The 72089-nt window shown below is 43.3% G+C and overlaps 1 protein-coding gene across 1 annotated transcript; it reads right to left on the minus strand.

Moving 5' to 3' along the window:
- Positions 1-24959: 24959 nt before the first annotated feature.
- Clca1 (chloride channel accessory 1) lies at positions 24960-50652 on the minus strand. The gene is made up of 14 exons (NM_001107449.1): positions 50477-50652; positions 45506-45646; positions 44724-44871; positions 42196-42301; positions 39757-39937; positions 37782-38000; positions 36852-37079; positions 35182-35356; positions 32946-33052; positions 30749-30964; positions 29993-30254; positions 28815-28988; positions 26994-27227; positions 24960-26200 (listed from the first exon to the last, which is right to left on the minus strand). The coding sequence occupies exons 1-14, from the start codon at positions 50636-50638 to the stop codon at positions 25821-25823; spliced, it is 2733 nt and encodes a 910-aa protein (NP_001100919.1). The 5' UTR covers positions 50639-50652; the 3' UTR covers positions 24960-25820.
- Between the last annotated feature and the right edge of the window lie 21437 nt (positions 50653-72089).

Raw genomic sequence — 72089 nt, forward strand, 5'->3', positions numbered from 1 at the left:
GATCCAGGCTCTCTCATATGGAGAAGGGAATTTACTCAAGTTAGTCCACTCCAGCCATCCTGTCCTCAAAGGAGGGAGAAGGATTCTGAGGTCATGTGCACCATTTACAGGCCAGAGACACTGGCTCACTAACACAGACTGAATTCACAGGACTGTAGCCTGCTTTCTTCCTGTGCCCATACTGCCATTCCTTTTACTCATTTCAGTGTGTCTGGAAGAAAATAATCACAAAGCGTACCGGAAGTCAAGAATCAATGTGACGAGATGGAGAAGTGTCAGGATCAGATATGCGGCCTCCTTATCGGACAAAAAGTTTCTTTACCTTTTTAAAATTTTTTTCATATATATTTTGATCATGCTCTCCCTCCCTCCACCTCCCAACTTTATGTACTCCCTTTTGTTCAAAACAAAACAAGGTGGTCCAACCCCCCACCAAAAATGCAAAAGACCAATAAGACAAAAAAAAAAAAAAAAAAAAAAAGCCGAAACAAAGTGTCCACAGAGATACCACAGTGTTTGCCCTGGGCATGAGGACTACCCTGCAGTGTGGTTGATATACCCAGTGAAGTTTCACTGGGGAAACTGGTTTTTCCCTTTGTAGATGGGTGTCAATTCACATAGCTTCCTGTTTAGGGGTGGGACCTCATGACCACTTCCCCTCTTCTTGCCTTGACTCTGTCTGGCTTGAACGTGTGCAGTTGGAACCATCTTCCTGAGACCGTGTGCATTTCCCCCTCTCCCTGCTTTGATGCTGTCTGGCTTGAACGTGTGCAGAACATGTTCATGCTTCAGTCTCTAGGAGCTCATAGTGCATCCATTTTGCTGAGTCTGGAAGAAAGACATCTTTCTGGAAAGACCTGTCCTTGGGATTATCTGTAGATTGTTATCTTTATGCCGGTGAAGACAGGCTGGAGATAAGGCAAGGCCTGTGATTGGGCAGTGAAAAAGTAAGGAGGGGATAGAGTTTTTTGTAAGGCAGGAGAGAGGAGAGAGAAAGGAGAACCAAGATAGAGGCAGAGAAGGACAGCCCAGATATCTGTGGCTTTAAAGGACCACAGGTAGTTATGAATATTTCATAAGGGATTTATTTTCATAGGACAATTTGTCTTATCCAGGTGGGCAGTTTATATCATTATCAATTGTTTGTGAGTTTATTGTGTGGACGTTTTGTGGACGTTTTATTTTAAATTATAAATTACAAGCTTATTGAGTTCTGATTTTAATGGGTAACTGCAAGTTGTGACTATAACCACAGCGGGCTGATGCTGGGAATGTCAGCAGAGTAGGAGAGCCACAAGAGATAGGGATCTTTGTATGGAACTGGTGAGGCCTCGACCTGCCTTGGGAACTAGATGGATGGGGAGATTGCTGCTGGGCTCAGAGAGTAGCCATTGGCAGCATGGGATGAAGATTGGGAGCTTAGCGGTTGAGATGCTTTGCTGATTGAGATGAACATATTCCACAGATGCCTAGTGGCCCACCGGAGTCGGCTAGTGTGGGTTGATAGAATCTTTAATTAATATTTACAGCAATAATTATCCACCACATCTGGGTCTTTCTTTTAATCCCTCTCTTTTTCCTTTTTACCTCTGCTTGTTTTGTTCTCTGCAAGACCAAAAACCTTGGTAAAACAAGTATCCTCTCATTAATAACCATCCTTCTGCCCCCCGTTTTTATTAAGCATTTTTCTTTCCATATATTTTTATACTCTTCCCTTCCCTCAAGTCCCTCCCAGATCCTTCCCACTTCTTTAATCTCCTACTTCATGTTCTCTCTCTCTCTTTGAAACAAAGCAACATAAAACACCCCAAGACAAATATCAAAACAAATAAACCAATAAGACAAAAAGAATAGAAAAGAAACAAAAAAGTTCATTTTATGGGCAACTACTCTTGGGCATGGGGCCTGCCTTGGATTGTGACTGACATGCTCAGTGGGAATCTCCTGGAGAAATCTGATCCTTTCTCTGTCCACTTGTATTAATCGCAAATAGATCCTTGGTTAGAGGTTGGATCCCTGTTCACTTCCCCCTCAGTGATGGGACCTCATCTGGCTTGAACCTGTGCAGATATTGTGTGCACTGCCACCGTGTCCGTGTGTTCACGTGTGCATCTGTCCCACTATGTCTGGGAGACACTGTCTCCTTGGCATCATCTATCACCGTACAGTCTTTCTGACTCCTCTTGTGCATGCGTAGCTTTGAGAGGAGGGATTTGATGCCAACATCCTATTTACAACTGAGTTCCACATCTCTCTTTCACTGCACATTGTTGAGTTGTGGGTCTCAGTGTTAGGTCCCCATCTACTGCAAGAAGACGTTTCTCTGATGAGAGTTGACTGAGGATCAGATCCATGCACATAGAGCTATGCCCTTAGGAGTCATTTTATTATTTATTTATTTTATTTTTTATTTTTAGCAGAATAGTAATAGTAGGCTTTCATGTAGGCCCATGACTTACCTAGTCTCTGGTTCTTGGCCATGTTAGTTCTGCAGTAATGTGTTCGATTCCCGGACTGGGCCTTAAATACAATAGGAAAGTGGTTGGTCACTGCCATGACATTTGTACCATTATTGTACCAGGATATCTTACAGGCCGGTCGCTGTTGTAGGTCACAGGGTTTGTCCAAGTGGGTAATATTGATAATTATCTTTCCTTTCTGGTAGCCTGCAGAGTACCTTCCAGCACTGGTCAGTCAGGTTGGAGCTTCTTATTAGGCACCAGCTTGACTTTTCTGTCTGATGAGGAGTTAATGATCTCCTCAGCAGCAGGGCCTTGACATTAAGTTGCAGAGAGCAGCCAATAGCCCTGACAACAACCTACGATGTTTGGGAGTCTCCACGGGGCTTCGTTGGTCAACAACTTAACAAGATGTTGAGGCACCCGAGGTCTTCTTGGCAACATCAGATGTAGTTGCATTAGCTCCCTGTAGGGGGAGGTGCTGATACTAAGGTCTGATTCCCTGATTGGTTCTTGATTTTAATAAACAAGGCCTGGAGCCAATTACTGGACAGAAGGTACAGGTTGGACTTTCGGGTCCCAGGAGGAAACGGGGGAATGCTGGGAAAGAGAGGGGATTTTTCAGCCATGTTTTGGAACAGGAAATACACAGCAGTCCTAAGATCTCGGGGCAACTAGAACCGGTGGCCTCCACTACCAGCAGATGGCCAAGGATGTCAGTGGGATACAAGCCAATAAGCTTAGGGCGGAAGGAGAGACAGAGATAATAAATTGTTAAGGGCACACATTTCCAGCAATTGTGCTAGTGGGCAAATTCTAAAGTAAGAAGGCTGTCTCAGTATTTTTTTTATCTGTGGAGCAAAGGCAGGTAGAAAAGAGAAGCACGGTTGTGGGATGGTTGCGATTGATCTAGCTGAACTGGGTGGAACAAAAACGAGCCAGGAGAGGCCAGAGCCTGGGCTAAAACTACATGCAACAGCTCTCCTATTATTTTGTAATTCTCTTTAGGTTCAGTTCATATATGTATGTTTTGGGAAGCTTCTATAGTAGTGGGTTTCCACATGGTTGTTACATAGTTTTAGCTGTCTCCTGCCCTACATTTACCGCTTTACCCTCTTCTTACAACCTCTCTATATTTAATTCTCCTACTGTGGGTTCCTCTCTGTCTCTACCTAACACTAGATTCTATTTCCCCTTTCTTGGGAGAATCTCTCATTTCCCTGCTCGTCTCTTACGACGTTCTGTATCTCTGTGGTTATTCAGATTGTAGCAGACATTTTGAAAGCTTAAGTGTTAACGTTCACACATGAGAGAGAAATGATGGGGTCCTTTGCTATATAGAAGACTTTCAGCTTCATGAGGTCGTTAATAGTGGGTCTTAATGATTATGCTATTGGTGTCTTGTCCAGGAAGACCTTTTCTGCACTAATGACTTCAAGCTTGTTTCCTGCTTTGTTTTCTATCAGATTCAGGATATCTGGTTTTATGTGAATGTCCTAGATCCATTCGTGTGTGTGTGTGTGTGTGTGTGTGTGTGTGTGTGTATACATACATATATATATATATATATATATATATATATATATATATATATATGGTGATAGCTATGAAATCTATCTTCATTGCTCTCCATGCAGCCATTTGATTTGACCAGCGCCATTTGTTGAAGATGCTCAGACCGGAAATGAAAAACAATGACAGATATGTTACCATGGCCCTGGAGCAAGTAGCATGTATTAACAGATAATTATTGTACTCAAAGAACTGAAAATTTCAAAAAAGATTGGAAAAGAGAATGCTAGAAAAAAAAAAGGTGTTGTGAATGAACTCAAACATGCCTTTATGGTAGACTGAACTATGTCAGTGCAGATCTCAAAACCGAAAATCAAAAAGAACAGGACTGAAAAACCGAAACATCCAAGACCTGTATGACAGCAACAAAAGGTATATGCACTGTGTAATCCCAATTGATGTTCTTAGAAAAGCAAAATTTTGGAGGTTGAAAAGAGGAGAGGTTTCCAGGGCTCGGGTCAGGGCAGAGGGTGAGCAGAGCTCAGGCTATGTTTAGGACAGGGACAATTTCCTGTAGAACGCTCTAATGCTTTATACCTCTGTAAGAACCATTGGGATGCACAGCACCCACCATGCGCACAGGTATGGATTGCGAGCCCTGGGTAACAGCAATGGACTTAGATGCTCAGAGTGGTACCGAGTGTACCAATCTGCTGGAAAACACCGGCAGTGAGTACGGAAGCATGGGCGCTCTCCGTACACCTTTGTCCATTTGGTTTTGAGCCTAAAGCTGCCTTCCCCAGGGTTCTATGGCTGTGGATCACTGTTCTACTGAGGATGTGAATTCATTCTCAGTGGCTTCCATTTTGAAATCTGATGAGCTCCAGGGCTGGTACAGTGACTCGATGACACAGTAAGGGGAGGCTCTGTCTGTGTTTCTTAGGTTCGTGGCTTTTCATACACAACCACAGCCCCGCTGCTGTGTCTCAGACCTCACGTCTGCACTGTTAACCCGAGGAGTGTGGAGGCCCCAGCAGCGTTAGCTCTTCTGGTAGGACTTTTACTAAAATCTTTAAAAGGTTCCCAGTTCAGCAAACATGACAGACTTTCAGATTGTGCATGTTAAGCCATTCAGGTGTAGTCAGTCTGTGGGTCAGCTGTAATGACCGACCGATCACCTGAGAGCTTGCTCAAAGGTGCAGACTCACGGGCATTATCCCAGATCGGATCAGTCAGTCTGTGTTTTAGCAAGATTCTGGGTAGAAATTAATTTTTTACAATAATTTTTAGAATTCACTTTGTATCCCTCTCGCAGGCCTCCTCCCTCTTCTCTTCCTAGTCCTGCTTTACAAATCCCTCTTCCCATTATACCCTCCTCTTTTCCTCAGAGAAGGGGAAGCCCATCTTGGGTATCACTCCACCCTGGGACATCTAGTCCCAGCAGGACTTAGCATCCTTTCCCACTGAGGTCCAACCATGAAGTCTAGGTAGGAAAAGGAGATCCAATGGCAGGCAACAGAGTCCAAGGCAGCCACTTATCCATTTGTTAGGGACCCTCATGAAGACAACGATGCTCATCTGATCCAAACGTGTAGGGAGCTTAGTCCAGCCCCTGTGAGTTCTTTGGTTGGTGGTTCAATCTCTGTGAGCCCTCATGGGCCCAGGTTAGTTGACTCTGTGGGACTTGTTGTGTCCTTGACCTTGCTTCTGGCTTTCTCAATTCTATCACCTAATCTTCCATAAGACTCCAAGCTCAACCTGAAGTTTAGCTGTGGGTCTCTGCATCTGTTTCCCTCCACTGCTGGGGCCTCTCAGGAGACCGTTATTCTAGGCTCCTGTCTGCAAGCATAGCAGAGAATCACTAATAGTGTCAGGGGTTGGCTCTCTCACATGGGATGGAATTCAAGTTGGGGTAGTCATTGGGTGGCTCTTCCCTCAGACTCTGCACCTCTTGTAGGCAGGACGACTTTTGGATTGAAAGTTTTGTGGGTAGGTTGATGTCCTCCTCCCTCCTCTGGAAATCCTGCCTGGCAACAGGAGTTGGTCACATCAGTCTCTAGATCCCCTGCTAGTAGATATCTTAGCAAGGATTACCTCTAGAGACTCTCCTTAGCCTCCCCAGTCCCAGAGATGTCCCCAACAACCAATTTCCGTTCTCACTCCCAGACCTCTAACCCCAATCTGATCAACATCCCCGTTCTCTTCCTCTCTCCTTCGCCCACCTAGTTCCCTCTCTCCATCCACCTCTGATGACTGTTCTGTTTCCTCTTCTGAGTGAGAGTTATGTATCCTCACTTGGATTCTCCTTATTACCCAGTTTCTTTGGGTCTGTGGATTGTAACATGGTTATCCTGCACTTTATGGCCAATGTTCATGTATACATGAGGACATACATACCTCATTTGTCTTTCTGCCTCTGTGTTACCTCAGTCAGGATGACATCCTCAAGTCCCATCCATTTCCCTGCAAATTTCATGATGTCTTTGTTTTTAATAGCTGAATAGTATTCCATGGTTTAGGTGTTCCACATTCTCTTTTTCCATTCTTCAGATGACGGATGTCTAGGTTGTTTCTAGTTTCTGGCTATTATGAATAAAGCTGCTATGAACATAGTTGAGCGTGTGGTATAGTGGAACATCTTTTGGGTTTATGCCCAAGAGTGGTAAAGTTATGTCCTGGGATAGAACTATTCCCAATTTTCTGAGAATCTGCCAAACTGATTTCCAAAGTGGTTGTACAAATGTGCACTCCCACCAGCAATGGAGGAATGGTTCCCTTGCTCCACATCCTCAACATGGGCAGTAGCTTGAGTTTTTTATCTTAGCCATTCTAATGGGTATAAGATGAAATTTAAGAGTCATTTTGATTTGAATTTCCCTAATGACTAAGGAGGTTGAACATTTCTTTAAGTGCTTCTTGGTCGTTCAAGATTCCTCTGTTGAGAATTCCGTGTAGCTCTCTATACACTGGTTTTCAATTGGGTTACTTGGTTTTTTTGATGTCTAGTTTCTTGAGTCCTTTATATATTTTGAATAGTAATTCCTCATCCAAGTGTGGGGTTGATGGAGAAACTATTTTATTTAACAAGATTTCATGAGCACATTAAATTTTAGGAGTTGTTGGTGTTCAGCATAGGAACAGAATTGTCATGCGTTGGCTTTGTCCATTTCACTTGCAAGTTCCTGACGACCAGTGACCTCTCTGAAGAGGCGAAACAGGCTCTGACTAGCAGGCTGAAAAATCCTGTATGCTTGGCCTGTTTCCTTTGCAAGGCGTTCACATCTTCCTGGTTTTTTAGTAGTCACAAGTTTGTTTGTACAGCCAGCTTGTGTATTTGTATTTTATTTTGCTTAGTTATTTCTCATTCTCCTGGCTGATCTTTGCCACTTGTGAAGTCATGTTAGGATATGCTGCATTAGGATATATGATATGTTCTACATTCAGTGAAATAGTAGCCCATCTATTTACTAATTATTGTTGGGTTGCTTGTTTCTAGGCACTTTTAATCCACCTCCATTTATTTTGTATGGGCTTCAAAGCAACACAATTTAAATTCATCATTGAGCTTAATTATAAACAGTTGAATAGAATCTAATGTGCCCAGGTAAAGAGAAGAGAAAGGCTACTTTAGGGTGAACAGGAAAAAAAGGTGTGGTGTCGTTTGGGAAACAAGAGATGACAAGTATTTCAGCAGCTCCCCAGCAGTGCAAGGATGGCGAGGTCACTGTGTTCTTTACCTGGGAACCTTAAAGGAATCTCAGTGCAGGATTCAAGAATGGTAAGTGTATTGTAAGAGCACCGACCTGCACCAGCAAGCTCGAACCCACAGCCTGATCAGGTCGTGACACCCTGCAGTTCTCCAGACAGACGGAGTTAAGGAGCACTCTGTGCTGTGATAGACAGATTTCCGTTTACGGTAGTTACTCCCCGGGGCTTCTTGTCACTTATGCTATGCTGGACTGAATCACATGATGTGAAACGTCTCTATTCCTGAAAGACTATAAAGGGTCAGACATTTCTTTTGTTCTGGGGGTTAGTCTGTGACCCCTTAGGAAAGCGTTTGAAGATTTGGTCTGAAAGATGAAGCTGCTCTCTAAAGAGGCTTTTCTGGCCTCTAGCTGCTATTCCTCTCATGGGTACCTCTGTCTGTCTCTGTCTTTGTATGTCTCTGTCTGTCTGTCTGTCTGTCTCACTGTCTGTTTCTCTCTCGTTATCACTATTAACAGAGCTCCTCCTCAGGCTTTAAGGGAAACCTCTCTTTCCCTCAAAAGATCCGTTATGCTTAGATATCTCCGTAAATTGTACTGTTTCTGTCTAATGCTTTTCCTTCTACCTCAAGGCCCATTCATGTCCTCAAGGCCCTTCCATTATAGTAAATCTCATTGAAGTGAATTATGTCTACTTATTTTGTGGGCTGACTGACACTTAATCATCTTTTTATTACAAATGTGATGTTTGGAAAGAAGTCAGAGATTCTAAAAAGGTAAAATAAAGACTTTCACAGTGAGCTCTGTCTTCACACTTGTTAGAACAGCTGCATATTGAGATCAAAATAAGGGGCATAATACAGTCACAGATCAGTTGGTGAAGTGCTTTCCTTGCAAGCATGAGGATCTGAGTTTAATGCCCCCAGAAGAACAATGTAAAGAGAAAGAGAGAGAGAGAGAGAGAGAGAGAGAGAGAGAGAGAGAGAGAGAGGTGTATCTGCAGTGGCACTCACTTGTAATCACAGTGTTGAAAGTGCAGAGGAGACAGACAGGTAGTTGGGGTTCAGTGACTGGGTAGGCTGGTCTACTTGGCTGGTTTCAGGCCAATGAGTGACACTGTTCCAATGTAGGTTGATGTCATTATGCAGGTGAAGGCAGACAAGATAAAACGAGGCCTGCCATTGGACGAGAAGGAAGGGGGCAGGACCAGAGGTTTTAGAAGGGAGGGAGAGGCATAGAAAAAGAGGGGGGAGGAAGGAGCTGAGAGAACGTGGCCGCAGATGATAAGATTCTTCTCTGTGCATAGATACAGACTATTATGACTATTTAAAATGATGAGTGTGTATAGGATTTCATGCTGTCTAGATGGACAAATTATATCTTATCAGTTGGATGAGAGGATATTATGTGGTATGTTCTTTCATGTGGCAACTTAATTGAGTTCAAGAGAATGTTTGGTGGCGGGCCACACCAGGCTGCCACAGAATTGGGATGTGTATGCCTGGTGTGGTAACAACCCATCCTGGGAAGTAGATGGGTAGAGAGATTGCTACAGGGCTCAGAGCGTAGCCATCAGCAATGTGAGATGGGTTGGAGCTGTGAATGAGGACAGGGTGTCGAGCTGGACTGTCTCGAGGACCCCCAGGTCAGAGAGAGCCCGGGAGAGAGGGTGTGGGGCAGTGTGCTCAGGAACTGATCGCAGCGAGCGCATGCTCTTTTTTATTTTTATTGCAACATCCCAAAACAAAACAAAACAAAAAATAAAGGTGAAAGCTTTTATTTTTTAAAAAAATTACCAACTCAGGTCTCTACATGCATGTGCATATGTACACAAACACACACACACACACACACACACACACACACACACTAGAGAGATAGATAGATGATAAATAGATGATCAATAAATGATAGATAAATAAAACCAGAACATTAAGTATGGATTCACATAAAGTAAAAGCATTGTGCATTTCTGGTAGCAATGTTGCAGACATCCTAAGAAAATACATGGTAATTCTTCACCTATATATCCTATATATATCACAATATATCCTAGCCATATTATTTGGGTTATATACCAAAGTAAATTAAATCAGGAACATGAACTGATATCTGGACACGTGATTATAGCTTTATCACTCATAACAGCAGCTCCAGTGTCCATTCGTGACTAAATGGAAGAGGACATCAATGGTGGAATATTTTTCAGCCTTCAGAGGAAGTCTTCACATGTACAACACTGTGGATAAACCTTGATGATGTCACACGAGGACAGATGTTGGCTGTCCACTTACATAGAGCACTCTGATTCAGAGACAGAAAGGAAACTAGAGGTTGTCAGGGGCTGCGATGAGGAAGAGGGAGTTACTGTTTAATGGAGACGGTGCTTCAGCTTGAGGAGGTGAATGGTGAATAAGGCTGAGGGCTGCATGACCGTGTGGATGTTCTTGATGCCAAGGAGATGTGTGCTCAAAGGCTCAAAGAGAGAACTTTGTGTTCTCTGTGTTTCACCGTTTTGAGAACACCCGGGCACTCGAGAGGATGAAGGTTTAACATTTATTGGTTATCTTGCATGTTTGTGTTAACTACCTTAGCTCTCTCATTCCTTTATTAGGTAGCTTGGTGTTAGGTAGGTTGGTTATTAGGCATGAAACTCCAGGAAATTAAAGTTGCCAATAGTTCAACATGTACTTACTGAGTCTGTGTTGATTATAAACTCAAACTGTCATCGGTATAAAGTAAAATCATCCTTAACTTCAGTGAGGTCATAGACTAATGTGCAAAAGAGACACTGAGATCAGTGGCTGCAGCATGATATCATGCAGCAGAAAACAGGAACACACATCGCATTGTGTTTCATATCTTAAAGGCTTCCTCTCTCTACAACAATGACCAAATGTTACAGGCTTGATCGTCAACTTACGGTTCTGTTGACAGGTTGTAGAACCTTTCGGAGGTGGGGCCCAGTGGGAGGAAGTTAGATTATTGGGGTCATACCCTTGAAAGATGAAAATGGCATCATGAACCCTTCTTTTCTGTCTTTGCATTGGCTGCTTCTTGGCTAGTACAATGTTCTGTCTTGCTAGAGGCCAAAGAACTATGGAGATGATCATAGATCATGGACTAAAACCTTTCTAGTCCTTTACTCCCTCACCAGTGTCTGGAAACAAGACACACTCTTCTCATATTAAAAGGATCCCCTGCCCTCAAACGAAAACCTAGAAGCTGGATTTGCTGTCTCATTTGCTGTCACTTTGGTGTGCTTGCCTTACTTGGCCTCTTTTTGATGCTTGTGGTTGGCCATTTTCTCATTTGTGAGCCTGCCTGTTTGCTGTTTTCAGAATACACTCTAATTGCAATCCCCTGACTATTCCTTTTTAGTTTCATCTACAGCATCTTTTTCTCTGTCCCTTTCTTCAATGGCAGTTCTTCTCAAGTGTTCATGCTTGCTCCCTGTTTCTGTCCAGAGGGTGAGCTCACGGCTACACATGGTTTCAGCCATCTTCTGTGTGTGAATGGTGACCAACTGTACAACCAGTTCAGGTTTCTCAAAAGTAAGCCTGGATTCAAGAAGCTGAGGCATTAGTTTTTAAAATCTGTCTCCAATGATCACTTAAATATTGTCATGACATAGAAATAATGTCAGAAATCTCATGCCTCAGGCCACCTAATGTACACCGAATGAACTCTGAGGAAATTACCTATCAGGAAATTTTAGAATCAACAAGATATGGGAAGTGAATAAATGTCCGTAAGTAATAGAACTTTCTGGTCTGAACAAGCAATGACTAACAACCTAAAAATCTGTGATACTCCTCTGTGAATAAGCAATTTAAACTCTAGAGATAGACAAGATACCACTAATGCAACTCTGGAGCTGAGTGGATAAGAGGGGTGATAGGCCTTAGAATTTGATCACTATTGAATGACTAACCAATACAAGAGCCAGGAAGTTGACAAAAACAAAGAAGAATAAACTTTATATCAAACAGATCATAGGAAAATGCTATGATGACAATTGTTAATGAGAATGACAAAATCAGCTGTCCATAAAACATTTCATTGTACCTTATTATAGATCTTGGCACAATAGCTCTCTAGCTCAAAGATTGTAGTTTGCTGCAGGGACAAACTGAGTCTCTCTCCTGATTCCTACCATTGTATTGGGCAGCACCCTTGTGACAATGCAAAGATGGCCCTGTTTCCTTGGATGTTTTACAATCAGTGTGCATTGCCGAGGATCAAAGTCCAAGATTTTGGTCCCTACTCAGAGCTTTTATGGGTTTACAGCTTGGCTACTATTCCATGGCCTCCTTACCTTTGACTCATCTGTCTTCATGCTTTTGGCATAAATCATTCATACTTTACTAGAAGGAACATTATTCTTGCTTATTTCCTGTTCCCAATCGGCTGGAATCTCCTTCTTTGAGATTTCGATGAGACAGCATTTCATCAAAATTGTTTTCTCCTCCACATTCCGGTAATTAATTACACTGTATTAACTGATGTTGACTATTTTGTTGGCCTCCCCAAGTAAACTATAAGTCATTTGGCAGAACCATATAGAAGGAGACTGTAGCATAAATAAATTCATAAACAGATATTATATCCCAAATGCTAGAATACGCAGTGCTAAAATTGTTACAGTTTAAGGCCCATGTATTGAATGAAAAGTAGCACTGTTTATGAGGCTCTGAAATCTTTAAGAGGAGGGGCTAGGTGACTTGGTGCACACCTTGAAGAGTATACCTTTTCCTTAGTTCCTTCCTGTACCTGTTGCTGTTTCCTGCCTGCTACCAGGAGATGACTCTTTTGCTGTATACTCCCTCTGTTATGATATTCCAAATGCATGGGATCAAGAAACAAGAGACCCATCACTCTGAAATCATGAACCAAACAAACCATTCCTGCCCTCAGCTGTTTTTTAGGGCATTTGGTTACAGCTATGAGAAATTATTAAGACCCAGAACAAAATTTAGAAATCAGGCTCTCTGTATGAAGTTACAATGAATGACTTACTTAGATTTTAATAATGGAAGGTAAATCATTTTCTGAATTATTAATTATATCATCTGAGTAATATTTAGATATCAGTCTTTTGGTTACATGTGACAGAGAAGCAATTGAGTTCATATGCACAGAGGGTATTAGAAACATACCACATGACATTGCGAAAGTGAGGGTCAGGTTGAGAATAACTGTGGAAGCTAGAGATATGCATGTAGTCAAGTTCCTGACCATCTCCTGGCCTCTTGGCCTCACTGTTATCATAACAAGTAAACAGAGACCAGATCAGCTCATATCACAGTTTTGCTGCTGGAGACAGGCAGATCTTCTTCCCCATGCTTAGATCACTGGTCAGCCTTCATTGAGTCACCCACCCTGAGTGAATTACTGTAACCAAGAGAAGACACTCATCTGCCTGACTCAGGGTGTCCACCCTGGTGAGATGTCAAGAAGAAGGCAGGGAATTAAAGCAGTGGAGGATGGGATCAATCCTCGATTCTCAGGATGAGGCTCTTGTATCCCTTGGGCTTCATTCAAAACCTTTGGCTTTACTGAACTAGAATGGTACTTTTCAACAGCTCCTCAAACGATTTGCATTCCTGTTGGAGTTTGAGAGGATCAGGATGCGTTTGCCAGGAACATTCCTCATTTCTCCAGAGGCTGGAACATTCAACACTGATGTCACATGACAGGAGGAATTGTTTTAAGTCATGCTTACTTGGAACAAAATATGGCAAGTTTTGGAATTTTCTTCTGGTGCAATTTAAAAAATTATTTATTTAGTATTTATTTATTGGTTTAATTGAAACAGAAATTAAAATTGGTTTAATTATTGTACTCCTGGCTGTCCAGGAACTCACTCTGAAGTGAGTGGCCTTGAACTCATAGCGATCTACCTGCCTCTGTCTCTAGGATGCTGGGATTAAAGGTGTGTAGCACTATGCCCATCCCAGGAAATTTTAAGGAGAAAAATTGGTATTTTCCTTTGGGATACTTTGTCACATATACAAGAACATAGCCATTTTACCTTCCTTTATAACTTTTACAGAAAATTCACTTTCCTCACTTCACATGTCCGAGACTTAGTATTGGCTCATAAAAATTGTTTGTACAAGTCATGGGTGTCCTCCTTCCGCTGCTTTGACTGGATCCCTCACAATCCCACTCTACCTGCTGGATGTTGACTGTGATAACTCCCAGGGTGATCCTTATGAGGTATCAATATCCCTTCAGTATCAGAGTGACCTATGGCAGATGGCCAGCCAAGTGTGAAATACTGGGTCCTCTGTCCCATGGCCACTACATGATGATATCAAACCTTTTTCTAGAAAGAATAGAGTGAAGCATTCACATGTATCTCAAGTTAATATGGAGAAGAGAAATAACTAGGTTAATTTATTTTAATTATGGAAGACTCTGTACAGAGTTTATTTCTATGTAAAGAAAAATGAAGCCTTGATTGAAAGATAGGGTGTTGTTTTGTTTTGTTTTGGAAGAATGAGATGGTCCCAGACATGAGCACCCTAGTCCTCATGCATCCAGCATCCATATAGACCAGTATGGGAGGACCATTCACACAGGCATTTGCAGAAGCCACCCCTGCTGATCTGTTACTGTTTGTATGCGTGTGTGGTAGCTCCATTATCTGGCTCGAATTAGGAGTCGTCTGATTCATGTAGTAATGTCATTGAGTGTTCCAGGTAAGTTTAGTTTAGCCCAAAGTTTTAACTTACACTATGTTCATGACTGTCTTTCTGGAAATGATGTATGGCTTTGGAATATGATTCTTTTCTTTCTGGGTGTGTTTTGTATTTTGTATTATACAGACGATTTCCTTGCTATGCATGCAAACATCTGTTTGGATAGTTAAGCCATGCATCTTTGATGTTTTAGTTTGGAACACCCAAGGTTTAAAAAAGTTTAATTGGCTATTGCTAATCCCCCCAACACATATTTTTTTTCCTTAAAACATCAAGACCCACTGACCATCAAGACCAAGACAACCCACTGAGAGACTTGCTAGGAATGAAAAGGTTGATGAAATGTTGAAACTGCTTAGTGCTTCCTCTAGGACCAGCACACAAGTTAAATACAGAAATGTATTTCCTAGTGCAGTTCCATAATTACTGAGTAGATATGCATTTTAAGTCATTTTATTGTGTCTGTAAAATATTTAATAAATCCAACTTTAAATGAAGAATCTTATCATATAAGTAAATGCTAAGATTGTGTCTATTTTATATCTTTCAAATACTGTCTCTATGAACATTATTATAATTTTAGTTACTTCTTTATGATACATATCTGGATCTAAGTTGTTATGTCCAGGGCTAAAGACTTTCATGGACCCCAATATGATCAGCCGCTTTCTAGATAGACGGCTGCTCATTTGTAGTCCATGAGATCGCAGATGAGAGCGTAGACCTTGCATTTACTAGTATGAAGCTCTAAGGAGACTTTGTTGGTGTGAAAAGTAAAGAATCATTGTTTAATTTGATAACATGAATTTTGATGCTATTGCTATTACCAGTCACTGCAATTGCTCAGAGCACACAGTCAGGATCAGAAGCCTTCCCCATTTTCAGATGTTAATGAACCAGTTCTAGTCCTGGGACTCTTCTCTCTGTTACCTTTGTTACTTACTGCTTATTATTCAGGGCTACTGACTCACTACCAGGCACCAGTATTTAGTACACTGTTTCCATGCAGCTCTGACCCAACTCTGGAGTAAAACCGAGGAGGAAACAAACTAGGAGACAACTATGTTAGCTAGCAATTATGTTAGCTTGCAGACTCCATCGGTCTGTTACCTAGCTTCAGAACAGATAGCAAAACAAACAAGTAAGCAGGACAATGAACTCTGAACATTGTTAGTAATTTGATTGACACATAATGCTGAACTCAACAGCTCTTCAGAGAACAGTTTCTTTTTGTGAGTCATTGAGGGGTTTGGCTTATTTTCCAGCACCTGGTGGTTCATAAATGTAGACCTTTTTAAAAAAAGTATACAGGATATTCCAGTAATTGTAAACTGTTTCTTCAGGTGGAACTCCATTAAATGTTTCTTGTATACGGAAACATTAAGATAAAATTGCTTCCTGTATCTACAAGGTCCTAACCTTTGGAAACTGGGCTATCTGATAAAAATGGTACCTATAACAACAATATTTAAAATTATTTCCTAGAAAGTAAACTATAACAAGTATCAGCTATAACTTATGTTTTATTGATGTCAGATACATTTTTAAAATATTAAAGTTCCCTATACTCTTATTCTAGAAATAGCTCTCAGTGACCTTGTATGGTCAGTGACAAGTCCCACCTGCCAGCAAATAGGACTTGCATTCACAGAGATGGATCCAAATAAAGACAGAGATATTTAAGGTAGTAGAATGGCCTGGTTCAACACACCGATGAAGTCAGTCAATTTGCTGAATCACTCTTGGACTCCGTCTCCTGAGTTATCAAACTTGGACAATGATATTGGGGACCTCATAGAATTTCTGTGAAGGAAAATGTGGCGTTTTAGCAGAAGCCTTGGGCAGAGTCTAGCAAAGACAACCTATTCTGATCACTATATCTAAGCAATAATAAATATGATTATTTTTCAAATAACCATCAGTACTAAAGAAAATAATTGCTGTTCCCCTCTTCATTAAGCTCAGATCTCATGAACGGCATCAGTGTAACTGGGGCTATGGTAGCTGAAAATGCTACTCGGCTAAAAGAGGAACAGGACACCTGAAAATCTGTGGCGTCTCCAATATTGGTACAAGCCTGTGTGGTTGGCCTTCTGATTTCAGAGAGATGGGAGAGTAAACTATTGTTAATGTCTGGTCTCCAGAGTCAAGCTAACTTCAAGGTGGGTGTGGCTTAATCTCTCGCCCAAAGAGACCGCAAGCAGTGAATTTAATTCTGAATCTCAGTTGCTCCTGGAAACAGTTTTGGAAGGACATTCTTTCCTATGCATGGCTCTGTGTCTGCCCTTCCCAGGCTGTTCTTTCCTAGGGCTGACTTCCTCTGCATCAGACCAATGAAGTCGAATGTATTATGTAGTCCTGTCCTCACAAGGGTCTACTGTTTTAACAGTCTGCTTAGTTGTCTTGGAATTCTTAACAATTTTACCTGTTAATTTGCATCTAGGAGGACCAGGAGAATGTGCTTAAGAAAAGGGAATATTCTCATTCCCTCTCCCTCTCCCTCTCCCTCTCTCTCTTCCTCTCCCCCTCTCTCTCTCTCTTTCTCTCTCCCCCTCTCTCTCTCTGTGCGTGAGTATATGTAGCATATAGCATGTGTGCATGTATGTGAGTATGCGTGTGCATGCACGTATGCATTAGTGTGTGTATATGTATGTTGTTCTTTGCCTTCTCATTTACATATGGGTTCATGATGCCCATTCATTCAGAATTCACATGGATCTAAAAATGTGTGGGAGTTGAGGGACACAAAGACAAGCATGTGTCTAAAACCAGGAACCATGTAAGCAGATTTCCCGACAGTCAGAAAAGCCACATGTGTCCAGTTCAAACTGGAACTTCAAACCCAGAAACAATGAAACGTCATTTTATATAAACAAAGCAAACAACTGAGAACTTGTACCTTTCTTTTTACTGCGTCGCTTCTGTGTGTCACTTCATGAAAATTAACGTACAGAAGGGCAGACAGAAGGACCTATACTTCCTTTTCCTGGCTGTAGTTCTCAGTAGGCAAATGGTGGAGAATGTCAGTACAGGGTGCTCATCATATAAAGGGGGATGGTTAATCTTGAGTGTTAGCTTCATTGGGTTTGAAGATGCCTGGGAGCTTAGTTAAGCACAGCTCTGGGTGTGCCTGTGAAACTATTCCAGAGATGACCAGACAATAAGGACACTGGCCTAATCGGTGGGTTCAAAACATGAATAGATTTTTGTATGGGGGATCAGGCCCTGTTAGAGGAAGTAGATAACTGGTGGCATCATTCAAGGGCATTGCCTTGGACCTTCCTGTCTCTGTTCTGCTTCCTGACTACCATGATGTGAACTACCTTATTCTCCAATATGCTTCCCAAAATAATGTACTGAAAACCCCATGTACTGTCATAATGGCCCAAACCCAACACTTTAGGGGAAATAAAAGTACTTAAGCCAGTGTTGTATAACATTTTCATTGTTAGGCCAAAGTACACATGCATATATGAGCTACAAAATACACATTGTATACATACAAATTAGACACTCTTACCTCTTGGAACATGGCTATGGTCCCACACCCATGTGCATATAGGCAGTATACTACTCTGACTTTGGGTTATAAATGACAAAATTATCTAGAGGACATGAAGATTGGTGGGCAATGGTATATAGGGCACTAGAAAAAGTAGGAGGGAAGTAATGATAGGTGGATATGATAAAATACAGTGTGTACATGGGTGAACATTAACAAATAGATAAATAAATATAAACTGGGTTCATTCCAGTAAGATTAAGACAGTGGGATTTTCATGGGTTCAAGGCCAGTTTAGCATATATAGCAAGATGCTGTCTCAAAACCAAAACCAACATCTCCCTTAAGCCCCCTTGAGATATGGGGACCCATATTGGAGAGGGATAGGAAGAGAATCGCAAACACTGTGGCCCATCTTGCTCTGAGCTGCCATGGGCCAGCATGACTCTGAGAGGCTTTTAAATTTGAACCTGGCCTTCCAGGTCATTCTGCAGATGTATTTGGTGAGACAGAAAATAGAGACATTTTAACAATTTGTGCTGATGTAATAATTCATAGGTTTTTATTTCCCCCCATCGACCTGGAATTGCTTTGAAACTTTGGGGAAGGTCCCATCTCTAGTGGAATTGACATAGGAACAACCATTCAGTGAGTTTCTGCTGAGTTCTGGGTTCTGGAAATGGGGTTTACTAGGTTTTACCCACGCAGTAACTGTGTGTTTCTCACTTGTTTCAATTCAGTAAGTTTTCTGTCTATATTATCTAGCTTGTCAAATATTTGTTCAGTTTGACTGGTCATGTAAACTTTTGCTCTAAGCCTCCCAGAACTCCTGTCAGCTTATCAGTAAGATTCATTCCCTAGGGAGATTTTCTTCTAAGATCTGAAACCATTCAGAGTTACTTTGGGTCAACATTTCAGGTAGTTTATTAACATATGAGTTTAAAAAGAGTTTCTTCCTGTCTGTCTGTTTTTGCTGGTTTGTTTGCTTGTTTGCTTATGTTTCTGTAAAATTAAAATAAAGGTTGTCTTTTATCCCTCACTAGATCTGGCACCGCAGTGCCTCAATACATCTGGTGGACATCTTCATCTCAGTCAGCAAAGCCTCTCACCCACTTTGCTCTATCCCATATCACACTGCCAATGGCTACTCTCTGAGCCTGGCAACAATCTCTCTACCTGTCTAGTTCCCAAGGCAGGTTGCCACCGTGCCAGACACACACATCCCAATTCCGTGGCGGCCCAGTGTCTCCAGCCACCATACACTTGAACTCAATTAAGTCACCACATGAAAGAACATACAACACAATAACCTCTGATCCAATTGATAGGATATAATTGCCCACCTAGACATACAAAGCCCTGTACACATCCATCCCTTAAGTATATGCATAACAACCTGTAAATGTGCAGAGAGGAATCTTAACATCCGTCTCCATGTTCTCTTGGCTGCTTCTCCTCTCCCTCCAATCTCCTCCTCCTCTAAAACTTTTCTCCTGCCCATCCTTCCTTCTTGTCCAATGACAGGCCTCGTTCTACCCTGTACCTGCCTTCACCTGCATGATGACATCATCCTAAATGTTTGTTTTTCTGTCTCCTTTCTTGCTTCTACTGACTCTGAGATCTCCAGATTGACGTAAGGTAACTCAGAATCCTATCCCTAGCTGAGTGCATTTGCACAGGCTGTAATCCGAGCACGCTGGAGATTGAGGGTGGAGGCTCAGCACAGGTTTGAGGCTAGGATGGGTGACAGAGTCAGACCCTTTCTCAAAGAGCAAAGAAAATGAACAAACAAACAAACAAACAAACAAAAATCCAGAAAAAAAATAAAAAGAAAAAAGCCCTCCAAGAAAACAATCGAACAAGAGTTAGATCTTTAGGGTTATTCCAGAGAACAGTTGGCATTTTGATTACCCAATGTGTCTTATTCTGAAAAAAAAAAAGCAAAATTTAGTGAAATGGAAGGATAATTGGATAATTTCACTTCTTTCCTTTTCTTGTTTTCTTCTCTTTCTTTTCTACTGGTAGCCATACATCCTTAAAGCAGGAACATCATTCCTTCTGACATACGCTACATGTATGTTAGGTATCAAAATATTGGACTCATAAGTGCTTTCTCTGCAATCTTGCCTACACATTGTGCATTAGCTACTGTTTGCTTATTTCTTAAACTAATTTTATTCTTTGACAGATTCATATGTGCACATAACATACTCAGGTCACACTTCGATGCTTCTCTGTGTATGTGTTACTCTTTATGAGCCTCTCCAAGGCTGAGACATATTTAGCTCACTTACTCTTTTCCTGCTCTTTGGCTAAATCATTCATCTGCATGCTTTTCAGCTACCTCCAGAATTGTTGTCTATCATTCCATGAGGGTACAAGAAGATACGGGTACTGTCTGTGAAGGGCGACTTGGGATGGATCCTCAGGGAAGGTTCTAGCTCCCCCTTCATTGTTGAAAGTCTATGAATGAGAAAAGGACATGGACTCCAGTTGTTCCCCGTTTGGTATTTTCCTTATGGGGAACATGTAGGCAAGAGAGTGGGTAGGGAGCTCTGCCCCATTGGTGGCTCCTAGGTCTGGGCTGGTTTCTCCTGATAACCGGGATGGCTGGGAGAATACAGAGATGGGCAGAGCTCTGAGGATGGCAGAGGAGCATCACTTCAGTCCTGTTGTCCTCTGGTCTCTGCTTTCAAAGCAGGGTTAGACCACACACTAGGACCACAGCTAGGAGATATTTCTCTGTTGATCTTTGCATTACTCTGCCTCCAGTCATGGTTGACAGCCTGTACAGTGCACGGTGGTAGAGCATTTCTCTTGATTCTTACTGCGTACATCTAGCAGGAGCTAGACCCTTAGTCTCTCCATCATGCAGCTTGCACCAGGGCTGGATGGCGGTGCAAGCTAATCTTTAGAAAAAAAGATTAGGCTCTTTTTTTTCCCTTCAGATTCTTGAGATATGTTAGAGCAGTTCTGGAGGCTATGTCACAGCATGGAGTCCAAGGGACAAGCCCAACTGGTAAATTAATTGTGAAGTCCTCTGCTGGGGAGACAGGCAGACTTCTGGTCTCCTCTGAGTCACCAGGGAGATCTGATGAATTGCAAGGCTTATACCCATCATCATTGCCATTGTTTCATCATTGTCGTCGTCGTCGTCGTCATTGTCTTCTTCTTCTTCTTCTTCTTTCTTCTTCTTTCTTCTTCTTCTTTTCTTCTTCTTCTTCTTCTTCTTCTTCTTCTTCTTCTTCTTCTTCTTCTTCTTCTTCTTCTTCTTCTTCTTCTTCTTCTTCTTCTTCTTCTTCTTCATCATCATCATCGTCATCATCACCACCACTATCCAGGCATCCATTCATGAATCTGAGTGTAAGCACAGGAGAATTAGAAATTATGGCTTGAATTCCTGACTCTTCTGCACCCCTTTCTTAGCCCAAGTTAGAACCTACCGCTCAGGTTGTCTCTCTGTCCCTCAAGACTGAACTCTTCAACGATGGAATGCTAGCCCCTGCTGGGAGTATCTCTGAGGTTATCTTTTTTTACCTCAGTGGAGTAAGGCCTTTTCTGAAGAACCCCTTTCAGAACAATAACCAGTCCTTGGATTGCTAGCTTCAGAGGGGAGACTCGCGTGTATAAACAGCTTTGGATATTTATCACTATACATCGGCATTCAAATGACAGGTGCAGGTGAGCAGATCGGTTTTATGTTTGTTTGTTTTGGATCTCATGCTCACAGGAATTTCCTGACACCTGGGGGAATTCTCTCCACTCTCAGGACAATATTGTCAACAGTGAATGGACAGGGAGAATTTGGAGAGCATCGAGGGTATGAGCCGACACTTGTGGGGTAGAATAGGAATAAAGATGACTATGGGTACCAAGAGGGCAAAGAAGTCGGTTCTGGCTTGAGCAGCATCCTCTGTGCCTCAAACGTGGGTTTAGGCGCTTAGCCTCTGGACAGCGTTTGTTTATTTCCCATCATGCCTCGCTGTACTGCTGTGTGCTGCTTACTCTTTATCCTCTGGTCTCATCGAGATTAGGTCCCAGACTGTCCCCACCAGGGGTTTGTTTTGTGGAACAAACATAAACATGGAGCTATCGGGTGGGAACCACATGTAACACCAGAGGACACTTGGGTCCCATGGGTGGCAGATTGGGCAGATGTTTTCCCCGGTTCTACTAGTTTCAGGGAAGGAGTAAATTTCTGGAGAACTGTCTGTGGTAGAGGATATGGGCAATGGCTGCCACAGAGCCTGTGCCAGAGCCCCATCCAAGTTGTCCTCATCCTAGCAAGCCTTTGAGAAGAGAAAAAGCAGGGTGTGTGTGTGTGTGTGTGTGTGTGTGTGTGTGTGTGTGTGTGTGTGTAGAGCTGGCAAGGCAAAGGATTGACAGTGGTGTGGGGAAGTCTGGTGTTGCAGCAATATTCAAAGGATTTAGTGCCTTTTTGGGTATCTTTGGTTTTATTAGCACCATCAATTCTCACTCTTATTTGGGTGAGTACCACCATCATGGCTGTCTATATGACAGGTCAAATGCATTAATCCATTTATCCCTAAAGCAGGAGTCCCTGGAGGATTCTGGCCATGTGCCGTGAGACCCTACTGGAGGCACCGTGAGTCTACGTAGGCCTCCCAAGCAAAGGTGCAGGTCCCAGGCAGATGATGGCCAACGCGCATGCTTGTTTGCCCCTGCATAAGAGTGACTCATCCTGTAGTTTTGGTGGGAAGGTTAGGCACACCCTGGCCCATGAGTCACCAAAAGGAAAAAGAAGAGGAAGTAGGTTTAATCCTGCTCTCCCAGGACCTCCCTTGGAAATATGCCTAGTAGACATTTCTAACTGCTCTGGGGGAAGGGCAAAAGGAAGTATTAAGAAGGAAGGGAGAAGGGGTTGGGGATTTAGCTCAGCGGTAGAGCGCTTGCCTAGCGAGCACAAGGCCCTGGGTTCGGTCCTCAGCTCCGAGAAAAAAAAAAAAAAAAGAAGGAAGGGAGAGATAAGAAATAGTTGAGATCCTATTTCCATGCTGGCTACCCTAACTTTAACAGGTGTAGTCCAACTTTTTGTATCTGTGAGTCTGATACTTCTTTACCCACGCCTCTACTCTCGTGCCACAAAGCCCCAGACAGTTTGCTCTATGAAAAGCTGGGTCTCTTCAGGGCAGGTGGAACGAGATGCTGTGTAGATGAGAGAAGCGGGAGTCATTAGGACGGAGGCATGATGCTCAGACACGAAGGGGCATCACGTGAGCTGGGCAAAAGGAAACAACCGTGAGGATCACGAAGCCTGCTTAGTGGACAGGGATGGCGAGAATAGCATGCTGGGATTGAAGGTTTCACAAGGGGACTGGTAAAGGGAAAGCCCGGTGAACTGTCTACCTTAGGTAAGGTTGGTAATGTCAGGGCAATAGAGGGCTGAGAGAGTATGTATCAAAGCACGCATACACACACACACACACACACACACACACAACACACACAACACAACACACACACACACACACACCTGCACACACCACACCTGCACACACACACCTGCACACGCACACCACACACACACACACGCATACACACACAACACACACAACACAACACACACACACACACACACCTGCACACACCACACCTGCACACACACACCTGCACACGCACACCACACACGCACACGCATACACACACACGCATACACACACAACACAACACACACACACACGCATACACACACAACACACACAACACAACACACACACACACACACACACCTGCACACACCACACCTGCACGCACACACCTGCACACGCACACCACACACGCACACGCATACACACACACGCATACACACACAACACAACACACACACACACACACACACACACACACACACACAAGCCTTTTTGTGTAACATCTAGATAAAAGCCTCACAAGGAAGCTTGGTGAATGTCCTGTTCCTCTTCCTGTGGGTCACGTGGTTCTTGAGAGGACAGAAAGCCTCCTTTGATTCAATTCGTCGAGGCCAGTGAAGAGGGCAGAGAGTGGGTGCAGAGGGGATGTGAGATGAGTCATGAGTCTGGAGGACAAAAGACAGATGGGACAAGGGCTTTTATTTGAAAATCATGTTATTTGGAAAAATGCAGTGTTCCTTACAAATGTCACTCGCTCGCTGGGAGTGTACTTTTCCATTTGGGTGAGCTCAGTGGAATGTTCGCTGGAATAGTAAGGTTCTTCATAGACAGCTGACTTCCAGGGAGATAGGGCATGAAGTCAGCAAACACCTAAGATAGAAAGCAGGGCCCAGCAAAGTAAACCATTCTTAAGGGCTCTGAATCGTTGGGCAGCTTGACGCATTGTTACTTGGGAAAAAACGAAGGGTTTTTTTTTTGTTTTTTGTTTTTTGTTTTTGTTTTTTTTTTGTTTTGTTTTTTTTGCTGTTGTTGTTGTTGTTTTTCCCTGAGTGCAATGATTTCTTAGACATTTCTCAGACAAAACGTACTGCAGCCATGCTCTACAGAATGTTCTACAGTACTGGACTGGAACCCCAGACTCACTTGTTTCCTGGGAAATACAGTAGCCTTCTCACCAGGCCTGTGGCTTCCTGTGTATTTGCACTTTGCTCAAGAGAATTGCTTCCTGATATTCTGTTCACCGGGTTGCCAAAGCACTGTAACTACCTTATGAGATGATATTACTACCTGTGTTACCATCCTGGCAGGAAGGAAGTTATTTAAAGAGACATCCGAGCTCTTTTGGCTGCCTTCCTCTCTTTAGAGGTCAGGCTATGAAGCTGATGGCTGAGTTGGCAAGTCTTACATCAACCTGACACGAGCTGTGGTCATTGGAGAGGACAGAGCCTTAATTAAAAAAGCGCCTCCATAAAATCCAGCTGCAGGCAAGCCTACAGGGCATTTTCTCAGTGATTGTGGGTAGCGCTGCCCTTGGGCTGGTGGTCCTGAGTTCTATAAGAGAGCAGGCTGAGCAAGTTGTCTCCTTCACCTGCTTCTCACTATTATGTGTGTCTTGGCTTGTCCTAAAAGTCTGTTCTCTAATAAGGAAGGTCTGAAAGTAAAGAAATTCACTCTAGGTGTCTGTGGAAACAGTGGATTATTTTATTAGCGTTTGGTATGTAGAAACAATGGCCTACTTCATTAGCAGTTGAACATCAACCCTGGATTTAACAGAGCACCCCTAATTGAGCACATACTTGTAAGTGGTTGTGGTGGCTCCCGTAGGCTCGCATATGTGAATGCTTGGTCCCTTGTTGGTAGAATTGTTTTGAGAAGCATTAGCCATTGCCTTTTGGAATTGGTATTTCACTGGGGGTGGGATATGAGGTTTCAAAAGTCCACAACAGGCCCAGTCCCTGGCTAATAGAATATTTGTAAAAACTGTGAAACATATTATTTCTTTATCACTTGCCCTAAATCTACCTACCCCTCCCCATTTCCTTCTACTGTGGCTCTAAGCATCATAGGCACGTAGTATGCATTTCTAAACCCATGGGACCTCCAAGGTGTGAGTTCTCTCCAAAGTGTACCCCATTTCAAAATTGTGCAATCCTCATTCCTACCTAAAGAAAAGAAGACACATTCTTGCTGATGTTAATCCAAGGTCCTGAATAAGAAACCAGGCCTTTTGTATTTAAATAGTTCAGTAGGCATTTCTGATAGTTTAGTATAGTAGTTAGTAGATTAACTAACTGTAATTGGATCTTATTTTTAGCCAAGTGCCCTAGGACAAACTTAAATCTACTCCCATCTATTGGTACAAGCAACACGAGCAAGCATTCAAATTACCCTTCAAAGACTGAGCGATGGTTAAACTTTTGGATTCGAACAGATAATTTTTAATGCACCTGGGCCCAATTTTACAGCTTCACGTGTTACTACATCGCCCCCTTCAGGAAGTCTAAAATACAATGACAGGAGCGATTTACTTCTTGCCTGAAGATTCAGTGCAAACCTAGTGTCACATGCATTTCCCCTAGCCACTTCCACACTATATTCAGCACGTGGATGCCAGGAATCGTGCTGTTGATGCTGACTTCGGGATAAGAAGGAGTTGAGTCTTCTGGCGGCTCCTGAGCGGGGATGAACAGAGACACCCGGGCAATGTTGGAGATTTCTGATTTCAGGTTGGACTTATCCACAGCCTGGATAGCAATGAAGACATCTGTGCCATTTCCAAAGCTGTTGTCCAGTTCAAACTCAAACATTTCCTCGGAGCTGGCCTCCTTGGGGATGAGATCGGTAGTGTTCACTTCGAGTGAGGTGCTGAAGTTGTTTCTGAGATCGACGATACTCGTGCTTATTCGGATGATGTAACTGGAAGCTAAAATAGAAAAACAAATTTTAAAAAGGAGTGAGAGGGAACGCAATGACCAAGTCTTAATCTTTGAAAAATCTACTAGGGATGACATCATCATCTCATGACTTTACAGTGGATGATGGGAACCGGGTAACCATTTTTACAAAGGCTGTCACCCTCTGTGCGCACTCTTTACTCATAGCGAAGAGGTGGAGATAAAGTTGGTTCAGTGATGACGTAAAGCCTCGGTGAGAGTTTCTGAGCCTGAGGCTTGGCTGAGGAAGGAGGGCGCTCACCGTTTATTAGCTCCTAATTTGGAAGGGAGGTTAGAGCTGGTGTTTCTTGAGCACTAACATGCTCAGAGGACCGTAAAACACTGATTCTAATTCATAGGGATCTTAAAACAGATTCTAGTTTGTCAGGTCAGGCTGCTGCCCACGCATCTCATAAACAGAGGGGCTAAGGCTCCACCCCAGACCTAAGTTTTATATTTGAGAGTCAAAGTCTAGTAGGATGGGAAGAAATTTCTTTCAAGGGTATTTACCCTCTATCACAATCCTCTAGAAACACCTTGTTTGTCAGAAACAAGCAAACAAGCAAACAGACAGACAGACACAAACAAAACACAAAATCCTGAAGCTTTCTTTTCCTAGATAAAATGCCTTATTCCTTAATAAGGTAGGCTTCTTAGATTTTAAAAACTGTGTGTCTTTAATTTTAGAAGCCATTCGAGATTCCCTGCCATCTGTGTCCTCCTCCCAGCATAACCTCTGCTCGGTCAGTGAGCTCCTGTCTGGGGTCTGTATAGCAGTCTTACCTCTCCCGTGGTCGTAATCATCCCCAGGAGCCGTCCACGTCAGATTCACAAGGTTCTGCCCTTGAATGCTAGCCTTCAGGTCAGTGATTTGGCAAGGTGGAAAGAGGTCAGGAATGGGAGCTGCGGGGACGTTGGTGGCCACAAACGATCCCCCTGAGGATGTCCTGCTGAAGCACACTTGGCTGTCTTGAACATTACCAGTTTCAGGGTGTGGTGGATTCATTTTTATTTCACCTGTGTTAAAATTTATTAAAACTGTGAAAATCACCACCACTGAAAGGCTAGCCTTCCCAATTTCTACTAGATCTTCCTTCCCACTCTTCCTGCCTTCCACCAACAAAAAACACTCTTAAGTCTGGGGCCAAGACCCCCAATCAGGTTGCATAAGAAGAGAATGAGCAAACGGCCCTCCATTCTTTACTAACAGATGTTTCCTGGTTATAATAGGGGGGAAACCCCTAGAATTGCATTTCTTCTCTCATTTTTGTCTTTAATTTAAAGACATTTAATTATTTGCACAAAAGGGGAGCATGTGGAGGTCAGAGGACAAATTACAGGAGTGGATTCTCTCTTGCCACCATGTGGAACCCAGGGATCAAACTCCAATTGTTAGGCTTAGCAGCAAGCACCTTTACCTACTAAGCCATATCATCGACCCACTGTCTTTCCAGTCTTCTACAATGTCAGTTTAGACTCTGTTGAAACATGGCATCGCCCAAAGAAGCCTCCTATCACTTTGATAATATTTTGAGTGCCGTACTCCCACTTATTTTGTACTTGATCTCCTTGGCTCTTGAGAATTTCCTTGGTTGTTTAATTTATGCAGTTCTCACGTTTTAATATTGTGCTTTGTTTTTCTTACTTGATGATAATTGGATATGAAATAGTTCACATTAAGGACTCCAATCCCAGTATTCTCTCTTTTTATTTGGAGACTGTCTCAGTATGTGGCTCAGGTTGGTCTCAAATCCCTGATCTTGCCTCGATCTCCGAATGCTAAGATTGAAGAGACGCCACACCCGATTGTCTCAATCACTTCCTAGGAAATCACTCACGCAGCAATTACAGACTTGGCTTCACGTCACACAAAACTAATTCTGTGCTTCAAAAGCTACTTGCGGCTGAAGCTCTCAGCCAGTGAAGCTCTCAGACCCCATCTTCAGTCGAGCCATTCCGATCTCAGTCCAGCATTACTCGGAACTTACTTTCTCATAAATTCCACTTCTTTAAAACATTTTTTGTTGGTTTTACTATCAAAGGCAAGTCCTGAAATCCTTTAGACTCTGTTGCTCTTGATCCTGCTCTGATCCTGGGCAAACGTTTTAAACCCACAGTGCCTCGGGATGTCCTCTTTCTTAAAGACATGTTTTTCCCACTTGGTGACATGTGCTCGGTGGGGAGGAGGCCTAGCTCACCTCCCAGACAGTTTATTTTACAGTGGGAGAAGGGGAGTCACATGGAAATATTATATTTTATCTTGTGGAATGTGATTTTGGACCAAAGTGTTTAACTATTATGATCTGCCTAATTGGTTTCCTCACGGGGTGTTTTGCTATCTCATGGGACAACAGAGAATAACTGGGCACATTTTTTTAATGTAGTAACTTGGGGGTGGGGCTGTTACTGGTATGTAGTGGATGGACTCCAGTAATACAGCAGAATCCTACAAGACACAAGAGTGTACTCAGCACAGAGCATCACCCAGCCGCAAATGCTAATAAGGTGGAGGAGGGACTCGGACACCAAAAGTTGTCTCCTGACTCACAGACTTGGTGGTTCTTCTAGACCCAAGTCTTTCAGTTTGCCCTCCAAATCACTTACCGTCGTCTTCAATCCAGCCATCTATGTACATGACTCCATTCCTCTGAGGGGCCATTCTCTGTCTGTCTGCAGTAACTCCTCCCAGAGCCCATATTTTGATGCTGTATCTACCATTTGCATCAAAAGCTGTAAAAAACCTTGAGTAGACACCATCATTCTTGGTAGCATCGGCACCTTGACGGGGAGATGAAGGAATTGGTGAATATCCTAAAGGCTACTGGATACCTGTATCCATATGTGAGTTAACATCTTACAGGGAAAATGAGCTTTAGCCACAAGAGACCATGAGGTTCGACCATGTATAGAATGAGGCCTGATGCCCATCTATACTGTGTGTGCACATACATACATGATTATATGTCAATCTTCTCACCCTGAACTGTCCTTTCCTTTTGGAATCAGGGGTCATTTCACATGTCTCTGTCATGACTGATATAACACGAGCTGTCAACTCACTCATTATCAGGTCAAATCAGATTGTTCTATGTACATGATTGGGGAAGAAAAATTGAAACTTTCTCCCCAGGGTATGTTTAGGTAGGAAATTCAGTCATACATTTCATTCCAACAAAGACAGTTCTGTCACAGTAATCAGACACCTTCTACCAAAGGAACACAAAGTGCATTGCTTCCTTATAGATTTCTTACATGAAAGAAAAATGGGCAGAAGTTTTCACTTGGGGAGCAAGGCTAACCCAAAGTCCACATGGATATAGTAACATCTAGAACCGTGCAGGACTTCATCTCTATTGTTTTAAAGTGTGGCAGTATTTGTTTGCCAGTATTGGAGAGAAAGCAGTACCTTAAAAGTGTGTGGTGAACATGAAAATGAAGAAATACATGTCTATATGTGCATACATTTTGAGGAGGTTGTGGACCCGACAGAAATGGCTGCTATTTCTCTTCACTTAGTTTGGAAGAGATAACATTCTGTGTAGTCTCTAATGAATTCAAAGCATTAATGCACTCTGGTGCTTGGAGGCTAAGGCTGGACCCTTGCTTATATTTCTCATCATCTTGAGATATGACATACACGAGGATGCAGAGAGTACTTGGATCCCCGGTACTAGGTTCTCTGCCTCCGACTGCGTGCACTGGAGGGTTAGAGCTCCTGTTGGCCATTCCACGGTGGTGGTATCTCAGAAGAAGATCTAAGTTCTAATTTCTTTGATGGTTACCTGCTCCGTTATCCAGTAATTCCAGGGTTACTGTTTTTCCATTCACAGATTCAATCAGGGCTGTGACACTGGCCCTGAGAATAGGCGAGGCTCCTTGGCGAATGCTTGCATACACGGTTACAGGGCTGGGGAATTTCCCTGTGTTCTTATTCACTACTGGGGTCACTGTAATTGGAGGCAGTGTAGCGCTTGCTGCCCGGGAGGTGACAGTCAAAGTGAGAGTCTGTGAGCTCGCTTGAATGCTGTATTTCCAAAAGCCAACCTGACCAAAACAGAGGCAGATATTTCCAGTGAGCATCAAAGGCCTAACTTCGCTGCCACTTACAACAAATGCCTCTGTGACTAACGAGTGTGGCAGGCACGTCTAAGATGTGCGTATCCTTGATTCTCTGCCAGTCAAGGTAAACATGAGTGCGTTTAGACTGACTATGCGACTCCCATAGTCAAGACAAACCTAGTTAGGGATAATGAGGCTTAAGGCTGCAATGAGTGATCTCATTGATCGCTGCGCTGCCTGGAATTTCCAAGGAGTTCTTGTCATCCCAAAGCATCAAGGGTCATTTGTCATCCCAACTGCTGTATACTTCCATTGTTTCCCTTTCATTTGGTGGCATGAAATTACCCTTCCCCCTCTCTTGTCTTAACTGGCAGACTTCAGTGAATGAAGGGTTTTCATTGTTTTCCCCCCACAGTCAATAAATCTACAATTACTTGTAAAACAGTATTGTCTAGTCTACAGGGAAGCTGACTCCATACCTTGGCTATGCCTGGGACTTGGAGGTAGGCCACCTTGGTGTTGGTGTCTAGTACAAAACCACTTTGTTGCACTCCACTGGGATCCCAGATAAATATTGAAGGAGAATTCGTAGTCCAGGTGACAAGAAACAAGGTGTCCTTCCCCACTGTGCTGTCCACGATCACTGAGCCATTCATCCACTGCTTATTCTGGAGATTAACTCCTCTGCTCTCCAGCTGTTGAGAAGATCAACACTTTACTTCCTGGACAGCACAGTGTACGTCTCATGGTCTCACAAAACTGTCCTGACTGCCAGGAGCCAATCCAAAGGTCTGAAGGTATTCTTGGGTCTTTTGTTTGGTGTTTAGGGTCATTTAGGCTTAGTTCTAAACCACTATTCCAGCTTCTAGTTTCCATGATACTGCTTTCTCTGCTCAAAAGGTTTATGGTTCCCCAGTTTCGTGCTCTTTGCCCCCTCCTCTACATCATTACTTTCTCCCTGCTCATCTGAGTCTTACTGTTCCTCCGGAATTCAGTGCAAATGTCTCTTTATTCTTGAAACTTTCACCAATGCCTATCTCTTAGGATGTATGAACCACCTTCCTGTGACCTTCGATGCGATTTTCCCCCTTGCTGTCCTTTGATGGCCATCCCATGATGCTCTAACAACACTAAATCCCAAGAAGGACTGACTGTACTCGTTTGTAAACCATGGAGAGATGATATAAATTATCAAGAATTACAAGTTACTAAGTGAGCATCATGGGAGTCCCCAGGATGGTGGATGAACTAAACCACTGAGTGGGAGACTGCTCATTGGGGTGGAATGGGATGGCTGCAGAGTAGGGACGGAAATAGGAGAGAGCTTCAGTAGCAAATGTGGTTTTGAGCATTGTCTCTTGCATAATAATTCCATATGGCTAAGTTGATACTCAGTAGAAGAGGTAAAGGCCATGGGGCCAGGCTTTCTGGCCCCACCAGTGGATAATGAATAAGTCCGGACGAAAGGACTCTTGTTCTCATGGTGGGTTAGGAAATGAGTCCTACTCACCTTTCCCTTTCCTTCCCTGTTTGTTTTCTTAAATGAAAAAAAAAAATCACAGACATGCCTGGGAGTTTTTCAGCAGTGAATTGCTTCTCTGAAACACATTTGTTTCTTTGTAAAACAAGGCCCTTGAGTTTTAAAATTTCCTGCAGGACAACCAACATAGGAGCCATGGCTGTCTCCACAGACTGGAAACACAGGGCATCGGCCGGCCCCAAATCCTATCTTTTGAACCCTGCCATCCAGGTTTGATGCCATTATTCCTCCAGGGCTCCTCAGACCTTGACTGTGCAAGTCTGAGATTCACTCTGTGCTGGTTGTTTAGTCTTTCCTCCTACAGGGTTGCCTTGTCCAGCCTCCACGTGATCAGATTTGCCAATTCTTATGGTAGCCTGGGGTGCCATTTTGGTTGCTGTCCCTGGGAGGCCTGCTCTTTCTAAGGGAAGGCAGGGTGGTGGTGTGGATCTGGAGGGAAAGGGGAAGTGAAGGAAGGGAGACGGGGGGAGGGAAGAAGAGGGGAGAGGGGGAAGGAGAGACTGCAGAGTCCGGATGCAAAGTATGAAAGAAGAACAAAAGAGAAAATCCCTGCAGCCATTCTAATAGAGCACTTTGTTTGTTCTCAAAAATAGGCTCAAGACGTTTGAACGATAATTTGAGCTTCTTAGCATTTTAGAACCAGACAAGCCCACAGCTTTCCGCTCCATACAGGGGTAAGTTTCTTCAGTCAATGTCAGTTAATGTTAGACTCAGAATCAAGATTTGTGAGTCTGAATGGACTACATGGGGTTTCTAGAGGGCAAAGTGCCCTGTCTCAGCTCCAGGAAAGTCATGGCAAATCTTAGGAACTCAGGCAAAGGAAGAACTGGGCACATCCTGTCTATACACCTGTCCTAGAAAATGGATGGATGATCGTAAGACAATGTAAGCCCATCATATTACAGAGAGAGCTTGTTAGCAAATGCCTACAGGGGATTATTAGACACATTAACAAAATAAGTAAATGCCAACTGCCTTCGTTAAATAAGGGAGCTTACATTTGGGGAATGATGTCTGATGTCAAGATGAAGACTCTGAATTTTAATTAATGCACAAAGGAATGTAGAACTCAAAGCATCCAGCAGTCTAGACTGATTATAAGCAGACAAGAGAAATCAAATAGTTAGAACTCTGACCTGGATGGAGTGCTGAGAGATAGCTGCATTTCCTGAGGAGAGAGCTGCGAAAGCATCAACAAGACCGTTGTTCTGAATCTGATCGGAAGAATACGTTTGCAAGCCTCCTAAAATGCAAGCACATTGTCAGAGGTTATCTTTCCAGGGAGCGAGCATTGACAACATCTTAGCTATAGCTGTGATAGCAGGAATCACAATTCAGATCGATAGCAAACACGAGTGCATGTTAACTTACAAGTCGATACTGATTCACACTGAGACATAGTCTCCAGTAGTTCAAGCCAGCCATACGTTCACTGTTTATCCAAGGATGACCTTTACTCCAGATCCTTCTGCCTCTACGCCCCAACCACTGGGATTTCAGGTTCATATCACCGTTCCCCACTGATACTGACTTTTCAATCCTAGTAATGAGTAGCTTCAGAAATACCCATCATGAAGCCATGTAAACTATCTGCACAAACACCCAACAGCGTTTACAAATTAAAGGCCATGTGATTTCATATGAGGGAGTCTATTAAAGCACAGTTCACACTGATTGGTTTACTCTTATTTAAATGCAGTTCTAACAAACTGGGTTTTAAAGTTGTATCTCAAATCAAAAAATATACACGTGTGACAATATTAAGAAATAACAGTGGACGAAAGGGCCATTACAGAATTGGGATGTATAGGAGAAAGATTAATATTCCAGGCCTGGAAGTTTGGTTAATGTGGAGGTTGGAATACATTTTGTCAAGGGAGTGGCACTATTAGGAGGTGTGGCCTTGTTGGAGGAAGTGTGCCACTGTGGGGGTGGGCTTTGAGACCCTCGTCCTAGCTGCCGGAAAGTTAGTCTTCTTCTGTTTGCCTTTGGAACAAGATGTTGAACGGCTCAGCTGCTCCTGCACTATGCCTGCTTGGGCACTGCCATGCTCCCTCCTTGATGATACTGGACTGCACCTCTGAACCTGGAAGGCAGCCTCAGTTAAATGTTGCTCTTGTAAGAGATGCCTTGGTCATGGTGTCTGTTCACAGCAGTAAACCTTAGCTGAGCCAGGTATTGAGAATAAGTGTAAACTGAAGAAGTAGACAGGAAGCCACTCGTAGCTTTTTGATATTCATTTATTTGTGTGTGCATGTGTCATGGTGTGTGTGTGTGTGTGTGTGTGTGTGTGTGTGTGTGTAAAGGGCAGAGGATGATTGGTGGCAGTTGTTCTCTCCTTATGGACCATAGGTTCTATAACTCAGAACTCAGGTTGTGGGCTTGGCAGCAAGCACTTGTGATCACAGAGTCGCCTTAGGTAGTCACTTTTAAACTGTTAAAGGGCATCTGAAGTCAGGGACCATGTTTCTGTAGTGCTGCCGGTGGCCCACGTGTCCTCCTCCAAGTGAGTGAAAGTCTGCTTTGTTCTAAGTGTTGGCCACGTGACTAACAGCTGCCTCATTCTCCAGAGGACTGCCTTACCCCAAAGGGCCATCCTACACAGAAAAATGATTTGTATCGCTGCTCTGCTCCAACAATAAATGCCCATTGACTGATGGACGAGGCAATACAAGAGGGGAGTCCATCTGTCTCAAGGGAGGACCACATTTGTATTGCGTTTCTAGTCTATAGGCCACGCAGCTAGAGCGAGGGTACAGTGCAAATTTGCTTCCGTCCCTTGCTCTGTTTTCTACTCTGTCCTCAGTCTCTTTTCTTTTGAGAGCTCACGTGTACTAAATCCTCCATCTCAGGCTGTTTCTGGAGAACATGGGCAGATATATTATCTCCAATGGTAATAATTTATATGTCTAATACTATCCCCAAATAAAAGGAAGAGTTCACAGATTGTGCAAAGGAAGCCGGGGTCAGAGGACCCTGTCGGCACCATCTGTTAGTGTGAGACTCAGATACACAGCACCCTGGTCTTTTGTGGAGAAACTGCCCGTGCACTGCTTGACTGAAGTAGCCTCTGGTTGGTCACCAGGCTCTTCCCCTCCTCCCCTCCTCCCCTTCCTGTCTTTCTTAGGTAAAGTTAAATACTCATAAGGTGCCCCAGGAGGTTTCTTTGAGTTGTCGCTAGGGTGTTGCACCGTCACTTCCCACAGCCTGGCCTAGCCCTGGAGCCAAGACCTTAAGGAGAATGGACAGCATCAGTTCTAACAGTCATTTGGGAGAAGCATAGCTACTTGGCAGAGATTACCCCATCTTTCTGAATCCCCTTTCCTGGCTCCTCCTCGCTGGAGCTTAGAGTCCACCGTTATGTCCCCTCACCTGTCATTTTGGACAGCTGTTCAAGCTCTTTAGCGGCAGACGGTCCCAGGGCCACTGTGTGAATGATGGCCCCACTGTTCTTCACCAGGTCAAAGCAGCTGCTAATGGTGTTATCTTCCCCGTCGGTCAGCAGCACGATTTCAGCTCCATCCGTCGGGTACTTCTTCTTTATCGACTAAGAACGTGATTAAGAGCAGGGATTATCAGTCTCGAGGTGGCTGGGGTGTGTGTGGACATTGCCTTTACATGGGACAAGAAGGGACCAAGTAGAGGGACCAAGTGGATGTCTGGGAATGTTGGAGGAGCATCTGTCTAGCGGTGACACTACATCATGGAACTCAACAGTGATCTCTTTGTGTGGTTCGCCTTCCCCAGAAAAATCATGCTGTGCAACGCAGTGTGGTCCGAGAGACAGGCAGTTCTGGGAGAGGATACAGGGCTGCTGAGTTTGGTTTCGAGATCCCATTACAAACATCAGGAACCAGGTGAGGGATAGCAGACCCAGAGGAGTTTGAACTTCAGCCTTTTAATATCTGACAATATCAACTGTATAGGCTCCTACTGTGTTAACCAGATCACAGATAGTTGCATTTTCATGCCCCTTCTAATGAAAGCAAGCACTTTGTTTCTTTACACACACACACACACACACACACACACACACACACACACACACACACAGAGGCATGCACGTACGCATGACTTTTTGATGTTTCTTCTTCAAAACAGGGTTCATGTAGCCTACAGAGGCATCGAACTCCCTATGTAGACAAGGAGGACCGTGGCCCTCTGATTCTCCCACCCCATATGTCCTAAAAATAGTTGTGTGCCTAGACACAATCTTAATAAGAGGACAGTCCACCTGCCAATGATAAATAAGATTAGGATGGAAAGAAAATGAAATAACAGTGTATGTGATCTACACATCACTGCAAGGGTGGAGAGAGACCAACGTGCAAGGCAAACAGTCCAGCTTCCGTCCCACAGCCCACGGTTATGGATGAAGTACGTATGGCCAGAAGGCTGGCGGGGAAGGCAGAGGCACAGGAGACACCTCCCGACTGCATTCCATGTTTGAGTGCTGATAGGAGTTCACATGCTGGCCTTGGTGAGGTTGGAAGGGAGTGAACAGAGACCATGAGCATGGGAAAGAGCCGGTGCCCAGGATTCTGAGAGCTGTGGTCATGACCCTGGTCTGACCAAGTGCTTCAGGGTCTAGGAAGTAAGAGCAGTGGCCTGGTTTGATCCCCTTGCTTAATTTCTTATAATTGCTGTGTGTTGTGAAGGACGGGCTGCAGTTTCCATGTTTCCCACGTGGACTCGGAGTTGGGTTATCAGGTAAGACTCAGGGATCCTGCCACAGAGCTCGAGAATGTGTGACCCAGTCGAGCTGGATGGAGGAGGCACATCAGACATACTGGGAGTGCAGTCATGCACTCAAGAATCCCTGAATGCTTAGGTGCAGAAGAGGAGAGAAGCAGGAAGGAGGAAAGCCATACTAACTCTGAAGGCATAACTCTCTGTATCGCTATACCCTTCCACCACCATGCTGTCCTCCGCCATTGTAATTCAACCTGACACCAGCCATGTGTGGGAACTCTGGAAATGAAAACGTCATAGGAGTAAATGCCACCAATAGTTGCAAACAACCACAACGGAGAGCGCCTTACTGTAAATGCTGCCTGAAGCCCAGAGCATATAGACGTCCCTCCTGAAGCTACTGTGGGTAAGCGCTTGATCAGCAGGTCTCTGTCAGCACCACTGTTTAACTGTGTGAGTTCGCTTTGTACATAGGCGGTACTGTCGAAGGTCACCATCCCGACCCAGGATCCCTGCTCCACAGTCTGCAGCAGGAAAAGCCGGCTTGCCTGATTCATTCGGTTAAGACGGTTATCGCTCTGAAAGAACAAGCAAAAGAGCGGTCGAGTTGGCCCTTGAATGAGCAGGCTGACAACAGACCAGGTTGAAGAGTTCTTAGAAGTGGCTGCCCTAAGGTAAGTGTGTACTTAAGCTGTATCCTTTCAGGGTGGGTGTTTTCCATTTGTGCCTGGCATCTACTTTGGGTAAAATTTTAGAGTTTTTGCCTAAATAGCAAAAGGCAAAAAAAAAAAATCTATCTTCCATAATCCCTGGAATATAATGCATTAGATAAGACTTGTATGGAAATCTAGGCCCAGTTATGTTAGCAAAACACAAACAGCATTAAGCTTACTTATCAGAACTTTGCTCAAGTCGGTATTATTTTAGTTTGACAAAGGGGGTAGTTGATACTGAGTCTGTGAAATGAGGCGGTGTGAGCATCGTGTGTGTGTGTGTGTGTGTGTGTGTGTGTGTGTGTGTGTGTGTGTTTCTCATCACCTTGAGCTCACTCACTGGTCAAGGAACCACAGGGATTTGCCTGTCTCTACCTGCTCAGAGCTGGAATCACCAGCAAGTTCGGGGCCTTTATGCTTGCAAGGCAAGCACCTTATCTGCTGAGCTATCTCTCCAGCCCAAGACAGGTATTTCTGACCACATAGCTATTCCTGGGTTTGACCCTCCTGTTGTGTTTGTTCTCTACCAAGTCCAAATTGTATCACGTACACGCTCGGCAGACCTACCTGCATGCTCCCGGACTTATCAAGAACGAGGCACACGATTCTTTGTCTGGTTTGCAGCAGTGAGAAGGTGGGTGCGGGTGGCTGGGCTGTCATGGGAGTGGTTTGCTTGAAGTCCTCAGATTCCTGGATGACTTCCCAAGTGCTTCGGAGGTTGCATCGTTGGTTTTGGGCATTGGGGGCTTCTTTATTGTGATTTTTTTCTGTACAGAATTCAACCACCTGAAATTGCCAGTTAATAACATACATGACAGCAATCAATAGATTCTTTAAAATATCTAGCAAAACAAACACTCTTTCCACTCCCAGGCTCCTCTGCTGGTTTATAACCCTGGCTGGGTCTCACAATGGTGCACTGCAAGCCTGGGAAAATCATGGTCTGCATCCTGTCTCAAGCCTTGTCTTCAGCCTTATTGGACCTTTTGTTCTAGTCCGCGGTGAAGGCCTGCCTGCTATAAGGTGGTTTCCTTTACTCCTCAGCTTCTCTATGTGAGATGTCACCTTTCTTCACCCCACACTCTAGCACAATCTCATCTCTGAACCCTCACACTGACAAGCTCCGTTCCTTTACTTTCTGAACCCCATTAACCAACATGCTGGGTTCAACCTTGAACACGCGTCCTTCCAGCTCTCTAGAATCCATCTGCAGATCTGGTTTCCCAGACGCCATGTCTCCTCTCTATTCCATCACTTTTCTGGATGCTTCTTCACTTCATATCCTTGCTCATTTCCTATTTGATGTCAGCACTAGGCTCCTGGTCACCCAGGCCAAAAAAACAGGACATTTCTGCACTGTTCCCTTCACAAAGCAACCAAGATCTAGACATCTCTTCCTCTTTACAGTTTGTAGTCCCCTCCACCCTCCCACTTCAATGAAGTCTCCGTCATCCGAGTCCTCATGATCTTTCCCTCACAGTCCAGTCAGGACTTATCTGACCTTGCTGTTTCTCCATGTTGCTCGCCCCACAGCTGTTTGAGACCCCTTCCCTTTATTTTCATCTATAAGACTTTTTATATTTACACTGTGCATGGTATTCTATGTATGTTGGGTGTACAGATGTGTGTGGATGCTCATGCCGTTGTGCTCGTGTGGAGCCTGAGGTCCATGTTAGGTGGCTTTCCCGGTCAAGCGCCTCCTTCAGTTTTTTTTTTTTTTTTTTTTTTTTTTTTTTTTTTTTTTTTTTTTTTTTTTGAGACAGGAGGATTTCCTAGCGAATCTGAAATCCATCTCTTTGATGAGACTGGATGGCATTGACCTTTGGTCATCCACCTATCTCATCTCTGAGTGCTGGTACCCTCGGCTTGTTACACGGGTTCTGGGGATTGAAGTCAGGTCCTCCGAGCTCAACCAGCAGGCACTTTACCTTGTGAGCCATATCTCCTTAGCCCTCCAAGACCCTCTGTAAGTCCTGCGGCTTCGGATAGCCAACGACAGTGACAAACTGCAGCTTTTCCTTCTCCCCCGCCCCCGACACCTCGCTTCTGGCTGGGTCGTCTAAGTCTTTAGTTTTTCCTACACTCTTCTACTGGCTCTCAGACTTGTGTGCTATCTTCTCCCTGTGCTCAGGATTCATTACCAGGGAGTTCCTTCCCCATCACCATTTGCTTTGCCAAGTGTTTCCCTCATTGTCTAGCCCTCTTCGAGAGATCGCCCCTTCAGTCCTCCGCAACCTCAGAGTGCAATGTACAAATGTCCACAGACTCCTTTGCCATCCAACTGTACAAGTGGGCTAGAAACCTGGCAGACACATTGAAGTTTGCTTCCTCAAGATTTGGCCCAGGGTGACACACAGCAAGAGGTCTACATGCTTGTTTTCCGCAACCCAGCTTATCATGACGAGAATCAGCTGCTGAGTTCCCCCTAACACTGGCACTGTGTCTAAAACTCATTGTCCCCTTGGAACACCTAGGCAAAAACCAAACCAAACCGACCTCACTGAATTTATCCAAGCATGTGGGGAAAGAAGAGGGCACTTACAGAGTTGATATTTTGGTTAAACATGATGGACGCCTTCTCTCTCTGGTTTTTATCTGGTATGAATACACAGTTATCTTTATACAGTCCCGTTACTCTGTCGATTACGCACTTTCCGTTAGTGACGCAACTGCCTCCCTGGCACCGACGAACTACATGTTTACCGGTAATGGTTGCCGAACATCTGAAAATACACGAAGGTTAAGTGCGTAGGCAATGTGACCATCTTAAAGGGTCTGCCACTCACCCGAAATTTCTGACGGTTGGCCTTCTCTAGGATTCTTTTTCATTAAACCTCATATACCAAATGCAGTATGTTTATATCAGAGTCAATTCTGTTGCCAGAAAGTACCTGAGGTGGTACAGTACCAGAAGAGCATGACTGAGTATCAAAGTCCATAGACTACTCCAATCCAAGCTGCTCCCTTATTCTGGAAAGCTCGAGTCCTCTTAGTTTCCCCACAGGACTTGCTGACATCAGCTATCTTTATCCCAAAAAGTTTTGGAGCAGTGATTGTCTGTTCATTGACATTTAAGGTTCATTGACATTTATATTATATGCTTATGGGTTTTATTATAAGTGGGATGTTTTTACCCATGTTTCCCTTTTAATCTACAGAATGGAGTGTATAAATAATAAAAACATAAAAGAAAACTCATTAAAACTATAAAGAAGAAAAACCATGTTTCACCCTCCGAAATAAACGTCTGGTTTGTTGAGAGGTTTCCTGTGCCAACATAAGAAGGCTTTGTTTTCAGATTAAAAAGAAACTTACAGAGGTACATATTTAAAATCTGAACATATAGACACGTACAGCACATTCTTGTACAATGCGGTTATAATGAGTTCTATTCTTCAATGTTATATAAATCCATCCTAACTTACTAAATTTACTTTTTCTTTTACTTTTTGTTGCTACCAAACATAAACACCTGTTAAGCACATCAAATTCCCTCAACATAGAGACATTCCATAAGTTCTATGACTCTAGAGAACCCTGACTAATATAGTGTTGTTTTCTTAGTTTGACAAGTTTATCCAATTGGGAGAGATTCTGTTAATTTTTTCCTTAGTTAAATTTTTTCTTTATGTCTTAAGAAACCTTACCTCTCTTCATAGATTTATTATTCAAACTCTGTTAAGTTATTATATAAATTACTGACCATATACAATATTTTATTTAACCCAGTCTTGAAATATATTTAAAAATTAACAAGCAAAGTCCACTTTATTACACTCCTTTCTTAGAAATAATCTCACTCAGTGAATGTGAAGGTCTTTGAATGAGACACAAATTTATATATTTGACTAGAAATTCATAAAACTTGAGAAATCAACTTTACTTGAATTTATACATTCCAAGTATCGAAATCCTCCCTGTCTTGGTTTTCTTTTAAACCTTCTTGAATTGTTTTGTAGTTTTCTTTAAATTTATCGTCTACACTTCTTACTGTGTTTTCGATCGGATAGCTGCTGCCTGGAGCATAGTATTTTCCACTATATGTTTGAATGAGTTATTGCTAATACATAGAAAAGCACCTGTAATAGTCCCTTTGCATCCTGTCCCTGTTGACTTCCCTTGACAGTCTTGCCTTCCCTTTATGATCGTAGGTTTTCTGGGTGGGATCTGTGTGAACATCACTTCCTGTCCTCCCCTCTGGTGTTGTGTGGTTTGTACTGCCCCAGTTCTGTGTGTGACTAAATTGGGTATGAATTCTGGAATAAACCAAGACAACTGTGACCACACTCTTGTCCTCTTGCTGACACTGTCCCTCTTAGACTGCCCCTAACATTTCTCTATCAAATATGGCACGGACTGTTGGATTGCATAGATCTTACGTAATGTATGATGAGAGTAACTTCTGGGCTTACAAATACTTAAAAAGTTTATTTGGAAGACAAGGGACTGTGGGTATTGTTAATATGCTTTGTTGAATTTTCCCTTTAAGGGGGTGTGGCAGTCGTGTTGTCTAACATGCTCCACGGCTGTGGAAGGAAGAGCAAGCTGCTAGATATTTCCAGATCTTGAAAGCACTGAGTACAAAACAGCCTTGCTTTTAAGCAAGGATCTGGTATCTAATGGTGCGGAAGCTCAGAAGAGACAAGTGGGAAATACAACAGGGGTTGGGAATGGCACCCGCTGGCTGAGATTTGAAAAATCAAAGCAACATGGTCATGTCAGCAAAGGAACTCTGGGTTGTGGTCTGCATGACCCAGAGACCACAAGCAGAGGTACCAGGCAGACTGTGCCTGGCAGTGATTTACAAAGTAGGAAACTCAGTTAATGGAACCACTTGCAAGAAAAAGCGTTCATTTGTAGAAGCATAGAGTGTCTTAGAGATTGGAAATGAGACAGAAAACTGGTATTTTAAAAGTCCTTCAAGGAAAGGTTGGTTGCACTTTGAAACAGTTTTGGGGAAGTGACGTCAGAAGATACATACCTTACTGCCTGGGGCTTTCCGTTGGACAAGTAGAACTTCTCGTTGTTGTTGTACTCGTCAAACACCCCCCATCGGAAGTGAGCCCACTCATGAACAAACGTCCTGTCTGAGGGAAAAAATGTCAAAGAGCTGAAGACGATAAACAGGACATAGACCCGCACGAGAAAGAACGCTCTTCTAGATGCTTGTTTTTGCTTTGCTTCGTTAGAGATTTCTAAATAATAAAACTGGAAGCTTGATTTCCTGAGTGGGACCTGACATGACAAGTACACAGTTCTGTACGATACATGTATCTATTTTGACTTATCATGTGTCCCTGGCGTGATCAACGAGAGGCAGGGAGTTATTCATACACTGGTCAGGCAGCTGCCCCACCACGTCCTGCTTGGTCTTGTAGAAGACATGCAGGGTCAGAGAACTGCCTTGCTGAACAAGGGTTAAGTCCAACTCCTTAGGACAGCATGGCAGCGCCTGAGAACTCCAGCCCTTTCCCTGCTCTTCACCCTGGGCTACATCATCACAACAAATGCCTCAGTGTCTTTCTGTAGGCCAGCCAGACTCCTTTTTCACAGGCTTTCTCTTGCTGGCCTCTCTCACTGTCTCTACAGTGATAATTACTGCTCTTCTCTCAAAAATCAAGCTTCCGTCTAGGACTGGTGACCAAGGCCTGTAATTCCAGCTATTAAAGAGGCTAACATAGAAGGATCATCAGTTCAAGGTTAGATGGCAACACTTTTGAGATCCTGTCTCCAAAGCATTAGGGAAAAAAAAAATCAAGCCACCCAACTGACATCCTAACATGCTCAGGCCAGCCTAGGCACTCCCAGGCAGTTCCATTCTATCTCATTGTTTGATGTTTTTCATTTTATGCTGTCACCGAAGCTTATCTCTGGGAAGGCGGGCAATATGATTTATCTCCTGTCATATTTGGGCAAATCATATCTAGAGATTATTAGGCACCCATTAAGTATGCCATATTTGGGTGACTCTTAGTGACTTATGTGTATCTTAGTGTTTCTGAATTATAATTCAAAGTGGGCTGAGTTTGGATGCCTAGGTGAGAGGGCCACTCTGAGGATCAGCTCCAATCTCCTGTTCTGAGGATTTGCACTGAATTTTCCTTCAAGTGCTAGAAAGGCAATGACTGTCAAAGGTAATGGAAGACTTTGAGGGCAAAGGACAGGGCTAGGGTTATGTTATATGAAGGAATCATTTAAAGGAATGGTGTGATTCCCAGCTGTGGTGGCTGGAGTGAGCTCAGGACTGGAACAGCAGTTAGATCGGTTAACTCAGCACATACTTACTGAATCATAGGTCAGGAATTTCCTGTTCTAGTTTTGAAAATGAAATGCATTATCGTAGAACAAAGAGACAAAGTTCAGACCACTCTAATCAGCGATAATTATGTGGGGGTTGGGCACACAGAACCAGGGCTTCCCTTTCTCTCCTGCCTAAGAAGACCAAACTAATTCTGGAGCATTCTGACCATTTTTAGACATTATTCTTTCAACACTAGTTATTCAGGAACCACATTTGTGTATGTGTATGAAGCATATACACGGACTTTGAATATTTCCTTCAAAGGTTGATCCATATAGCTCGTATTGACATGATTGTTTTTGTAAGAATTGAACTTCTTAAGGGTTTCCCTGTGCAGTCCAGGCTGATTTCAGTCTCGGGATTACTGGTGTGCACCACCACCACACACACTCAGACACACAGGCACATGCATGTGCACACGCATGCACACACGAGAGAGAGAGAGAGAGAGAGAGAGAGAGAGAGAGAGAGAGAGAGAGAGAGAGAGGAGGGAAGGAGGGGAAAGGGGGAGGAGGAGGGGAGGAGAAGGGGAGGGGAAGGGAAGAGGGAGGGGGGAAGAAAGGGAGGGGGAGGGGGGAGGGAGGGGGAAAAAGAGGGGGAGGGGAGGGGGAGAGAGACAGGCTTTGGGAGATGACCACAAGATGACACTGCATGCTCTGAAGGGACTGGCACACAGTGCAGCACCACCGTTAATAAATGAAGAACCTCAGCCTCTCCTGAAGTCTGGAATCAAACCCTGCTGAGTCAGGAGCTCAAATCAGGTGAACCCGAGCACACCGTCACCATCTGGTGGCTGCCTTATGAACTGCAGGAAGGTGATTTAATTTAGCCAGGTGAAGCCTATAGATCCATAGAAGTCTAATGTATCAGGCCAATCAATTTTACTGCAATTGCCTGGCACTACACTAGTTCATAAAGCCAAAATGCCACACCTATGCAGGCCTGCGAACCAGTGTTAAATTATTGTTCAGAAATCCGTGTCTGTGACTCCTTGCTTCTAGTTTGTCATCTGCAGGCTTACTTAGAACGAGAATACAGTATTTTTTTTTTTTTGGTTCTTTTTTTCGGAGCTGGGGACCGAACCCAGGGCCTTGCGCTTCCTAGGCAAGGGCTCTACCACTGAGCTAAATCCCCAGTCCCGAGAATACAGTATTTAACACACAACTGGTGTATGTGTCATTTTCTGGAAGATTTTGCTGAGTCCGTACCTTGTGGGCCATACTCAGTCTGCTTCTTTCCTGCTAAGAAGTCAGGAGTCAGGTGAATCCTGATCCCCCTTTCTCCACATGCTCCTATGTGCTCGGTGTAGGGCTCATCATTACCTATGGGGCTCATTGTTGACACAAGGACATCAGCCTGAAATACAATGAAAGATGATATTACCAAATATATTGGCCTTACAGTTGAGTGATTTTGCCACAATTTCATTTCATTCTTCACTATTTCCCCTGAAACAACCAACCAACTGAACAACCAACCAACTGACCAAACAAGCAAACAACCAAACAAACAACTAAACTACTGACCAACCAACCAACCAACTAACCAACCAACCAACCGACCAACTAACCAACCAACCAACTAACCAACTAACAAACCCACCAACCAACCAACTGACCAATCAACCAACCAACTAACCAACCAACTAACCAACCCACCAACCAACCAACTGACCAATCAACCAACCAACTAACAAACCAACTAACCAACCAACCAACTAATCAACCAACCAACTAACCAACCAACTGACCAATCAACCAACCAACCAACCAACCAACCAACCAACCAACCAACTGAACAACCAAACAACTGACCAATCAACCAACCAACTGAACAACCAACCAACCAACCAACCAACCAACCAACCAACCAACTGAACAACCAAGCAACTGACCAATCAACCAATCAACTGACCAAGCAAGCAAGCAAGCAACCGATCAAACCGGTAAATCGCAGAAGAAAATAGATGTCTAAAAGAACTTGTTCTCACATTTTTTAAGGTTTCAAGTTTTGGCCTCTTATATTCAGGTTTTGTGTTCCAATTCTCAGGAATCAAAATGGCAACATTTTTGAAGTAAAATCTTTTCCCTGTAGCTTCAAACAGGTATGGAGAGGCCTGAGTCACCATGTCCTGGGAGGAGAGAACACACTTAACAACATCACTGAGAACAGATTGAGTTACAAGTTATTTCAAGACACATCTGTATTTTCCATTCAAAAGCCCAACTAGGCAGGGAACATGGCTTCCTTAAATACAGCAAGCAGTCTCTCTGAGTGCTGACCATATCATAGACTCTGGAGGCAGATGCTAATCCTGACTTAACCACTTCTTGAGGGCATTAGACACTTTCCAATTCTAAGCTCAGATTTCACCACTTAGAGCCTGAGACATGTTGTTGTGACTACCTCACAAATGACATCACATGTGTGACACCTAGGAAGACGAATGCTTTCTTAGCACTATTCTTACTGCCATCTGGTGCCTTCATTTCGTTTGATCCCTTGACCATGAATAACAGTTGGAGAAACTGAACTGGGGATATAATTCTCCAGGTCTCAGCACACGATGGTGAACAGTTAAGCTAAACCTAATGTTACATGTTCAAGTAACACTCATTTTAGTATAGTATTAAGAGTTAGATTTAAGGAAAGAGCATCATTTGGCATTCGCAAATTGTGCACAGCTTTATCTCTCAGAAATGAAGGAGCAGCAGTAGCAACTGCCCCTGCAGGCTCCCTGGGGTGCACTGCGACCGGATGTACAGATGATACTGTAGAAAGAAGGCTTTGCGCCAGCTAGGACGGAGACTGAGCATGGACAGGAAGTAAAAGAGAACCCTGGTGCTCTGGGATGGTCAGGGAATGAGCCACAGTGCAAAGAAAGGACAATAGAAGTGACGGATTAAGGCCAGGGAGTGTCCCTCGCTATGTGCTATGCGCCAGACTGGGTGAGCCATGTCTACAGAAGGGAGACAGCAGTGCTGTGGGAGTGGAGTCAGGACAGTGAGAGGTGAGAAACTGGAGACAGTGACCACAGATGGCAGGTTAACAAATGCTTATTTAAGTTAAAGTGGAATGGGGTCTGTTTGTTGGAACAGGAACTTTTCCACTGTGGAGGTGCTACTTGGAAAACAATAACACTAAAAGGAGGGGTCACCACAGAAGCAGAGTCCTGGCTGCAGCAGACCTTGAGTGGAGACTGTGCCCGGTGGGAGAGGGCAGGGCGGGGGTGGGGGAGAGGACTGCCCATCTTGGTGTCGGGAGGTTGTGTTCAGCTACCCATGCAATGCAGAATCTTGCTCCTACCTTCTCTGTGGCTAAATTTGGGGAGTTTACTCATGTTCTCCATGCATATCCTCCCCACACTTCAAACAGTGGCAATACCGATTCCCTTTCTAACTTAGAAAACATGCTTAGGGCTTTGCATTTCTACACCCCAAAGCCCAGATTTTAACAGTCACTGGGAGAATTTAACATACTTTCTTCCAAAAATAATTTTTTTAAATTTAAAATTGCCAAATGCTTGATGGTTGGGTGTAAACCTGACTGTGTTTGAACACCTGACTGCATTTCCACCCACGAAGTGTGACTGTTTGATGCTTCCCGAGACAAAGTGCAAGCAGCATGAAGTAAACTCTCTTTCTTGTCTGCATGGTTTAACAACAGAGACATGCGTCATCTGTTCTGCGTTCTGAGAGTGTGGCATCATATCCACACAGACATGTAAACTCTGGCTGAGAGCGGGCTGTGTGTGTCATTGTTGGTTACTGGATGGGCCCGGCGCTCCCTAAGGACAAGCATGGAACCTGACATAATGTAGTTGCTTTGCAAATATTTGTTATATAAATCAAGGAAAGGCTGAGTGACTAACTGAGCAAGTTATTGATGAGTGAAAGTGGTACATTAGCACTAAGCCAGCTAGGACCTGGGCTCTGTGCACTGAAGAGACACCACTGAAGACTCCCTTTGTTTGCATTCTGGACACACAGCAGGGAAGAAGGGAGACAGAGACAGAGATGAAACAGAGACAAGGAGAGAGACAGAGACAGGAAGAGATACAGAAGAGACAGGGAGAGAGACAGAAGAGACAGAGAAATGAAGAGAGACAGAAATAGAGAAGCAGAGACACAGAAACAGAGACATACAGAGAGAAACAGAGACAAAGAAATATATAGAGAGACAGAAACAGAAAGAGAGAGACAGTGAGAGATAGAGATAGAGAGACAGAGGCAGACAGAGACACACAAACAGAGAGAAATATCGAGACAGACAAAGAGACATAAAGAGATGGACAGAAAAAGACAGAGAGAGACAGAGACACACACAGAGAGAGTGACAGACAGATACAGAGAGAGAGATACAGAAATAGAGACAGAGACACAGAAACAGAGACAGAGAAATAGAGAGACTGACAGAAAGAGAGACACGCAGAGACAGAGACACAGAGAAATAAAGAGACACAGAGAAATTGAGAGGGGGAGGGAGGGGAGAGAGAAAGAGATAGAGAGTGTCTCCCTGAATTTCATCTGTGGGACGTCCTCACAATGCTCCGCCATAGAACAGTGGGAGTCCCCTCCACATACACAGGCAGGAGACTCTTGAATACTGTCTTGCTGACTTAGGAACTCTGTCTCAGGCAGGGGCTCAAGGCAGAGAATCTCCCCTCAAAAGGAAGGTTATTGAAGCAGAGATTGAAGAGAACAGCAGCTGCAGTCATGGTGGGAGTCTCTGAACTCTTCAGACCTTGGACATCAAATGGGAGGAGCTGACTTTTACTAAGCAGGGACCCTCAGGACACCACTGTACTACTGTATTCTTGTAGCCCAGAAGGAAGCAGGGAAATCCATCGTAGCTCACACAGTTCCGTCATTGCTCTTTCTAGAAAGCTAACTTAATAATTGTGGTGAGAAATTGTTTTCAGGAGGAAACCCACCAAAGATAGTGAGGGCAAGAAGCTTCCTAAAACTCCAAGTTGCTGTTATTAGAGATAATGTACCATGTTTAACTGGCCCATCCCTGAAACATACTGGCTGGACACAGAAACAAAGCAGCCACACTTCTTTTCCTTTTTCTACCTTATTTCTTTTCCTAATTATCTATTTCGTCTTTGCTGTGACAGTTAAAAGCTCACTCTAGGTTTCAGCTTATTGCTTAATTTTGGGCATGAACTTCCTGTACTGAGGATGGTCTGATGGCCTTTTGGCTAGGGACAGAAGCTTCCTAGGAAGCAACATCTTCCCTCCATCCTCCATGCTCTCCCTGCTTGAGAAATAGTCTAGCCAGAAACTCCTAACAGACAAAGGTGGTTCTCTACCAAAACTCCACTTTCCAGAGTTTGCTTCATGAGGCATCATTGGAAGAGTCTTCTGGACTCTTGTTCCAGGAACTTGCTTTCAGAAGGGATAAGAAGGTGACCAATAGACAAGGGGTTCAAGGGGGCCCTAACCTTCACTGCTCAACTGTTTGCTAGGTAGATTACCAGAGAGAGAGAGAGAGAGAGAGAGAGAGACAGAGAGAGAGAGAGAGACAGAGAGACAGAGAGACAGAGAGACAGAGAGAGAGAGAGACAGAGAGAGACAGAGAGACAGAGAGACAGAGAGACAGAGATATACACACAGAGACAAAGAACAGTCATTGCCTTTACTTGTGCCCACTGGTGACCCCGCCAGGGGTTCCATGAATAATTCCCATCCACTCGTCACACAGATTGCCACTAAGTGTGCCACTAAACAAGACTAAAATCATGAACCCATGAAAGAAGCTGTGAGACCTGAGAAATGCTGATGGAGATGGGAGAGAAGGAGGGGTACATGTCTGTGCACGTTTGTGTGTGCTACTAATCAGAATGCATTATCTGCATTATGAAATTGTCAAAGAAGGAAACTAATTTTAAAAATGATAATGAAACTGAAGATAACATGTTGCCTACTAATGGAGTGCATAAACAAAATTAAACTAATATGCGAAAAAGACTAATGAATAAAACATAAAGAATTGAAAATACAATAAATTAAAACTGTTGCTTAAGTGCAAGAGAAAAACAAGCAGAAGGTAAGGGACTCAGGGACAGCAGCAGGGACTCTGTCCAGGTGCTGCTGCACATTTCTCATATGCTGCTCACAATGCTCTGTGCAAGAACTACTTATCAACCCATTTTACAGAGCAGGACACTCACTCATCCCACGGTGCTGACCCTGGATGTGCTATGGACAGACTGGGGACTCCAGGTGGTCTGTTAGAAAGAGTTTCCGTCTTGTCTTATTTTTAGCTCTTTACTGTTCTGGAAGACCTCCTCTCACCCCTCCACACGATGACCTTCTGAATGACTCTTCCAGCAGTCCCCAGACAAGAAGAGGAGACAAGGTAAACCCCTCCCCCACCTCCCACCCTCACCTGCCGCAGCCCTGAGCTGATCCCTCTGCTCCCAGGTTGGAAAGATGTAGAATCTCTGCCCACTGGAAGGGTGGTCTCTAAGCTAGAGCCTTACATTAGAAACCTCAAGTTCCTATTTAACATCACGAGTTAGTCATAAGTAGAATAAAACACGGTCTACTGTGTGCTGGGGGTAACATCCTGCAAAGAAATTACCTGCCCTGCAGTTACCGGTATCTGCTGAATACACTGAGTTTGCCTTTCTCTTGGGGCGAAGTAGATTTCAGTGGCAACCGTCAGTTAGTAAATACACCCGTCATTTGTTAAGTGCCAACAGCGCATCTAACTCGGAGCTATGTGCATTTCACTCGACTTGTTTCTCATAAACACCCTAGTGGGTAAAGAGTTATTGGTTTCCTTTCCTAGATAAGGAATCTGAGATTCAGACGTAAAAATATCCTGCCAGCCCAACAACTGGAGCAAGACAAATCAGGTTTCCTTCATCACAATGTTATGGCCGGATGAGGATTTCATTGGTATTAGCTAATTAGGACGTGCCAAAGCATAGGTAATTCCTACTGGAATGTACCTTTATCCGTTGGATGAGGGCTTCATCTTCTGGCACATCGTGGTCTATGGCAATGACGATGCCTTCATAGCCATTGTTGTTCAACTGGATGAGGGAATTGCTCAGAACCCCTTCCAGAAGGTAGAGGACCAAGAGGAAGACAGGACTCTTCAAAGATCCCATCTTCAGCTTTCCCTCTGGAAAGGGTTGGTTCTAGAAGTGTCTTTACCCCTATATATATAGACACAAGATACACATAGTCTTCTCAACTTATTGGAGGTGATTTATTATAGGCCTCTAACCTCTTGACCCTTCTTTACCACATTTGTTTACAATATAAGAGGAAGTATTGTCTAAAAACCCAACTGTGTACTTTTAAGTGTTTCCAATTAAAAGGAATGTTGGGCTTGCCCCCGGCTGCACCAGGTGCTTGAGCAAGGGTGGGAGATCCTAATCTGGTTCCCCAGAAACGCTGATCCAGGAAAAGCAGGTTGTCCGTTGGAGTATCTGTTTACTTACAAATATTTGTCCAGTTATGGACACTGACCCACCCACTCCACCCCTGAACCCCACCTCTCCAGCTTGACATTGATACGTTTAAGTAGGCTTTGGTTTTCTGTAAGGACTCTTGCCGTTCTCTCTCTCGGTGAACTCCACATTTCTCCTGAGCAGCACTGGAGCGACCTCAGCATCCCTCACAAGCTCCTTTGCGTCCATGCACACCCAAAGCATCAGGGAGTAATGCAGGTGCCACTAAGTATTTCACAGTGGAGAGAAGAGGTAAAACTTTTATTTCATTTTGCAAAACAAACTCCGCCCAATTCCCTCAGCCCCCCTCTTTGCTTCTCTACCCCATGTCTTCTAGCAGTCAGTCAAGTTTAAACCAACAACATGGAATCCTTTTGGTGAAATTCTCTCACTCTGAAACACAAATTATGGAAGATCTGCTACCACAGGCTTACCAAACTTCAGAGGAAAGCCCAAAGTGTCCCGCCATTGCCCCTGACTTCAAATCACTTGGAGATAGTTTTCATCCACTTGGCCTTCAGATAGACAAAGGCACCCATCCTACCTTGTCTGTCCATTCTCTCTGGCATTCGGCTCATAGCAGCCAAGTTAGTATTTTCCACATGAAGCAATTGAGCAGGAGTTTAAAGTCCTCATCCACATCATTCAAAGTGCACGTCTATAGGAAAAGATGACTGTATTTAGCATACATACAAATACAAAGTTGAGATTTCGGGCCAGAGAGATGACTGTGTGAACAAAGAAAGGGACTTTGCTGTCAAGCCTACAATCTACATTCATGCCTTGGAGTGCTCGTGGTGATAGAACCAAAAAGAGCCCTGGAAGTTGTCTTCTGAATTTTAAATGCATGCCTTGGTCCATGCATGCTCACATGTACACACACACGCACACACACACACACACACACACACACACACACACACACAGAGTCCATTATATATACAACCCCCCTACATAGATTCTAAAATATCTGTCTCTAAACTGTAGCTTTGCCTTTTCCCCCCAGAAAACAGGCCCACAGGTGAGTTTAGGGTCTGTCTGAGATGAATCACATGTAAGTAGAGGAAGGGCAAGAGTCATGGAGGAACCAAAGAAGTGGAAGAAGCTACTGAATTGGTCACTGCCATCCAGCGGGAGACCCGGGCAAGCCAGCGTGCAGCAGTCCCTGCCTCGCCTTGGGGACATGTCCTATAAGGAGCTAGATTAAGACGCCTCACCTGCCATGAACCATTCACTGGAGTAAGGGTGAGCCTTTGGTTTCTGCTCATCTCTAACATGAGGTCTCGCCCCCTTGCCTGCCTGTGTTATGCAGGGCTTCTAGCAGTTTTATGGAGGGAACTCCAAGCCTTTAAGAGCCTCCCTGGAGTTTAAGAGGTCAGTGATGGCAAAAGGTGTCAGACTGCCCTGCAGTGGTGGGGACACTTGTGTCTATAATTTCCCATCATTATATATACCTTTAGTCCTGTATTTAGAATGACCACCAAGGGTTTACAGAGGCCACACAGACTACAAAACAGTGTCACTGAAGGGAGCATTGGACAGGTGCTATAGAGGCAGACACTGAATATACTTAAACAGGATACTAACAGACCCAGCAAAGAACTGTAGACACTGGGGCAAGGAAGCCCAGGACATTCAAGGTTAGTCCCAGTACCAGGTCTATGTGCACAGAGGGCGGATGTATGTATGTATGTATGTAAGTATGTATATATGTATGTATGTATGTATGTGCGTAGAGACAGCAATTAAAGTGAATCTTGTCAAAAAGTAGGGATCGCTGAGCTGAGAGCCCTGGGAAACCACCAGGAGTTCGGCCAAAGGCCACGCAGGAGGAACAATAAATGACTTTAGAACTCATGGGATGCGGCCCACTGGTTACCACAGACACAGGGGTGGGCCTTGGTGTGGCACGGCTCCCAGGACTCTGTGTCCTGAGGATTGTATGCTGTAATGGAGTCTGCTCTGCTTGTCGCACTCACATCCCTCTTAATCTAAGAGTTATATGAGAGCTCTAAGGGGCTTCCAGTCCCTCACTGGACAGTGTCCTGGCACTCACAGGATTAACGCTTGATCTCTTTCGGGCCCTGCTGCTGGAGCAGATTATGATTCTATCACCTCCCTGGAGAAGAGCTTAGACATGTAGATTGTCAGCAATGACGACCACCCTTAGAAACCATTTGGAAAATAAAGTTGTTAGTGAATCCAGGTTGAGATGTTTTTATCACTGGAGCTGATGGTGAAAGTCTTTGGGGACAATGTGAAGTTCAGAAAGGCCACTCTTATTTGTTAACCTTTAAGGTCAGGGAACAAGACCATGGCAGAGCTGGCTCACGTGACTCTCACTGAGGCTGGGCGGATGATAATTGATTTCTTATGCCCAATTTTTCCCTCAGCTTCCTGATATGACTTACCGAGAATTGCTGATGAGTAGATAAACATTTTTGAGGATTTAAGGTAGATATGACTAATTTGATATAAAAGTTTAGATTTGTGATTCTTTTAAGATCCTTACAAGCCTACTTTTACAGATAAATAATAAAATAATCACTTCTTTCTTGTAAGTTCTAATTGCTGCCTGCCAGTCAGAGACACCGGCTGAGTAAACTCCCCTGCTTGCTCACACTCTGTTAATCTGCAACAAGTCGCTGGGTTATACATGTATACGAATTTTTAAGAATAATTTGTTTTCATTACCTCCAGTATGTAATGTTATTTCTTGGACAGGTGCTGGAAAACACACTGTTTTTCCATAATCATGCACTAGAAGAAAACTAACGGTAGTCACATTGTAATTGTATACTGCTTAAAAGGTTTTTCTGGGATATATAAGTGATGGAAGAAAGAATAAAGGATGGCGTGGCTGGAACATTGTCTCTCCCGTCCATTGACTATGTGTGTATGTGAACAGTCTGTGTGAATGGGGTTGGAACATGGTTCCTTCCATCCACCACTTGTGTGTACTTATGTGTGTGTGTGTGCAATACTTGGAGCCTACTTGCTGGAGCTCTGCTCTAACCGTTCTACGTGTGCATGTGTATGCATCTGTCTGTAGGTCTCTCTGCATGTGTATGTGTATGTGTGTATGTACATGCCTGCATATATATATATATATATGTATGTGTGTGTGTGTGTGTGTGTGTGTGTGTGTTTACAGGTGTGAATTATCTCTTTCCTTCTCTTTTTCGCTGACCCCAAGGAGTTAAAAGAGACCCTTGCTTTTCCACTGGCCTCAGAGAGTACCAGCCCCAGTAAATTAAACTCTGCTCCCTCAGAGTCTCTAATCACTGGATGCCTTAGGCAGCAGCCCCTGTAAATATCTGGATGCAGCCCTGTCAGGGGCTCTAAGCACTGACCCCCAACAGCTGTCTGCCTTGGTTTACCCACCACATGGATACCAAAGCCATTGAGATCTGGGGCCCTTACAGGAACCTGAGGAGGTAAGTCACCCGTTGTTTTGAGTAGAGCAGGATCAGGAACTTGAATATTTGGAGTTGAATTTGCCAAGGCTGAATATTTGGAGTTGAATTTGCCAGCCTTCTCAACTTTGCCAAGTTGAGAAGGCTGACCCCAAGAAGCTGCTGCCAGAGTGGGTGGAGGCTCCACTCAACCGAGAAGGCCGATCCCATGATTGCCTGGTGCTTTGGGCGGAGGCTCCCTCCTGCTAAGCATTGACTCCACCAAAATGGAACAAGGTAAGGACAAAAGGCTTTCCTCCTGTGTTATTAAACACATGCTTAAGGGAAAAGGAAACGTGGCTAGCACAGCTGACTGGTTTTCTCCAGCTCGAACAGGCAGCCAGCCCTTGGTCTCCTAGACCAAGGAACTTTAGATATTGAAACACGAGAGACAGCAGAAATAGATATTAAGGAACGATTTACAGAGAATGGAGGGAAGGATGCGCCTCTTGCCGCACTCACTGTTTGGACTATTCTTTTTTTTTTTCCCTTTTCTTTTTTTTCCGGAGCTGGGGACCGAACCCAGGGCTTTGCGCCTGCTGGCAAGCGCTCTACCACTGAGCTAAATCCCCAACCCCTGTTTGGACTATTGTTAAGCAGACATCATCGGCAGGGGAGAAAGAGTTCTGGTCCACCGGGGAGCCCTTTGCTCCCCCTCATGAAGGGATCCCTTCATGATGTCTCATTCAGGATCTAAGAAAAATCTTTGTTTCTTGATAGTGAAGGATAAGGAAGACGGCTCAGGAGAAGATGGTAATGAATCAGAGGAGGAGAGCTTGACCTTGGAAAAGCAATCTGACCTGCAGGAGAAGGCAACAGAATACTGTAAACCGGAATGGCCCAGACTGCACTGCTTGATTGACCCTTGGCCTTCTCTCAAGGCCTCCTGAACCAAGTCAAAAATAACTAAAGGGGTCTATAGGATTTGCCACTGCTGTGCTGGGCTGTCAGGCTTCACGAAAGTGTCATTCATTAAGATGGTTTATTATTTTAAAAATCTAAATGATTTTAAAAAGCTTCTATTAAAAAACCACTGGGATTTGTCCTCTCTTAAAAATTATTACGGCTAAATTGAAGCCATTGTTTGATAGTCTCAGCCTAGATGTTGTCCCAGAGTCATTAAGAAAGTTGACTTCTACAGTTAAAATTTCATTAACCTTTTTAGAGCCAGACCAGCACTGTTGTCCAAAGATATTAATGTTCACCTGTGATTCTTCCTCAGACATGCTGCCTGCTCACACAAAATCTTTCCCCACATAAAAAACTTCTACACAACCAAGGGAGCTAATAACATCACTGCTTTTAAAAGACTAGAGGACAAGCCCTTTGACTTGTATACTAACTCTTAATATATAGTCAAGGTAATCTCTTATGTTAAAGAAATGGCTCACCGCCTTCTGGAGGCTTCGCTATCCTAGCCCTGATCTTAGAGTTGCGTACGAGTTTACTTCAATTTAGACGTTTCCCTTTCTTGATGGAACGCCCTCAAGCTCATGTTATGCTTCCTGGGCCTGTGTATAAAGGTAAAGAGAGCGTCAATTCCCTGACAAAAGTTGTTGCTTTCTCTGCAGAGCCTGCCTGACAGAGTTATACATCAAAACACTGCTGCTCTTTGCTTTCAAAAGCGGTTGGAGCCATCTTGTAGCATTTTTTAGCATGACCTCCCCATGATTATTAACCTGCGGGGCTTGTGTGTGCCTTACAATCTATGATACTTACTCTTACATTAGCTGTACTTCTGTCTGACCTGGGGAGGCTTTCAACAAGGTCATACAACATTTGTTTTACAGTTTTACGACCTTGGGAATAGCATAGGGCTTCAAAAACAGGCAGTGCTCCTAGGTCTGTGGCTTTTGACCACTGGCATTCCCCGTAATCTCTCAGAACAGGCTGTTGTGAGAGAACACATCAAGCTAGAAAGACTCAAATATTTAAGATACAAAATGGAGTTTATAAACACTCGTCTCATCATATTTTACAAAACAAATTCTTTTTTCCCCTCCATCTTTATTAAATTGGGTGTTTCTTATTTACATTTCTATTGTCATTCCCTTTCCCAGTTTCCAGGCCAACAACCCCCTAACCTCTCCCCCTCCCCTTCTAGATGGGTGTTCCCCTCCCCATCCTCTCCCCATTACTGCCCTCCCCACAACAAACCCGTTCACTGGAGGTTCAGTCTTGGCAGGACCAAGGACTTCCCCTTTCACTGGTGCTCTTACTAGGCTATTCATTGCTACCTATGAGGTTGGAGCCCAGGGTCAGTCCATGTCTTTGGGTAGTGGCTGGAAGCCCTGGTTGCTTGGCATTGTTGTTCATATGGGGTCTCAAGCCCCTTCAAGCTCTTCCAGTCCTTTCTCTGATTCCTTCAACGGGGATCCCATTCTCAGTTCAGTGGTTTGCTGCTGGCATTCGCCTATGTATTTGCCGTATTCTGGCTGTACAAAACAAATTCTAAGTCCCCTTTTAAACATCTTAATATAAAATCAACTCCAAAACTCAAGATTCAAAAGTCCTACTAACTGGATGATAAGGACCAGACGTTTCATTCCGGGAGAAGTTTTGATTCTATGTTTCCCCAGGATGCCGCTTCACAGATGCCAGTCCAGTTGATTGTGCCAGGGCCTCCCCTACTGACATCGAGACAGAAGCTTCCACTCCTGCCCCTTCCTCCATGCCCACCTCAGCCATCAACATCTCCAGCTCCCCACCTGTATTAGATACTCCTGTATCAAAGGAGGACACGAGCAGGTGACTTCTGATGCGCCTGAAGGACTGTGACCCTGTGTGGTTCCACCTTTGCTATTCTATACCCGAGGCATAGAGGGGATACAAAAGCACTAACAATGGGTGTCTGTATATCATTTCACATCAAGTGCTATTTGACTGACTGCATTAATTCCACCACGAGCCCTAATGCTTTTCTCATTGTTTATTAGCCTCCTTATGTTTTTTACCGTGTTAATCTCCCCCTGCCTTGACACGTGGGTTTTGCTGCACTTCCACGGAAATGGGTTGCAAACGCTCTCTCACAGCCTAGGAGACTTCTCACTGTACTCATTTAGATGGCGGGACTTATGTGAGCCTCAACTGCCACTTTGAGACGACAGGTGCACACTACTCATCGTGTAAATCCTTTACCCCAAAATGTTTCCTTTACCTTACTCAGGAAAAATAGAGGATTGACCCACATAGTCAGTGCTCTAGAGGAAACTATTATTTACATGGGCTCCCAAATTCAAAATATTAAGACTCATCTGACCACCTGCCGCTGCCTTTCATTTATTTTTATTAACATTAATTGAACTCACGTTATATCTCTACCTTATAATGGTTCAAAAATACTTTAAGAACAGGTTCAGACTGTTCTGTGAGATAAATAGAATACGTTTTTGGCTTTCAGTTGTCATGGATACTCTTCCTTCACAGGTTAGTGCCGTTGGACAGGTTAGATTATAAGTTTGTTCAGCTGAGGAAATATCCAGTTCTCACACGACTTTAGTTAAAAACTCGGTTAGAGCTTAATTCCTATTGTAGCTTCGTTATTAATTTAGAAATTATTATTGCAATAATCATATCGCTTATTTTTCTGCTTCTGGTCGTTTTCAGATATCCAGGGTCGTTTTCAGATGTCCATTTGGCCCAGGGACAAAATCCATATGGTTTACTTTAACAAATTGAAAGATAGAGATGCTGAGAGCCACGCAGGAGGAACAATAAATGACTTTAGAACTCATGGGATGCGGCCCACTGGTTACCACAGACACAGGGGTGGGCCTTGGTGTGGCACGGCTCCCAGGACTCTGTGTCCTGAGGACTGTATGCTGTAATGGAGTCTGCTCTGCTTGTCGCACTCACATCCCTCTTAATCTAAGAGTTATATGAGAGCTCTAAGGGGCTTCCAGTCCCTCACTGGACAGTGTCCTGGCACTCACAGGATTAACGCTTGATCTCTTTCGGGCCCTGCTGCTGGAGCAGATTATGATTCTATCACCTCCCTAGAGAAGAGCTTAGACATGTAGATTGTCAGCAATGACGACCACCCTTAGAAACCATTTGGAAATAAAGTTGTTAGTGAATCCAGGTTGAGATGTTTTTATCACTGGAGCTGATGGTGAAAGTCTTTGGGGACAATGTGAAGTTCAGAAAGGCCACTCTTATTTGTTAACCTTTAAGGTCAGGGAACAAGACCATGGCAGAGCTGGCTCACGTGACTCTCACTGAGGCTGGGCGGATGATAATTGATTTCTTATGCCCAATTTTTCCCTCAGCTTCCTGATATGACTTACCGAGAATTGCTGATGAGTAGATAAACATTTTTGAGGATTTAAGGTAGATATGACTAATTTGATATAAAAGTTTAGATTTGTGATTCTTTTAAGATCCTTACAAGCCTACTTTTACAGATAAATAATAAAATAATCACTTCTTTCTTGTAAGTTCTAATTGTTGCCTGCCAGTCAGAGACACCAGCTGAGTAAACTCCCCTGCTTGCTCACACTCTGTTAATCTGCAACAAGTCGCTGGGTTATACATGTATACGAATTTTTAAGAATAATTTGTTTTCATTACCTCCAGTATGTAATGTTATTTCTTGGACAGGTATTGGAAAACACACTGTTTTTCCATAATCATGCACTAGAAGAAAACTAACGGTAGTCACATTGTAATTGTATACTGCTTAAAAGGTTTTTCTGGGATATATAAGTGATGGAAGAAAGAATAAAGGATGGCGTGGCTGGAACATTGTCTCTCCCGTCCATTGATTATGTGTGTATGTGAACAGTCTGTGTGAATGGGGTTGGAACATGGTTCCTTCCATCCACCACTTGTGTGTACTTATGTGTGTATGTGTGGAATACTTGGAGCCTACTTGCTGGAGCTCTGCTCTAACCGTTCTACATGTGCATATGTATATGTCTGTCTGTAGGTCTCTATGCATGTGTATGTGTATGTGTGTATGTACATACATGCCTGCATATATATATATATATATATATACATATGTGTGTTTGTGTGTGTGTGTGTGTGTGTGTAGTGTATGAAGCTATTGGACTTTGCCTTTTGTTTTGTCCATTCAATGTGTGTGTGTGTGTGTGTGTGTGTGTGTGTGTGTGTTGTGTGTTGTGTGCGTATGCATGTATATTTGTGTGTATGAAGCTATTGGACTTTGCCTTTTGTTTTGTCCATTCAGTGTGTGTGTGTGTGTGTGTGTGTGTGTGTGTGTTGTGTGTTGTGTGCGTATGCATGTATATTTGTGTGTATGAAGCTATTGGACTTTGCCTTTTGTTTTGTCCATTCTGTGTGTGTGTGTGTGTGTGTGTGTGTGTGTGTGTGTGTATGTGTGTGTGTGTGCATGTGAATTTTAAGTTTTGCTCCCTCAGAGTCTCTAATCACTGTATACCTTTGGCAGCAGCCCCTGTAAATATCTGGATCTACCCCAGTCAGGGACTCTAAGCACTGACCCCCAACAGCTGCCTACCTTGGTTTACTTACAATCATTGGCAGACTTCTCTGCCTGTCTGTCCCCCAATACATACCGCAGGTTATCCGATGACGGGGCAATGGTGACATCACCATTACAGCATTAGGTGTCCCTCCTTTCATGGGAACCAGGTGAGGATGTTGTGTCTTGTTCATTTGACTGTGCTCGATAAGGTCATGAACCTGGTTTTCCTGATGTGGTTTGAATGCCCACAGGCTCATGTGTTTTTAGTTTCTTCTGTGTGTTCTTAAGTAGTATTTTATTACTCGTACAAAAAGTTATTTATTAGCCCGTGCCTCATGGGGTCATGCTAGACAGATGGCAGGCTCCACATGCACGAACAGGATACAGATTCAGTCTGCCTCAACCTTCGCACTCAGAATGGAAGCAAAGTGACTTTATCTGCACTGTCCTTGCTGCACTGACAGTGACAGAGGCTCCTGTGATATGGCCTCATTCCGAGTGTGCGCCTTCACAGACTGACTTGGCCTTCCATGACACAGCAGGCCCTGTTAAGCTCCCCCAGGTAAATGGCCTGACCTAGTGTGGCCACTTGTGGATGCAGTGGATGCTCCTCTGCTCTCTGTGGTACCCAGGAGTGGCCTGCTGCATGCACAGAGGCCTTGGCTCATTTAAAGAGCTATAATATGGCACCTAGGATCTGTCTTTCCAAGCCTGCCCTATGGGTTGAACAATACAGACCTCAAGAGCAGGAAATTAACATTCTGGGGGACAACCTTTTTCCAAAGATGGCACATTTACAGCCTCCTAGGGCTTCCCTTTCTGAGGCAAAGGCATGCAGACCCATGATCACCGTTCTGACCTCTTTTGCCCCATTGGTTAACTTTGCCTGGTTTTGAACTTCTCGTGAGCATGAAGTCACGGTATGATATTTTATGCTGTGCTATGGTGACATGACGTGTTCCGGTTCAATTCAGCCATGTTGTTTTAGATGGCAGTGATTTGCTCTCTTACCATCGAGGTCTTTGTAAAAGAGTGCCCTAGTGCATTTCCCATATGTTGTTACAGAAATTTTGATTTCTTTCTAGCTGGGGCTCATGTGACCGAAATCATCATAGATAGAACCATTGGTGTCCATTGCATATATTTTAAACTCTGAACTGCTGTGCCTTACGGTAAAATATATCCAGTGCCAGAGTCTCTCTGACCACCATCCTAGTCGGAATCTTAGGTCTTTTTGATGAGGGGTTCCTTCCATCAAGGAAGGAGTTAGAGGGGTTAGAACTTGAATTCTGCTGATAGGTTAGGTTATGTGGTTAGCCTCCCTATCTTATCTCCCTGGCCAGCCTTCTGCAATAATCCTGTCAGGTCAGCTTGGATGGAAACTCCTTATCAAAGGCCGCTTGCTCTCAGTCGGTTTTCATCCACTCCCCTCCGTCTGGTTCTGGGTTTCTCCTTGTTCTCATTGGAGTGGGAGTTAAGGATCAGACTCTTCTTCAGGGCTAAACTCCACGGCAGTGGTGCTACACAAATTACCACAGGGCTCACAGCACCTTAAATGTTTATTTCCAGGATGCCTCAGTCGGAGGGAAATGCTGGGGATATTTTCATCATTTAATTTTATAATTGCTTATTGGTGCTATATAAAAATAAAATCAATTTTATGTCACAGATGTCTCCACACTCTCCTGGTATCTTGTCATAAAAACGTTGACTAAATGGTAGTAGCATTGCTCAATAAATTCCCCATTGGAGTCGAAGGAAACCATTCTCGTGACAAGAAGAAGGGAAGGGCATGGGTTATAACTCTGTGACAGAGGACATGATGAACAGGCATATGGCTGAGGGTTCAATCCTAGCGCTCTCTCTATCTCTCTGTCTCTGTCTCTGTCTCTGTCTCTGTCTCTCTCTCTCTCTCTCTCTCTCTCTGTGTGTGTGTGTGTGTGTGTATGTGTGTGTGTGTGTGTCGATCTCAGTGACCTTGACAAATTCATTTGTTTCTAGCAATTTATGGATCCGTTGTGGGTATTTATGTGTATTGTCATACCATTTATGACCGGTGAGCATTCAGAAAATATCCCATAGATTATCATGAAGTCTAACCCTGATTAAGGAAGTATCCTTCAAGTCTACGAAGAATCTATTTTAAAAATCTTGAATATAATTGGACACGGCGACTCACGCCTTTCATCCCAACACTTGGTAGGCTCAAGGAGCAAGACTGCCACATACATACTCAAGGCCAGACGTTCAACATAATGAGTTCCAAGATAGCCTGATCTACAGTGTGAGAACTTGTCTTAACCACCCAAGATAATGGGGTCATGGATAATATCAGGGTCCTGGATGATATAATCTTTACTAGATTATGACATCATCTTCCTTTTTTTTTCTGGCTATACGGAGTCACGCACTGATTGGGTTTGCAGTGTTAAATCACTCTTGCATCTTGGAATAAATTCTATTCGATCACAATGTAGGTCGGAGTCTTCTCTTAAATGCACTACTATTTTATTAAGAGTCTTTGCACTCGTGCCAAGGTGAGCGACTGGTGTGAGCTTTTCCCTTCTTGTAATAAATACCCTGGCCAACTACTACTACCAAGCTAGCTCCCACACACCCTTATCCTTGAGAAGTCATGATCCCTCATCTCGTCACTGCAATCCTTTGTATGACTATTTCCAGTTCATAAAGTTCCCCTTAGATTATTCTTGAACCTTTGATCATCTATGATAGGAAACCACTTATTTTAATTATGTATTTCAAAATAAAATATTTCCTAGTTTTAATTTTGAAGTCTTTTTAGCTTGTCAGGTATGCTGCTTAATTTTCAGGCTTTTAGAACTTCTTTTTTTTCCCACTGGATATATTTTATTTACATTTCAACTGTTAAACTCTTTCCCAATTTCCCATCCATAAGCCCTCTATCCCATTCCCCCTCCACCTTCTTCTATGAGGCTGTTCCCCCCACCCAACCACCCATCCCTTCCCACCTCCCTACCCTGACATTCCCATACACTGGGGAGCCTTGGCAAGACCAAGGGCTTCTCCTCCCATTGGTGCCCAACAAGGCCATCCTCTGCTACATATGCAGCTGGAACCATGGGTCTGTCCATGTGCACTCTTTGGATGGTTTAGTCCATGGGAGCTCTGGTTGATTGGCATTGTTGTTCTTATGGGGTTGCAAACCCCTTCAGCTCCTTCAATCCTTCCTCTAACTCCTCCAGTGGGGACCCCATTCTCAGTTCAATGGTTGACTGCAAGTGTCTGCCTCTGTATTTGTCATGCTCTGGCAGAGCCTTTCAGGAGACAGCTGTATCAGGTTCCTGTCAGCATGCACTTCTTGGCATCAGCAATATTGTCTAGGTTTGGTGGCTGTATGTGTAAGGCTGGATCCCCAGGTGGGGCAGTTTCTGAATGGCCATTCCCTCAGTCTCTGCTCCAAACTTTGTCTCATATCTCCTCCTACAAATATTTTTACCCTTCTAAGAAGGACTGAAGCACCCACACTTTTGTCTTCCTTCTTGTGCTTCACGTGGTCCGTGGATTGTATCTTGGGTAATCCAAGCTTTTGGGCTAATATCCACTTATCAGTGAGTGCATACCATGTGTATTTTTGGTGATTGGGTTACCTCACTCAGGATGATATTTTCTAATTCCATCCATTTGCCTATGAATTTCATGACATCATTATTTTTAGTAGCTGAGTAATACTCCATGGTATAAATGTATCACATTTTCTGTTTCCATTCCTCTGTTGAAGGGCATCTGAGTTCTTTCCAGCTTCTAGCTATTATAAATAAGGCTGCTATGAACATAGTGGAGCATGTGTCCTTGTTATTTGTTGGGGCATCTTTTGGGTGTATGCCCAGGAGTGGTATATCTGGGTCCTTAGGTAGCACTACGTCCAATTTTCTGAACCTCCAGATCCTTTGTTGAATTGTAATTTAATTTCATTGTAGTTGGAAACCATGCTCAGAGATTTGTTTTTAATTCATCAGTGTGTGTGTGTGTGTGTGTGTGTGTGTGTGTGTGTGTGTGTGTGTGTGTGTGTGTTATCAGGTGCATATAGGAACCTGGAACCTGTGTGTGTGTTAATGTGTATATGAAGATAAGAGGTTGATATCCAGGCTCTTCCTTGATTTTTGTCCCACTTGATTTTTGGAGTCAGGGTCTCTTTCTGAATTGGAAGCTTACAAATTAGGCTGGATTTATTGGGCAGCAAGCTCCCATGTTCCTCCTGTTCCTCCAGCCTACATATATAGTACTGGACTTAGAGGCATGACCCACTATGGTGCTAGGTAGGGATGTTGTCTCTGGTCCTCACATTTGCACGGTGAGCACTTCACTGAATACATTGTTCCCTGTACGCTACCACATCGTGAGATTGAACTCTTTTTAAATGGTCTATTTTGGTAAAAATACTTCATATGCGATTTAAAAAATGTGTGTTCTGTAATTTCTGGGTATGTTTTTTGCATATGTCAGCTAAGCCAAGGTAGTTAACCATACAAATCAAATATTCCCTGTTTTATTAATTTGTTGGTTTTTAAATTTCTTGTTATTTCAGTTACTTGGAGAAAAGTGTTGAAAAATTAAAAACCAACTTATAATTGAAGATTTCTCCCTCCCTATCTCCTTTAGTTGAGGTTTTTGCTGTAAATGTATTTCAAGCTATGCTATTTATTAAACACATATTTAATAACATTACATAATCACCTCCACGATATGTCTCTTCTATTTCCAGTAACTCTACTCCCATCATTTTATATTATTTACACTACATTGTTGTTTTTAATATTGAGTTTAGTTTGATTTAAAATCAAAACAAATGTATCAAGCTAGCGCAATGGCTGGCGTCTTCAATTAACATAATGACAATTACCTTTATAACATCCATTTTCTTCTGTTTATCCAGTACTTGGTTTTGTCAGAATGGATGTCAATGTAGCCTACAGGCTGAAGCTAGGGAGGCCTATCGGACACCATGAAGAAAGAACACCCGTGGATTAATGTAAAGATGTCAGTGTTAAAGATTAATGCAAAGCTCGTTGTCACACAGAGCCTCGATCGGACTCCTGCCTCCACCTCCCTCATTTCAGCATTGCCTGATAATGCCAACTAGTTTCTCAGAAGAAAACACCAGTGTGTGATTAACAAGGGGGAAAACATGCAAATGTTTCAAAGGGTACTAGTCATCAAAATTTAAGGGTGTTGTTTTAACATAGCTATTCTGCTTCTAGGCATGTATCTTACCTACACACTAGGTTAACAACTTTTCATATATGAGAGACAAGCTCAGATAAACTTATAAAACTATATGTAGAAGGATGCCTCACAAAGCCTTCTTTATATTAGTGAGAAATCAATTAAACCAAATGTCTACTACTGAAGTAAATACTCTTATTTAATATTTACTTTGGTACATCTTATTTATTTATCTCCAATACTTATAACAAATATCCTTTTAATAATTGAAAAGAAGCATGAATACAAAGTACTGGATTGGAGACCATTTTGAAATCCTAACCTGTTAAAGTAAGAATGATAACCATGTCTTGAATATTGGTGCTCCATTGTGCGTTTCTCTTTATTCTACACCCCACTTTCTTCATCCATCATCTTCTTCATGTTCTTCTTCTCAGGGAGAATTATGCTTGTGTCAATCGACCCATTATTTCCTTCAGGAGTTTCGTTTGTTCATATTGCATCTGCTTCACAAAACCAGGAAGACAAAAGGTGATTTCGAACTAAATTGACTACCCTGTTACATTCTGTGCTTGTGGGTTAATTGTTCTCCCAAAGTAGTCTTGATTGATAAGACACAACAGACTGTAGCTGGAAGAGGGAATAAAATCAGCTGCCATCTGGGTCCCTCTCCACCCATCTGAGGAAACATCTTGCTGATAAGAACATTCCAATCTAAGGGCATGAGGGACTAATGGGGGGGGGGAATTTATTTTGGTTCCGAGGGACAACCTGGAGTTTCCTTCCTGCATATGCGCAGGTGTCCCGAGACCCTCCCTGTCATCATTTACTTTGGGACCTGTGCCCCTGACTCTTTTATATTTCTTCTCCGTCTACATATCTGATTTGTATGCTTCCGTTTTTTACAACATACACAGGACGGTTCTCTCAGACTTCACCAGGCCTCTGATTTCACATCTGCCTTCATTCCCTGTGACCGCAGTCACAGATCTTAACACACAATGCAGCGCCTTCCCAAAGTTATGTAGTATTCCTTTTCTTTCTTTCCTTTTTTCAAAAATAGCTTTACTGAGATATTTATGTGTTATACAGTTCATCTTTTTAAACCTTATAATGCAGTGAGTTTTAGCTTTTTCGGTATTGGCTAGTCATTGCCACAATCAATTGTACAACATTTTAATCATCCAAAAAAAAAAAAAAAAAAAGACCATTAGAATCCGCTCTTCCCTCTGCTACCATGCCCTCTCTTCCAAGGTCCAGACCCCACAAGGTCAACTGTGTGCTTTATATATCTATATATTTACCTATTCTGGAGACTTTTGTAGAATTCTTATTTATCTATAAGTTCATATCCTTTGGCCAATGTCCTCTCATTTCTATCTACCCTCAATATCCCCAAATTCTGGTGACTACCACCCCACTCTCTAATTCCACAGCCCAGCAATGTTCTTGATTCCACATATGAGTGAGGCCATGTGCTGTGTGTCTTTCTGTGTCTGACTCAATTCTCTTAATGCCACCTCCTCCAGGTTCATTTTTGTGGCCACGAATGACTTTGTCCATTTTGTGGCTACAGGATTCCTTTGCGTATACCAATCTCACTTCCTTTATCTGCTTATCTGTTGACTAACGGGTTGATCCATATCTGGGCTGTTGTAAATTATGCTGTAAATATGGGAGTACTGATATCTCTTTAACATTGTAATTTCATTTTTTCCTTGTATCTATATCCAAGAGTGAGACTGTTGAACCACAGAATAGTCTAAAGTATTCTGAGGCACCTGTGTGTTTTTCCTCTCTCTCTCTGTCTCTGTCTCTCTCTGTCTCTCTGTCTCTGTCTCTGTCTCTCTCTCTCTCTCTCTGTCTCTCTCTCTCTCTCTCTCTGTGTGTGTGTGTGTGTGTGTGTGTATGCAAAAATATATCAAAGACTGTGTTCCCACTCCTTCTCTGACTCTGACTTCCTTCCATTATTACTCCATCCCTTTCTCTCTCTCTGTTTTATAGACAAGGACTTTCTGGTTTGCTTGACCAGCCTGGTATTTGCCACATAGTGCCAGCTGGTTTCTATTTATGGCCATTCCCCTGGCTTAGCTTCCCATATGATAAGATTATACACATTTTGAAATTAAGTGTGGTACCCGAATACCACAGATTAGATAATTCATAAAGAACGGGGGCTCACTGAGGTTAGTGTTGTGTCTACCAAGGATCTTGTTACTGCATCATAAAATGGTGGAGGACATCACGTGCTTGCCATCAAGTTGGTTTCTTTATAACAGATTCATTGTTGCGATTATCTATTAACCCTTATTGAAGGAAGACTAGACATGATCCAATCAACTTGAAGTCGTGCCAGAGCTTTTTGTGCTTGGCATCCCCTCTCTCATTCTCAACCGGTGCCCCCTCCCTCTCTGCCCCCTCTTTCCTCTTCCCTCATGACTCTGCTCCCATCTGTCTGCCTGTCTACAAATCCACTCATCTGCCTTTACCGCTTCCCCTCCTCTCCCCTACCCTAATAAACTCCTTTATACCAGATCTGTGCATGGTCTAATTTCTCAGGGGTACCGCCAAGGACACCCCCCCCATCCCATTATATTTCATAACATTGGTGTTGTGACCCAGGAGGCTTTCCTGGTACTTGTGCTCCTTCTCCTGGGTCGAAGCCACACACCAGGAGTCTATTTCCTGCCCACTGTTACCTGCAACAAATCTCCTTCTGGGCCACAGATTGTTCAGCACCTAAGCCACCAAGACAAGTAGGTAAGTTTCTCCTTCAGTCTGTGTAAACATTACCGTAAGTCTGAGGAATCGGCCTTTGAATGTCTGCACTCCTCTGGTATTCTTAGAAGTGGACGTACCTCCAGCCAGAGCCTTTAAGGCCACAGATGGCCTTCTTCACCTGACCCCATCCCACCACCATTGGAGTTGTAACCCTGCAATTTCCTTAGGCCTTACAGACTATTGAGCCCCTTCCTGCCTTTTTATGTCACCTCCATCTTGTAGCTGCCTATAAATCCTACAGCTCCTTTAGGCCCTTGTGGGTTTTGTGACTCTGTTCCTCAATCCTTTCCTGTGGAAGAGACCCTACTACTAGAGCTCAGGTTTCTTCCTCGCCTACTGACCTCTGCAAAAGCTATGCTACCAGGCCCCAAGAATCTTTTCTGCCTTAGCCACGCTAAGCCTCTGACACCCCTTGAGTGTGGTGAGGACCCACTGAACAGCTTGGTCCTCATTTAGTCCTCCCTGAATCCTGGAGACACCTACAACTACAGTGACATTTTCTTTCCCCTTTCTCATCCATAAGAATAGTGTCTCCTCTCATTCCCCCTTGGGATCCCTCTTAGAAGACCTCCAGCCTCTATACCTGACCTGAAGGGGCCTGAATTTATTTGCCTTTCTAATCCATTTTGGCTGCAATATCCCTTATATAATCAATCCAAATGTCGTCTAATAGCACCCTTGATCATAATATTATTCAGTACCTTTTCAAATACTACAAAGGATCCGGGAGGTGGAAAGAGATTCCCTTCTCCCTATTTCTCTTTTCACCAAGCCCTGCTCTTTCTGTCTGGTCTCCCTCCTGACACTGACTAAGTGTCTTTCTTGCCTGTGAGTTTGCCACAGGTCAGGGATGGGTGGAGTCATGACTGCAGCATGCACACGCCTTTCCACTGCAGCAGCTGCTCTCAAACTCACTCCTGAGGTATATAGAGATCACTTGCCTGTGAATTTGAGTCCTAATTCTAGAGTCTCATTCCTCTGGCTTTCAGCCTGCCCATGTGAACCAGACGCCCTCCCAGCTCCAGGACTTCTGCAGCTAACTAAGTCTGCACTAAGTCAAGTGCTCTCCTCTCTCTCTCTCTCTCTCTCTCTCTCTCTCTCTCTCTCTCTCTCTCTCTTTTCCTCTCTCTCCTCTCTCTCCCTTCATGGACTTAGATTGTATTACACATTGGCCCACTTTCCAAATTCTCAGCACCACAGATAACGATCCCCAAATATCTTAAATCTACACTAGCCCTGCTCTACACTTAAATTTCTACTTCCCTACCCTTAACATTTTATCTCTGAATTATGTATACTCTGCTCTTAAAGAAACCTTAAGATTATGCTGTAAACTCTTATCTAAGGATTTGTAAATTACTCATTGGATATGGTTTAAAATCTATATAAGCTACAACAGTATCTGGCTTTAAACTTACAACGAAAGACTTATAATTTTATGTTCTTTTTTTTCTTTCTTTTTTTTTTTTTTTTTCGGAGCTGGGGACTGAACCCAGGGCCTTGCCCTTGCTAGGCAAATGCTCTACCACTGAGCTAAATCCCCAACCCCAAGACTTATAATTTTAAAAAACGTATATGATTCAACTCTTGTTCAGGCCATGTGTGTACGTAACTCACATTCAACTCTGTGTATATGTAACTTGGATCTAATTGTGTGCACATGTGCACGTAACTTAGATGTAACTCTCATTTTAAAAAATACATCTATAGAAGCATAAATGTTTTTAAATAGCAACCATGTGGGCCACATGGCTTGCAATCTGTCATGTGACTTCACCATCCTAAGGTGACCACATGGTGTAGAGCAACAATTATGAAACTTCAGTTCTAACAAACTCTTTGTTTATTATTGTAGCCGCTTTTAAACTAAGACAGGAACAGGTATTTTAAATGGGTATGAATTTTTGTGCAACGACGATAAAAAGTCAAAGTTATATTTGCCACAACATACTGTATACGTGATTCAACCCTGGTATGGAAATACTCTGTAAATGATGGTGAAAATTTAAGGTTATGAAGATCTATTCAAAGTCACAAAAGCTATTTTAATATATGCACTGCCACTGCCGGCCTGTTTGACTGGTTTTTAATGTGTTAATAAATGCTGTTTCTTTTTCCTGCCACCAGCTGCCAGGCTCATAATTTACCCCTGGGCTTTCTTGTCAGTAGGCTCAGACATGTTTTTAAAGTCCAGGGTAAAAAACAGGACTCGGCATATAATATTGGATATGGTCAAAAATGTGTAATCTCTAGAACGAAGTGTTAACTTAATACTCATAGCTCTAGGTTAGTAATTGAAACTTTGTGCTTAAATAATCTTAAACCACGTGGCACGACTCTATCCTGGGTATTAACCGCACATGGCTGGTTGCCATCTTTGCTAAGGTGGGAGAAAATGGAAGTCATGGCTTCACCACCATCTTGATTAAGGGCAACCACATGTGGCATGAGCTGACCAAGGAAACGTCTCCAAAGATACTTTTAAATTGGGATAAGGTTTTTGAATGATCCCTGTCTTATCTTAAAATCTAGGTTAATAAAAGATAGGATTTAAAACAATGCTTGGTTTATGAGATACTAAAATTGCACCCCTGCATTCATATACAGGAAGATACCTTGCTGACAGCCACTCCTTCTAAAATGATAGTAACCTACTCAGTGTTAATCTTAGAGACATTAAATTGTTTACACATTGAGAACTCTGCTTTACCTTCTTAAAAACTTATGGTTATGCTCTATGTTGTTACTCTTTAAAAAATACTGTAATTTCATATCACAGAAACACAACTGAGAGCTTTTAAACTTCTTCTAGACATTTGGAGGTTTACAACATAAAGTTAAAAATATCACTGCCTTGAAATATGTTTAACCTTGTTTTTGCTAATGTCTAAACATTCTGCTAATGATATTTTTATAAATAAAACCATATGGGCAACTATTATGTCCCACAATAATATACCATGTAAAGTTCAGAAAACTTCCCAGTCTTGTTATGGACTATGATTGTGGATTAAAATATTTTGTTTTGAAGCTGAGGAAACTCTAATTTAAAATTGCCATTTTAAATTTAAACCTAAGAGGTAAAAAGCATATGAAGTCCTAGTCTTATGAAAGCTATTAAATTATTGTAAACTGTTAAGGATAATTTAATAATTATATAATAGCCACCTTATATGTTCAGAACTCTATTTATCTAATTAATTATAGGATCAAACCTTATGTAGCCTTCTGTTTTATGTTTGCAAAGTATAGTTTAAAGCGAGTAACTAAGAAGAGATAAAGGCTGTTTGACTTAGATATGCTTGCTCCCAAGAAGGAGGATACTAGCCCTCAAACCTGACAGATCAGCTGAATATGGCATTTAAGATGTTTAAACTTACCATGAAGGACAGAGACTCCAAATCCTAGCAGTGATCCTCCAATGTCTCCAAGAAGATAATGGGCATAGCCATAAAGGACTCCCCCTGGAGTAGGGTACGCTAACCACTGGGCAGGTGTACCCTAATACCTCACCTGTTGCTGGGGCCCAGCCTGAACTGTGGACAAACAGGACACCAGAGAGTTAATTGTCACACATTGCCTAAGAGAAGGTGAAGTTGATCTTTCCCATATTCCTCCTCCACAGAAAAAGCCTCTCATCTTCTAGGTTTGGTGACCAAAATCTTCCTCTGCTCAGGGTGCCATGGAGACCACAGGAGTCTGGGACAACTGTCTAGGTAGTAGACTATGGACTAGTCTCTGTCATTTTAATTGATACATAGGCCATTGACATTATAATGTATCCTTTTCGGGTCTCTGATTTACATTGCCTGCTAAGCTAACTGTAGCTAGAGAACAAGCTACCTTCTTATTCCAGGTTATCCACTATCAAGTTAGTTCAGTAGTCAATTTGTTGGTTAGTTTAAACTACCAGTCTCTTACTTAAAAATGGAAACAGGTTTGCCTTTTACTAGACTTCTTAGACCTCACATAGCTTCCATATTATGAAAATAGTTCTTACATACTACCTATTGGGATAGCAAGAAAAAAGCTAGTTGTGATCTGGTTACTATTTGATGTATTGTGTTGAATAGAAGTGGTAAGTGTGGGAAACCTTACCTTTCAGGCAGAAGACCAAGAACCTTCAACTACTTCAGCATAACGCAGATGTGTGATTACCATTTATGGCTTTTATTATGTTAAAATTCATTCTGTGTTTAATTTGTGGAGATATTTGCTA

This window comes from Rattus norvegicus, chromosome 2 (assembly GCF_036323735.1).
Source record: "Rattus norvegicus strain BN/NHsdMcwi chromosome 2, GRCr8, whole genome shotgun sequence".
Taxonomy (NCBI): Eukaryota; Metazoa; Chordata; class Mammalia; order Rodentia; family Muridae; genus Rattus; species Rattus norvegicus.

What these genes read in the sequence shown, in the direction of transcription:
- Clca1 (NM_001107449.1), bottom strand. Translation starts at nt 50,638, where the DNA reads ATGGGATCTTTGAAGAGTCCTGTCTTCCTCTTGGTCCTCTACCTTCTG. An exon ending in CCCTCATCCAACGGATAAAG is followed by an intron (nt 45,647 to 50,476) that starts GTACATTCCAGT and finishes CTCTCCTCCCAG; the next exon opens with GACATGGTGACTCAGGCCTC. An exon ending in AACTTGAAACCTTAAAAAAT is followed by an intron (nt 44,872 to 45,505) that starts GTGAGAACAAGT and finishes ATTGTATTTCAG; the next exon opens with GCTGATGTCCTTGTGTCAAC.